We start from the raw sequence: 72089 nt of genomic DNA, 5'->3' as shown, positions 1-72089 counted from the left end.
ATTATTGATCTATGGGCCGCACCTGCTGTTTAGTCTTACACCCTTCTCGCGCTTCGTGTAACACGCGATTGCTTACATAGCTACGAATAATCTTCAATATATTATTCGGGATCTTGAATTTTACCTTTAAGGCTTGAATTACGTCGTCCCAACTTAAACTGTTGAAAGCATTTCTAATATCCAGTGTGGCTAGTAATACTAAGCGTTTGGAGTATCGATTACCTGACTGGGCATGCTCGCTATTACATCTTGGATGGCTCCTAAGGTAGATCTGCCACTTTTAAAACCATGCTGCCTGTCAGAGAGGCCGCCACTGTTCTCTACGCCTTCGCTAAGCTTATGCTTTATCAGTTTCTCAAAGAGTTTTCCTGCGCTATTCAGCATACATAACGGTCTACGGACGCTAATGTTGGGTTTCCCTTCCCCTTACTGATTAGTACTTGTCCTTTTTTCCATATTTCTGGAAAAATTCCTTCTTTTAGGCATGCGGAAGCATGCAGCAAAAGAGGGCGTTCGATTGCCAGTAGTTTCAATATTTCTGCAACTATGCCAACAGTTCATGGCGCTCTATTGCATTTCATTGCTTTTGCAGCATCCATAAGTGAATGGGACAGGTTCCGTTGCTTCATACTCGAGTTCTTCCCTCTCAGCATAGTGTGTTGGGAAGAGTGTGCCGACTATTTTGCTTACCACTTCGGTTTCCATACCAGCAGCAGGGGATTTGGCTCCTAGCTTTTTCATAACGATTTTGTAGCCCAACCCCCATGGGCCACAGATATGCTAGCAGTATTAACCTGTTACGTACCGCTTTAAAAGTTGTAGCTGGTACTCCGGACTTTAACGACTTCGAGAAGCTTAAATTTACACAGAAAAAACTTGTAGAATCAGAAGATAGACAAATAACCATTAACTCAAAAATGCAGGAACAAATTAATGAACTAACCAGCGTATTACATTTTTTAGTTAAAGACATGGACATAAAGCAAATTAACAAAGAAAAATTGTACGAAGCATTACTTTCAAGAAACCGAATAATTATTTTAGAACTAGAAGCACTAATGTTATCAGTCACACTTTCAAAAATTGGAATGGTTAATGCCGCCATATTAGACTCAAATGATTTAAAAAACATTACCAATGAACACTCTACAAATATCACCATTACTGACATAATGGAAGTGCTCAAATAAAAGTTTTACTAAATAATAATTTCTTACATTTTATCATAAAATATCCTAAGCTTAACATATATAGTACTGGATGGGCCATATAGCGTTTGCTTTTTGAACCACCTATTTTTTTGAGAATGGTAACACAAATGACATGTCAAATGTGTTCATAATTTACTTAAAGGGACGCTATACGCTTGAACAAAATTGGGAAATATTGAAAACCTATTTCCAAAGGTGTGGGTCCTCTTCTTCTTCCGCGGTCAACGAGTTTTTGTTTCCAAAAATTGAAGAGGATGAAATGGACGACATTTGGTTTCAACAGGACGGTGCAATTTATCGCACTGTCAAAGTTACACTCGAATTTTTGGCTACCGTGTTTGAAAACCGAATAATCAGCCGAAATTCCGATATCAATTGGCCGCCTCGGAGCTGTGATTTAAGCCCGTTAGACTATTTTTTGTGGGGAGCCGTTAAGGACAAATGCTATGCTAACCATCTAGAGACGATTGATGCTTTAAAACACGAAATCAAAGTTGCCATTCATGAAATTGGAGCCCAAACAATCGAAAATGTGCTTAAATATTGGGTTGATCGAATGGCCTACTGTAAAGCCAGTCGTGGCAGTCATTTGAACGATATTATTTTTCACTCATAAATGACAATGTTCAACCTTCAAAATAAAAAAAAGGTTGAAAAAATATGGATTAGTTTTTTTTTTATAGTCGATTCAAAAAGCAAATTTTAGAAGGCCCACGCTTTATGTAAACAAATAATGTTACACCCTGTTCAACACAAAGGCATTATAATTAACTTCGCTGAAGACAAGAAAATAGCGCATTGTGGTAATCAGGTATTGCCGATTGCAAACTGCAGTACTGCCCTTTCAACAACGTTCTGTAAAAAGCTGCCCTATACAACATGCGGACAACAACTACACTCAGGAGGCACTGCACAATGTTCAACTCGACCCAGCCATCTCAAGCCTTTAACGATCATCGATGACGGCGTCATTATTATTAATGATGGAACAGCTACGACCAACGAGCACGCGATTAACTGAACATTTCTCATTACTTTTGACGACGAGATAAAAGTACACGATAACTACAAAATAAGCGATACAGAAATCTCAAGAACTACGTGAGGAAATCTCCAGAACCAGCAGAATCTACACTCCTCAATATAACGGGCCACGAAGAGATACCAAGCTTACCGTATTTACAAAAGCTAAGTATGAAGAACTTACGGCATATCGCCCAAATAGAAGTGGGACTTGTAAGAAGACCAATAATTTCTGGAATGGCCGTAGTTATCTTTCTATTCCTCTGCCGATAATCGATGGTTTCAAGAAATCCGAGGACGTCTTCCATTTAAGTGAGGGAGGAGTTAGCACTAGTGACCAGCAAAGCAAAATGAATCATCCAGTGAGCGCATGATAAGATGCAAAACCAACAGTTTCCACAAAAATCGCGTAACGTCAGCAGAAACGTAAAATAACAGTTCCCACAGAAACCACATAGCGGCAGCGGAAACGTCGGTGCACAACAATGCCTCGCGACGAAATATGATTCCTTGCAGTAAAGTGCAAGACCGGCGTCTTTAAAGCTTAGGGCTAGCTTACGTATAAGAATGAATGTCATTTAGAAATTAGTTGAATTTTGGAAATAAACGCCGACGGTCGTCACCTCGCGAATTACAAAGTCTTCTCATTACGCGCAACACCGCGTGTCGTAATACTAATAACACAGTTTATCTAGGAACTCCTAATCCTGTGAAAAACACGTATAATTAGTTTGTACGAGTATATGTCTGAATCCACTCTCAAACATACCCAGTAAAACAGAATATAGATTTAATATAAAAAATATGACATAAAGTTGTATGCGAAAATCAGCAAGAATTACAAAGAGTAATAAATATAATTTAAAAATTTAATTTACTTTGAAAATGAAATTCGGAATAGATAAACGCAAAAACCATCATATAGGACGCGGACAATGGACTGACAGAAACAAAATGGAAACACTCAACAATGAACCACACTTAAACATGGAAGAAAATGAGTTTTATAAATACCTAGCTTTTAAACAAAATATAAAAATAGACCATACAACAATGTAATAAAAAAAGAATTAACCCTGCGTATCTAGCGCGTTTAAAAAATCTTGAAAAGCTACCTAAACTTGAGAAACCTTTTTAAAGCCACGAACACATACGCGATACCTTTGCTAACATATTCCTTTGGAATAATCAAGTGGAGTGATACAGATGTAAAAAACCTGAAGAAAGCAACAAGAACGAAACTAACAAATATAATAAATACCATCCGCATTCATGTAAGGAACGTATAACGATTCCCAGGAAAAATATAGGAAGGGGACTTCGTAATATCCATCATCTACAGAACAACCAAATAAATAACTTGAGAACAATCAAGGGACAGCTGTCCATAAAGCAATATTACTGGCAGACAAAGAACTAACGCCCTTAATCTCCACAACCAAAACCAACTCCTACAAAAACATACAATAGAAGAAATTCTAGCAACATGGAAATAAAAACAAATACACGGAAAACATCCACATATGAGGTGTGTTCAAAAAAATAAGGCGAATTTTCAAATTTCGCAGGCTAAGTACATTCGACTTTCGATTATTATTTTTTTTATGTTGGTATACTCGTCTCGAAGATATGTTCACGGTTTTAGCAATATAGCATGTTTAGTTTATTTCTGCGATGCATAAATAAGACAAGTGTTTTGGGTGTTCGGCGATTTTCTGCTATCGGCTCTTGGCTTTCCTAGACTCTTTCATTGGGACTCGTCATTGACATCTTCTCGACCTTATGTGAAAAGCTTGTACCACTTGTAAACATGTTTTTGACTCAGAGTACACTTACCGTATTCCACTGTCAACATTTGAAGTATTTTTGACCACTTAATTCCATTTTTTACACAAAATTTGATGCAACCTCTTTGATACATTTTTTTCGATAGCAGAAAATCGACGAACGCACAAAGCAATTGGCTTATTTATGCCTCTCACAATCAAACTAAACATGCCGTATTGCTAAAACCGTGAATAGTGAGACGAGTGTACCAACAGAAAAGATAATAATGGAAAGTCGAATTTACATAGCCCGCAAAAATGGAAAATTCGCTTTATTTTTTTAGCACACCTCGTATAGATAAGTAAAACACATGGCTCAGACAAGGAGACGTAATTTAGATCTTTTTCGGTTAAGATCTTAAAAAATATGTATAACTAACGCGAACATTCTCCAAAAGAGCACGGACACTATTGAGCAAATAGAAATGCTTTTTTTCCGTTATCGAAATGAAGTTTGCCTTTATTTTTTGAAATTGAAAAACAGAGGGAATTAATCTTAAAAAATACATTAAACTTATCAACTATCCACACCATAAATTGTCTATTAAGATTTCCATGGAATTTTGCGAAAGCATTGCAGTTAATGCTTCGGCAGCGAATGGTTGTCAACATACTTGTCAACGATATTCAACATAGTTTTCATAACCGCGCATGTAAACTAAATATTGGGAAACAAATATGAATATGAACTGAAATCATATGTGCCAAATTATACCAAGAATTTCCAACATATTTTGTGTTAACTCTTCCCCCTTCAAAAACGATTGTCCCCAATCTTTAGAAGTAGGCTAGGCCATCAATTTTTTGTGGATTTGGCTCATATTCGTCCTAGCAACCGAAGATTGTATGAATTTTATGTTAGGATCAATGGTATGGAAAATTACTTTTTCTTTATTTCTTGTACCTATAAAGCCTTATCAGGGTAAGACATATAGTTAAAAGGATGACTAATGCGTAAGTGGTATATTTAGTGATTGCAGAGTCTGACCCAAGTTCATGGATACGCTTAGTATTATTAATATGCAAGTGGATAATAGGTTTATGAATTCATCTTCAACCGGCGTTTGCTGAGTTGTGGGTGGTGAAGCTTCCAAAAGTAGAGCTTCCAAGTTTCTATAAAATTTGTCATTTATTTGCAATGTAACGTTGTGGAATTTGATTAAAAATGTTCCATTAAAGGTTTTGTTGTTCATTGTCAGGATGAAATCATTAAGGAGGATTAAACCTGGATAATATTGTCTATTTTAGGTATATGGTAACCGTAAGAAATTGGAAAAGATGAACTCATTCCGTTTAATAACGGTGGGATGCAAGTATCGTTGGATATGTTTACCAATTCGTAATTCTTACAAATTTTAAAATTTTTTGTTGTAGCACATTCATTTTTGATGCCAAATATTTTATTGTTTTTCATTAATATTTTAATTAGTTCGTGCCAACGGACCAAACCGTCAGCGTTTGAAGCATTATTGCATCGCATTCCTCGAATTCGCCCTGAATACCGCGAAGGAGGAAGCTGGCGCTTATTGCATGATAATGCACCATATCATCGATCCACTCTTGTGACTGTTTTTTTGACTAGAAATCGCATTTAATCCATCAATCATTTACCGGATTCGCCGGATATGGCTCGCTGAGACTTCTATCTACTCGGAAAATTATATTTGGCCATGAAAGGAAAATTTTTTGCGTCCAAGAGACTTGTACCGACAACCTGAAGGACTTTCCGGTCAATGACCTGAAACACCCTTCGGAAAAGCTTTAGATCGCGCAAAACAGTATATCGAAGCCAGAGGGGACTATCTTGAATAAATAAACTCGAAGTTATCAAAACACAGCGCCTGCCGTTTCTGTTTTAGCTCACTTTTTCTTTTTATCATAATGGACAAGAAAGAAAAAATCACACAACTAATCGATGTAAGTGTTCCTAATGGGTTGCACCACGCAAATACGCAGAAAAAATTTAAAACTACTTGGAGCTTACACAAGAAATTAAAAACATGTAGAAACAAAATGAAGTAAAAATATCACCAATCATAGTATTAACAACCGGAATATTCCACAACACTTTTAAGGGGGGCTCTATCAGTGGCTTCAAAAAAAGGTGTTTTACTCAATTTTTTTTCGATGCGAAAAAACGACACACAGGAATAATCTTTTGCATTTATTTGAAGGCATGATTGAAGAGTAATAAACAATTTTTTAACATAAATAAAAAAACAAAACGGCGGACATATGAGGGATCTCGCACAGCTTCTCGTTGCGTGCTAGTAAAACGCTTACACGCAGTCGTAGTTTTCACCTGAAACACAAAAGAAAAATATTGCCTTATTCAGAAGGCTTTCGCACATATAATGGACTACTCTTGTATAAAAATTAACACACAATTAATTATTGGAAAAAGTGATTTTTTTCGCTATTTTTTTCAAAAAGGGTGTTAAATAACATTAAAAATGAATTTTTTTTGTATTTTCTTAGTTATTTAGTTGCGCATTCTAATTATCTTTATATAGATTATCGGTTTGAAACGATAACTTTCGTCGGTTTTTTTAATCTTACACGCCATTTTCAAAAACATGGTTTTGAGAAAACGTGTTTCAAAGTTTTCAGAAGGTAGACAGTATACTCAGACGAGGGACGGTATACAGGCCTGTAACTCCGAAATCACTTTGAATTCCGCTATAAAATTTTGAGGGCATATTTTCCTATAATATATATATCGATTGCAGTAAAAAAAAAAACGATTTTTTGAAGCTGACTGATAAGAGGACCTCCTTAAACAACACCTAAAATCAATGAATATAGACGAAAAAACACATGACAAATACAAAAAACGGTCATACTAAAACGTGTAATACCTTTTTGAATCAGAACCATTAGTACATCATAACACAAAACAACAGAGAAATCTCCCTTGACATATCGGGGACACATGTTATCTTCGGTAGTTGAATACTACCGAGATGAAGAAACTCTATAATGATAATAATAATAATAATATCCATAAATTAAACAACTAAATCCTTGGAAGTGGGAAGTCGGATGTTGTAAATGAAAGGTGTTATTTTTGATATGAAACTTCACCAAACGTATTGATTAAGTGATATCCAAAGCATTTACAATGGTTGGTTTCATTAGAAGAAATTGCACTGATTTTAAAGACCCTGAAACTTTGAAATCCCTCTATGTTGCATTAGTATGTTCTTGCATTATGTAGTGTTCATTAATATGGAACCCATAATATGAGGTTCACTCGAGGAAAATCGAAAAGGTATACACAATTTTTACAAAGCGGGCTGGCAAGATTATTATACGGCTTATATCAGTTGTCGTAATTTACTTGATTTACAGTCATTAGAGGAATATGTATATTTCTCAATATTTTTGTCTATAATATCATTAATGGTATTACCGATCGCAAGTAGTTATTAAGCCAATTTCAGAGCCATACTTCACTATAGTCTAGGGATTAATTGTTTATTTAAAATTTCTAATAAAACGACTACATTTAGTATGCTTTTAATGAACCACTTTTACGGTCTGCGCGATTGTGCAACAATAATTACGACGTCATTAGTTTCAGTGAAAATATTGCAAAAGTTAAGCTTTATTCGTTCATATACTTACATATATACATATATAATTGGCGCTTAACCCCTTTTTGGGTGTTTGTAAAACTCCTTCTCCTACGTGTGGCATGCGTCTTAATGTTATTCCACAAATGAAGGTACCTATAGTTTAAAGCCGACTCCGATAATTTTTATTTTATTCATGATTTCGAAACAGCCATGTGCACAATATCCGATGAATTAAATTTCATTGACTTCTTCCCAGGTTCTATAAAACAAGTTCTGTACAAATAAACACTACATTTTGGTTTCTCACGACAAGCTGTGATAATAAATTTAAAAACAAATTCTGTAAACCGTGAAGTCCTTTAAATGTTGGTAATTTGGTTATCTGTGTATTTTTATATAATCAGCTGTTCACTGCTCTGGAATTTCAATTAATTGAACGCAAAAAAATGTTTAGTCCCAGATTAAAGAAAATTTGGAATGCAAATTTATTGAAGGTAAATGTGATCTACATTTTATTAGTTGCATATATGTATGTAACATCACGAGTTTGTCAGCGCAAACTCTAAAAAATTTTATTTGGGGCCGTCTGCGGCCCCGCGAAGTCCTTCCTAAGGGATATTAATACAACTCAACTAGTTATAGAATTACATGTATTACCATTTAATACCGCTTGTCAATTAAGAATGAATACAATGAAATTCTTATTTCTATTCCTTATCGTCTAAAAGGCTTATTTCTGAGCTGTATATTGCTGACATTGCGCTTCCCACGAATTGCATTTTGATTGTCTCATATTGCTGACGCTACGCTACATATGAATTGCATTTTAGTTACGCAAGCTCATTATTTGTCAAGTGCATTGCAGGTGAATTATCTGAACCTAATTATGCGCTTATTAGACGCCGTGTTAGCCACAAAAAGATTCCTTGTTCATTTTTTTTGTGTTTTGGGTCAGTTTTGCCTCTTAAGTAATCGTCCGTCTTTTACATATATATTCCTACGAATTTTGTTACTTTTAAACCCAATTAAATTTCAAACAATATTACATACATACTTTCGGTTCATTAGCTTACACGTTTAACCTACGACTGAATACCTTATGCGCATGCTCCTCTGCTTATATACATGTGTTTATTAATTATCGTAATTTCTAGATGGTATCTTCTGGCGAGCTCTGTGGTTTTAGCAGCTTATTAAACCCTAACTCTGCGATGTAGTCACCTGTCGTCTTCGTCTAACTTATCTAACCTACACCTAGAAAGCGTGATTTGTTGTGGTTGTTGGTGTTGTAGTAGTATCTTTGCCCTTTGTCAGTGTAGTGTAGTTACCGGTCGTCTTCGTCTAACTCATCTAACGATAGGTCCAGGGAACTAGCTTTTTCGACAAGTTGGGTCCAGAGGGTATTAGATGAGTGGGTTTGATGGGGCACGTGAAGAAGTGGTCAGTGTCGTTCGAGGTGCCTTCACATGTCGGACATATGTTTAGTACGTCGGGATCAATTCTAGATAAGTAGGAGTTTAACCTGTTACAGTATCCAGAACGTAGTTGTGCCAAGGTTACGCGGAACTCTCGGGGAAGTTGGAGCTCTTCGTCTGCGATGGGTGGTGGGTGGACTCCTACGACGGCATTCGGCGGTCGGGAGCTTAAGAAGGTGGTAAGGGTCTCCCGATGAATGTCGTTGGTTGTCTGTCTAAACACTGTCCGATCCAGTAGCTGTCGGTCTGTTTTGTCCGGGATCCGTCCGCGTAATTGAGGAAGTGCTGCCTGACATGCCTGGGCGGTGGCTCAGGCTCAAGCAGGTGTCTTCATGGGTGAAACCTGCGGTAGCACCCTAACAGGAACTGCTTGCTGAGCAGTTTGTCATGGCCCTTCACAGGTAGAATATTGGCCTCATCATGTAGGTGTTGCATTGGGTATATCATCCTGTTGGGGTCCTTATGGCAGTATTTTGGCAGGTCTGTAGCTTCGTCTACTGCGTATCACTGGTTCCAAGCGACCAGACAGGCGCAGCATAGTTTAGAACCGGCCGACCAATTGCCTTAAATGTCGATAGCAACATCTCTTTGTCTTTGCAGCAAGTGCATGTCCTGCAAGAATTGGATCGTCGTGATATTGTCTTAGAATATCATTTACAGCTTTAGTGGCTTTAATGTGGTTCACCTCGTTTAGTAGCGCTACTTTTAATTTATGTAATATTTCATTGCCCTTATTTTTAAAATCATTTACCGAGATAAATTCGAAAATTTTCTCGCTTGGTGCCACTTGCAAATTTTTAATTCCATGTAATATATGTCGGCCACTTTATCGAGCCTAGAAAAAAGTGTCTCTTAAGACATTTTTCCGTTAACAAACAAGTCATTAATTTGTATATATGCTTTTATAGATTTTTCCCGTTTGATGTAGCATCTCGTGGGAGTGATCTTTAATTTAAAAAATTTCCTGACGTCAGTGCTGTTTATGGGAACATATATCTTCTACTCAAATATGAACGAGACGGTATCAATAAAACGGTCCGCGGATGGCATATGGCAAAAATAAATTTTTTGTTTTTTGGTAGGACTGTTATAAGCTTACATGGCAAATTTCAGCGTGATATGTCACATAGTTTGTTTTCTGTGGTACTGTAAACAAGTCAAGCTCGAGTGTGTTCTTCGAATTTAACGATGGAAATTCAAAGAATTTGTTTGAAATTTTGTTATTCCAACAAAATTTCGGCTTCAGATGCCTTAAAAATGTTGCAGACAACCTATGGGGACTCTGCTCTATCGCGTGCACGTATTTTCCAGTGGTACAAATCGTTCAAAGAGGGCCGTACATCGGTTGAAAACTTGCCTCATGAACGTCGTCCAGCAACATCAGTAAACGACGAAAACATCGGAAAAGTAAAGGAAATAGTGCTTGAAAATCGCACAAATCGCAAAATCGGTTAACGCTGAATATTATTTAGACGTTTTAAAGCGTTTGCGCGAGAACATTCGTCTTAAAAGGAAGGAATTGTGGGACAACAAGTCATGGTTCTTGCATCACGATAATGCAACAGCTCATACATCACGTCTTGTTCGCGATTATTTGAACAAAAATAATGTCAATATCATTCCGCAAGCACCGTATTCGCCTGATATGGCTCCATGTGACTTTTTCCTGTTTCCCAAGCTCAAGTTGCCGCTCCGTGGAAAACATTATGAGACAATTGAAGTCATAAAAGAGAATTCGAAGAACACACTCGAGCTTGACTTGTTTACAGTAGCACAGAAAACAAACTATGTGACATATCACGCTGAAATTTGCCATGTAAGCTTATAACAGTCCTACCAAAAAACAAAAAATTTTGCCATATGTCATCCGCGGACCGTTTTATTGATACCGTCTCGTTCATATTTGAGTAGAAGCTATACTGAGTTTATCATTATTATGATTGTTATGCTGCTGTGTATTTGGACTAGCGTTTTTATTAGACATAGATCTTGTCACTATTTTATATATTTTGTTATTGTTCTCATTTATTTGTTTCAAATATGTTATTGTTATGCGCGACAAAGCGTCCCCAATGTGATTGTCTTTTCCTCTAAGATACTCACCTATAAAATCGTACTCTTCTAAGTCTAGTCTCATTCGTGTTAATTTAGAACTTGGATTTTTCATAGCAAATAGGTAAGACAGTGGTCTATGATCAGACCTTACGAGAAATTTTGGTCCGTAGATATAGGGTCTGAAATATGTTATTGCCCAATGTATGGCGGCTAACTCTTGTTCTATAGTTGATTTGTTGCTTTCTCCTTTTGTGAAACTTCTGGAGGCATATGCTATTGGTAAATGTTTTCCTTCATACTACTGAGTTAGTACTGCGCCGCAGGCGTTTTTGCTTGCGTCTGTTGTTAAGCAAAACGGTTTTTTAAAATCGGGATATTGCAATAGTGTAGGACTCATTAGTGCCTTTTTTAGATATTCAAATGCATCATTGAATTCTTTTGTCCATTCGAAGACAACTCCCTTTTTTTGACAATTTTGTCAAGTGTCTTGAATATTCTGCGAAGTTTTTAATGAAGCGTCGGTAGTAATTGCAAAATGCTACAAATCTTTTTGCACTATCTCCGTCTGTGGGTGTTGGATAATTTTTAATTACAGAGTACTTGTTATCGTCTGGAAGTATGCCCTTACTTGTACATTTATGCCCGAGGTAAGTTACTTCGTGCATAAAAAACGAACATTTTTCTGGGTGTAATTTTAGATTATGTTTTCGACATAAATTGAAAACGTCTTTTAAATTGGAAAGCATATGTTGTTCAAAGCAACCAAGGACTACTAAATCATCCATATATAAGAAGGCTTGCTCAGGTTTTAAATCGCTGAAAGCAATCGTAATCATTCATTGGAATGAATTAGGGGCTATTTTTAGACCATACGGTAATCTAGTGAATCTATATGAACCATTGTTGGTTGAAAAAGATGTTATATCCCTAGATTTTGTCTCAAGTTCTATTTGATGAAATCCGGTCATTAAGTCTAAACAGGAAAAGTATTTAGCTCTTTCGAGTTGATCCAAAATATCGCCCATTCTTGGTAATGGGAATTTATCTGCTATTAACTTTTTGTTTATTTGTCTATAGTCTAGTAATCGACTCCATCTCCACCTTTTTTCAACTGAATTTGGTAGTGACTTTTTTGGTACTAGTAGGATTGGACTATTGTACTCAGAAAATGATGTTTCAACTATTTTGCCTTCTATGAGTTTGTTCACATGTTTTTCGATCTCCTCCTTGAGTGTATGGGGTATACGGAAATTTTGTATGTATACCGGTTGTGTGTCTCTAACCGTTCATTTTTGTTTGTAAAAATTCTTAGTTGTAACTGGTTCGGTGTCTCACCCAAAAATGTCGCTGTATTCGGAGCAAAGTTTTGTTAACTGTTTTTCATGTGGTTTTGGAAATTTTTTTGTAAATTTTGTAAGAATTTCCTATTTTCTATGTCTATCATTTGTGCTATCAGTTATTATGTCGTAATCAGAGACATTTTCTGTAAGGATTTCGATCTGTTTTAAAGAGATTGTGTTGTGAGTGGTATTCATTATACAGATATAGGCATTGTTTTGTTTTTACCAGGGTATTTTTTATAAAGATACCCGGTTGTGGTTCTTGGTCTGGGACTAGTGTGTCTTCTAGAGAATATGGTAGATTAATTTTGCGTATTACTTCTGACCGTGGTGGAATGGTTATTTCATCGTTATAAGTTGTTGATATCGGTATTTCTATGTTATGTGACAAATTATACGTTCTTAATATTAGGATATCATGGTTTTGGTTATTTGAAAAGTAGTAAACTGATTTTTTGAAAAGTGGATTTATTATATTTTAATAAGGATATATCAGCTCCTGTGTCTACTAAAATTGTTATAACTGTATTTGAGTCTGATATTCTGAATTGTACGAAAATACTATAACTAAGGTTGAGTGAATATATCTTAGAGGAAATTTCTAGTTTTCCGGATTAATTTCTTCGGACTGGGTACATCTGACATTGTTTGTTAAGTTCCGGTTTTGATTTTGTCTATTTGGTCTAAAGCGACCTCTATTGCGATTTCCGTAGTTTTGGTTACTACTGCCAAAACTGTTTTTGCTGTAGTTGCCATTATATTTTGCTCTATTTCGATTATTTGAGAAATTGTTTCTTCTCTGAAATCTGGCGTTTCTTGTAAATCGATTGTTAGAATTATTACATGGTCTTTGGCCAAAATGTAATATTGTATTTTGTTGACCAATAGTTTCGGTACAACTTCCTATAAATTTACTTATTGCCTCATTCATGTTATTGAATTGACCTGCTTCCATAATCAATTTCACTTTTTCAAGGCTGCAATTTTTGGTCATTGCTTTTACGGCTATTTGAGTAGAATATCTGCTGGCTAATTCAGTAGATAATCCATCCGTAATATAAGCATTTTCTAACGATTTTGTAAGAGTCTCGATCTCGTTACAGTAAATGTTAGCTGGCTTACTGTTTTGCCTTATATTCATTATTTTGGCCGATAGTACTTCAACAGATTCACCGTTGACTGTCCTTTGAAGTGTGGCAATAACTGTTGCAATAGTGGTTTCCGCTGTAATAAGGTTTCTCGCGTTTCCTTTCAACTTTGTTTTAATAAGTGATATAGCTGTGGTTTCATGTTCACCATTTATTGTATCTAGAAGTGCTAGAGCATCTAGAAATGAACGTAAATTTTCTGGCTTACCGTCGAAATCAGTCACTAGCCTTGCGGCTGTGTTTAGAAATTCTACTATGTTTTGTGTCATTTCGACTTCTTGATCAGAATCTATGTCTGTATCGGAATCTGTTGTTTCTTCTGAAACTGCTTCTAATGTGGTCGTTAACAAAATTTCGTTGAAGTTAAGTGTTATTGGTTCACTTAGTGAATGAGATATATCTTGTTTATTGTTATACTTGGCTATTATTTTTACCAATAAGTCTCTTAATTGCCAAAATAAGTCACGTGTTTCTTTTTGATGTATATTAGTAAATTTGCTATAATTCTCTCGGATAATTTTTCTAACTGATTCTAATGTATTAACTAGATTTTCTAAATGTTTTCTAACTGTATCTGGCTTAATATATCTATTCCGACTTATGCATTTATATGCTTTTTTTAAAGTTGTCCCTCTCTAAATGTAATGTTTTTGTATAATTAACCATTTGTCCATCTGTTAAGTTTTTTTTTTCTAAAAAAATATTATATAATAGTTTTTAGACTTGTTTTAAGGGGTTTGCTATGCTATTACTGCACTTGTTGTGCATTCTATAAATTTTTATGCAAATGTTTGCACTCGCTAAAGCTACCATTATAATTAATAAAATTGTGATTATTTCTAAGTCCGGTGAAGTAACGTCTACCTTGTTAATAACGTTTGCTTTTGAGTCTACCGTCTTTACATCAAAAAATCCCATATTTGGATATGTCTTTAAAATTAGTATTGGAATGTCCAGAATACAAATATTTTGCTATAGTGTCAACTACTATTTAGAAATGTTTAGTCAATTTTTACCCGAATATGAATTATTATGGGGAGCCTTATATAATTATATAAACAATTTAATTAAAAATAATTTTTATTCATTATTTTATATTTAATTTATCTTAAAAACATTTTTGGTAATTTTTTTATGGAAAAAAAAATTTTGGATATATTTATTATTAGCTTTGCCAAATGTCGAAAGTTTTAATTTTATATAAAAAAAAAATATGTTTTTAATTGTTTCCATATTAATAGGAAAAAAAATTTTGTTGGAAAATTATTTTTGTCTCGAGCGGTTAACGCTTACAGACTCTAACTGCCTGCATTCAATCATGCACAGTGTTTTATTTAAAAGATATCCATTTACTTGATTTGTTTTCTCTGCTGGAGCAGGAATTCTAGTTGGGTTATGCGCTCCCATATTGCACTAGATTTCTCCCAGGATGGTGGTGGTTGCTGGTTTACCTCCCTGATGAGTAAGCTTATTTCCCTCTTTAGTCTGGTGGTGTAGCCTCCTCTTCTTTTTGGTTTGCTCACTTTGGGATGGAAACTTCTGTTGGTTTTTTGTTAAGGCCGTTCCGTCTTCTGTATTCCTCCAAGGAGATTGGTTGCGGCCCTTGAGCTGGGTTGTACATCAACTTTTCTTCTGCTTGTATTGGCTTAACCAGGTTCTTCCTTCATTAAGATATGGTCGAGCTTTAATACTTATTTTACTTATTTTTACATATTGTATAACACATGTTAACTTAACGTTTATATAACAAATTTTAGCAACAAAGAGATATGTAATTGGATTCCACTGAGAGTGCGGACAAACAATTTAGGCACATGCCAAAAAATGCTTGTGTCAGCTTGGGCAGCTCATGCACTGAACCTTTGAAATATGAAGCATGCATTAATTAAATTAAAAACAACTGAGTATACTACATTAGGCATGTTCAACTTATAATCATACTACAATAGGCCAACTGGAATATTTTGATGCGTTTGTTCCAATTTCGTTGACACTTTCCAACTAGCTTTCGCAAGTGCTCCTCCGGAGTGCGGTTGAATCCTTTGACCATTCCATCTAAAGTAGGTCATGACAACGAGCGAATACCTATGTGTTGCCAAAATCACTTGTGAGATAAGGGCCCGCAACATCTAACACTGCCACTCGCTCAAATGGTGAACCTGAGTTGTATTGCTGTAATCTCCCACAACTTCTCTTCTTTGGACCTTTCGTTGTCATATACCCCGCGCGATTTCAAATCCATTCGGCTACCGGGTATGTGCAGTTTACCCCGTAAAACCGATGCTTAATCTTCTCCAGCGTTTAAGTGATACCCAGATTGGCCCATTGTGGAGTTCTTTTAACGCAGATATAATTCTGGATTTAGGAACTATAATGAGATCACGGGAATAATTTCCATCTTGACTTTCTCATATGCGATACAGAACTCCATCAAGTATTTTAAGATTAGATCACTGTACGTAATACGCCATAGCCACAGGGCTTTCTTTCGCCATTCCAATTTTAGATGGTCTCTCGCCAGCACCTTTCGCTTCCATGATCTTTCCCAGGTCACCACTCTTTCCCTTCGTTACCATTCTTCATCGGGTTGCAACTGCATTAGTCTGATATCAACTGTCTCGCTAGTTTGAAACAATGCTTACACTCTATAGCACAAGGTCGCCGAGATAGTGCATCAGAATTTCCTCTTTCCGAAGCCCGATTTCTAAGTCGTACTTTTGCTGCCTTTCGATCCATGGAATCGATCACCGGACAAATGTTTATTGGAATATTTTACGCACTGAACCACAGCTAACAGTTCTCGTCTGGTGATGCAGTAATTCATTTCCGACTTTCCGAGGTCTGTGCTAGAATATGGGAACACTTTTTCTTGCTCATTGATGATCTGACACCACATTTATTTCACGCCCAAGTAACAACCATAAACGCTAAAAATGATGCTCAATCTATTGGAGCAACTATAATTGAAAACAAAGAAATTTCAGAGTTGAAAGATATGACGAAACAATTAATCTCACAAACGTCTGAAATGATAAGCATGATCACGTTACTTTTCGCTAAATTTAATGAACAAACAAGATAAATTAAGCATTGTCCTGTGGAACGCTAATGGTCTAAGCTAACATGCACTGGAACTAAAAACATTCCTAAAAAACAATAACATAGACTCAGCTCTAAAACACATTTCACAGTTAGAAATTATTTAAACTTTCCTAACTATACTATTCATCACACCAATCACCCTGATGACAAGGCACATGGTGGAACGACAGTAATTATAAACAAAGACATTAAATGTATTGATGTGAACCACTATAGACAGGACTACTTGCAAGCGACATCTATACAAATTAAGGAATTTAGTGGACATTTAACCGTTTCTGTCACTTTGACTTTCTTAAAACTCTTGAAGGCCATTTTATTGCAGGCGGAGAATAACAAACACGTAAGGAAAAAATCTATACGATGCAATAATAGAAAATAAAAGTAACTTTTTAAGCTCTGGAGAACCAACTTTGACCTCTTATCTGACCATTCTCCAATATTATTAAGCTATGAAACCAATCCTATCATAAGCTACAAGACACATTAGTTTTACAATAATTATACGAACTGGAACTATTTTCGTGAAATTATGGAGCCTTAACATTAAAGTCCCCCTAAAGAGCGAAAAAGAAATAGACTCCGCAATCGAATATTTCAATGACAGTATAGTGTATGCAACAAAAACTTCCACACTTATACCTGTAATCAAGATGAGTAACAACAAACACAAATTACCCCATAAAATCTTGGAAAAAATCAGAAAAAAACGAAAAGTAAGGCAACAATGGCAATCTTCACGTCCACCAGATATTAGAAAAAGAATAAATATAGCAACGAAAGAAATTAAAGATATTTTAAAAGTGGACAAAGACGAAAAATGTGAAAAATATATCGCATCACTGGGAGCTACTAGAGCTACAAACTATACATTATGGAAAACCTGCAAAAAAATCGACAACGCAGTTATGCACCAACCCCCTCTAAGGATAAAGACAAATTATTGGGCGAAAACACCAAACGAAAAAGCGACGACTTGCTAGCGTCTGTATCTACAACGGACTTTTCTCCCCCGACCGGATACGTTAGCATAGATGCTGTACAAAGAAGCTCTTTCAATTGCTGAAACGTTTCCTCCTGTTCTTTGTGCCACGCAAACGTGAAATGCACCTTAGTGAGATTGTGGAGACTCCGGGAAACTTTTGCGAAACCTGGAACAAAACGACGGCAATACGTGCACAGTCCTAGGAAACCTCGAACTTCGTGCACATTTCTTGATCGTGACCAATCTTTTACTGCTTTTATTTTGTCCCCGTCCGTCTTCATGCCCTCGGCTCTCACCTTATGTCCAAAAATCGGGACTTCAGTTTTAAACAGGGCGCTCTTACAATTTTTATCCATGAATATGATGTCATCCAGGTAGACCAAATACATTTTACAATGTAATCCTCTTATCACATGCGCTCAGAGGTTGCTGGTGCGTTACATAATCCGAACTGGATCACGGAAAACTGCCACAACCAATATGGTATGCTGATTCTTAGCTTCCACCCGCCAGTAACCACTTTTTAAATTAAATGTGGAGAACCATTTTGCGCCGGATAAAGTGCACAGAGGGTCATCTATTCGTGGTAGTGGGTAGCTGTCTTTTTTGTTTTCATTCAGCTTGCTATAATCCACATAAAATCGGGTGCTTCCATATTTCTTTTTAACCAACACAACCGGTGTGCTCCACGGGTTTATAGATGGCTCAATAAATCCACTTTGCTGCATTTCCTGGAGTATCTGATTTGCAAAATATACTAAAAAGAAACTGGGGAAAGAGTAGCTATATTTTCAGACAGTCAATCAGCTATTAAGGCCTTAGACTCCAATTCCATTTCATCCAAGTTAGTTTAACAGTGCAGAAAGGAACTAAAGCTGCTTGGTCATTGAGTTCCCGGATATAGGAATATAGAGGGTAATAAGATGGCAGATGAGCTGGCAAGAAAAGGTTCGGCACTAGACATAACAGAGGCGGTTGCAGTCGCTACGCCATTCTCTACAATAAAAACATCCATGGCCTCGCACTACTATGCTTTAGCCGAAAGAAGGTGGAAGCAAATAAGTACGTGTAGTACTACAAGAAAAACATGTCCGTCGTACAACATCCAGAGGACGAATTATCTGTTAGGAGGCTCTCGGCCAAACATTTCACGTATAACTGCAACCTTTACAGGTCACTGGAAAGTAGGGGAGACAGAATTAGCCTCCCTTTCAATCCCATCTGCAGAAGCTGTGAAGCGGAAGGGGTGAAAGAAAGTCCCTTCCACTGTTTATACGAATGTCCAGGTCTAGCTAGAGCAATCCCTTCTTACAGCAAGTTAATGAAATCTCAGACATAGAGATAAAAAGTTTGCTGTTATACCTAGATCTAACGAAATGGATCTGACTTTAAAAGCACAAAAAAAAAACAAAAAAAAGACATCATCACACGAGAACAGTGGAAGTAAAACGACGCTAGTCGCTAATTACGAATATTTCGGCAAGAATACTTAACCAGTACAGCAACAACAACAACATATAGCCTGTAGCCAAATCCTTTGATATCAGAGATTTTTCTTCTTGCTTCCTAGAAATCTTCCCTTTCCTGTTATGATACATCGGAGTTTACTATGGCTTCTACAGCCCGGTATTTCCCAATACCTGCTCCTTTAGCCAAAATAACTGGTGAAGTGAAATCGTTTTCCGTCTTCACTAGTGTCCTTCCCCCGAATATGTTCGTCGTCTCCTCAGCTGATTCTTTGACTGTCATATCGGTCGTCCCACAGCCTCCTTCCACATTAGCCCATATGAATGTTTCAGATTTTGGCGGAATTCGTTGACGGTGCCTTATTTATATATATATATATATATATATATATACATATATATAAGTTTCTTGTTCCTTTCCATGCGTCAAATGTGTTAAGCGTATTCCTGAAAGCTCTCATTTGTCTTCTGATAGCGATTCGTCAGTTCCATCACTTGATGCCTCTGGTCACTCCCGTAACGTTTCTCTATTGCTGTCAGCAGACTCTTGTAGCTACCCCGATCGGCTTCTGGAATTGCATACAGTAGTTCGGCGGCGGAACCCGTGAGCGAGACAGCCAAGGCAGCAACTTTGTCTGCAGTTCTCTATCGATTTTTTGTTGCTGTTGTTTCGAACTGGAGCTTAAATATCGGAAATTGTACAGTGCCGTCGAATGATGGTACTTTTACTTTCGCACCGCTGCACAGTGGCAGATTTGAAGAAAATAGCGGCATAAACTCAAAAAAAAAATTTTAGCATTGCTATTAAATTAATATTATTTTCACTAAATAAGTGTTTTATCTATTTGAAAATAAAAAAATTTTAATTATTCATGCAACCCCGGCCTTCTGGCAGCCTTCAAAAGCAGCTGTTTGTGGCACGTGGCTTTTGTGTTGATTTTGCTCAAAAGCTTGTTTAACTTTTAATGCTCCATAATTCGCTTAATAAAATAGCTAGAGGTATTGCTAAATATGGAAAACATAGTTCAAGGTATGTTGATCATTAGGTTAATGTCAAAGAATTTGTACTTGTGTGTTTTGTCTTTCGTTTCGTTTGTTATTGTTGGTATTGTTTGTAGAAGAAACCTAACCTCAACGTTCTGTGATTTGTGGACTAAATGTTACCTGCTTCTCGTTGCTACTTGCAAGTAAGAATGCAATTATTTTCCGTTAAATGTTCTTAAGATGACGCCAATAATTTCGCTTGCGCTTTTTTGCGCTTTTTTAAAATATTTGCTGATATTGCAGACAAGGTAGAGTTCAGTCACAAGGAGTTGCTTCAATTTTGGATTGATAATGGGCGCACAAGTAAAGCGCTTTCTGAGTGGGTGTTTGAAAAGATTAATGAAAATCTTAAGGCAGCTAATAAACTTGAAATAAACAAAAAAATTTCGAACTTTGTCGCTTATATATGCAAGTACATGCCAAAATGCCAAAGAAAAATAGAAAAATTCAAAGAGAAACACCAACAGTTCCTTGATTCAAAAATGACAATACATATTGAAAGAGCTGCTGTGAAAGAGTGTTCCGTTGGTCGTCCACGGCTGACTTACGATGAAGGCAGTAGTCGTTTAAAACGAAAGATAGCTTCAGATATCGCGACTAGTCAAGGGCACAATACAGCAATGCTTTTTCATGCAGCTACCATATGCGCCAAAAAATCAAAATGTAATGAATGTACTGACTGTATTGATTGTTCTTTAAAAGAAAATATTATCAATGTCAAGAGCAAAAGCGATTGCAATCAAAAACCAGTTCAGATGACTGCAGATGAAGCATTAGCATTTTTACTTGAAAATTCTTTCTCCAAAAAGCAGTATAACGCCATTCGAGCCATAAACCAGAAGCATGGTTGCGACATATTCCCATGCTACGACAACGTTTTTAAAGCTAAATCTGAATGTAGACCCGTCGGAATACAAGCAACAGAAACTTCAGCACAAGTCTCGTTACAAAATATGCTGAACCATACTGCAAAAAGAATAATTATTTTTCAAAAAGAAGTTTTTGCTCAATTTGAAAGCATAACCGATGTGAAGTTAATCGTCACCTATGGCTTTGATGGATCGACTGGACACAGTTTATACAAGCAACAATTTGAAGAAAAGGTGCAGGACACGCTTGACCAATCTCTATTTGTCACATCAATAATCCCTATAAAGTTATTAGATTCTTTGGGGAGAGTTCTATGGATGAATTCTAAAACTCAATCAGTGCGATTTTGTAGACCACTGAAAATCGAATTCATTAAGGAGAGCAAAGAACATATTTTAGCAGAAAACAATAGATTGAAGGACGAAATTGAAAACTTGAAACCGTACTTATTCAATAATTGGTCTGGGAGAACTGTCTCTGTTTCGTTTGATCTAAATATGACACTTATCGATGGAAAAGTTTTAAATGCTTTAACAGGAACGAACTCGACCCAATCATGTCCAATATGTGGTGCTACTCCTAAAACCATTTTGATGACCACGGATACAAATGCTGAAGTATTTAAGCCAAAGCCTTTTGCTCTGCAATATGGTGTAAGCCCATTACACGCATGGATAAGGTTTCTTGAATTTGCTCTGCATATTTCGTATCGGGTAGGAATAAATAAGTGGCAAATCAGAGATCCAAATAATAAGGCTTTTATGGCATCTCGAAAAAAAAATATTCAAGAAAAGCTATGGAAACAAATGGGACTACACGTAGATAGACCAAAACAAAACGGAAGCGGCAATACAATTGATGGGAATACTGCTAGAAGGGCTTTTTCAAATGTTCACTTATTCTCATCTATTTTGAACTTTGATGAGGATATTCTTGAATGCTTTGGGACACTTTTGATTGCAATCTCCTGTGAATATGAAATATGTCCACAAAAGTTCCAGAATTTCTGTACGAAAGCTTCAGACTTATACATGGCAAAATATCCTTGGTATCCAATGTCGCCGACGGTTCACAAAATATTGGTTCATGGATCCCAAATTATTGCTGCTTCTTCAGTTCCAGTTGGATGCTTAGGAGAAAATGCTTCGGAGAGCCGAAACAGGTTTTACAAACGGGATAGACTGTCGCATTCTCGAAAAAACAGTCGCATTAATAATTTAGTAGATGTGTTTCACCGAGCAATTGATTCATCAGATCCCCTACTTTCAAGTAAATATTTTTTGGATAAATACAACAACCACAATTATAAAAAATTGCCGTCAAAAGTACTCGAACTTCTCGCTAAACCCAATGTTTTTTGTTTTTTTTTTTTGTTTTTTTTTTTTATTGTTTTTTTATTTTTTTTTTTTTTATATTATTGCAACTAGTTCATAAATATTTACAAATGACTAACAAGCAACTTAATTATGATAACATTACACAATTTACACTCTACATGACATAAAGCATTTCTATGGAGGTATGAGATCGCTAGGTTTAGTGCGTCTGAGCCTTCGTATTAATCCGTTGGTTTCAATTAAATTAAGTGCTTCTTCATTGATGTGGTTTAATAGTCTTTCTTTGTGGGCAACTGCAATCTTTGCGATTTCAGTGTTAACGGAGTTTATTTTAAGGTCGCGCTCAATGTCGGAACTTCTACAGTACCATGGTGCTTTGACAATGCACCTAAGGACCTTATTTTGGAAGTGTTGGATTTCGTTTTTCGTACTTTGACTGGCGCACCCCCATAGCTGCGCACCATAACTCCATACTGGCCTTAGTATCTGCTTGTAAATTAACAGCTTGTTTTCTATCGTGAGAGCTGATCTGCTACCCATGAGCCATTGCATGTTTTTGAGTTTGATGTCCAATTCTTGCCTCTTTTTCTTGACATGCTCTTTCCATCGAAGTTTGCAGTCAAGTGTCATACCTAGTAGACCGGAGTGAAATACGTAAATTTTTTCAAATCATATCGTAATAGCAGGGAAAAGTTGCTACATATCAATACAAATTCAGGAAAAAAAAGAAATTTCAAATCGGTTAATATCTTCCGTTCGCGCATTGCATTTAAAATTTACAAATTTTATCCCAAATCTAGCTGATTTACGAAAACTTGTAGAAGTGGTAAATGATTAAAGATCGAGCTCCCTTTTTATACATAGCACTTTCAGCATTGAGTAGTAGATTTTTAATTTACTAATCTATCCATTTCTGTGGTTCTGAGCGATTAACTTTTACCAATTTTACACCAAATCTACTAAGGAAGCCTATGCCAAATGAGGCTTGCGTGAAAGCGGCTTACGGCTACTACAACACGTCTGTGCTTTAGATCGTCTTCCACTTGGTTACTTGTATTCCATCGTCTTTCTTTTCATTTTGCTTTTGATTCTGGCATACCGATAAACGAAGTGCACGGAAGAGCTAGTACTCTCTGGTCATTACCAGTTCTGCTTTCACTCTTGTCGAACAGCGCTGTTTGGTCAAAAAAAAATTCTATTCGATGTTCTTTTGAATTACATAGTTTACACAATTACTTAACATTAAATCTCTTGAAACATTTTATTCATGTCTCTTACTCGTAAGGACATACACTGCCCATTTTTTGGTGCACCTAAACCACTGCTGTCATCGGTCCTTCCCACTAATACCGACATTATACAATGTTGGCAAGAAGTGAGGTACAAAATGTCAGTAGAATCTTCTGCTGCCAGTTCCGGTCAGAAGTTAAGCTTCACAGTTGTAGCAGATACTGTAGCTCATCAGACTGAGTCCCTTTATTCCAAGGCTTCGATTCCAATAGTTTCCCACACAAGAGTTGTACAAAAGATTAAACATCTACATGATCGATACTACACTCTTCGTAAATCTTATTCAAGGGACAAAGACACACCAGAGAAACAAAAGAAGTACAATGATTTTATTGAACAATCTTCAAGTACATTATTTGACATTTCGTCCTGCAAGTGCGAGATGACACTCAATTGCTTTTGTCAAAGAAGCTTTGACAAGTGTATTTGTCCCAGGCCGGTAACTATCAACTGCACATGCCCTAAAGATAGAAAGATACCGCCATTAGAAATCAAATTTCTATATGCTCAAAGATATCTCGGACAAGGAAAGATTGGGACAGTAGATACCAAAGAAACTCAAAAGCTTATGTACATTAAAATTGCAGAGAAAAGCTCGTCACTTAAGTCAGACCTACTTACCTGGACCTTCTTGTAGTAGTATTGATTCTGAAACAGAGATAACTCCTGAAGTTGACAATGATAAGAATGATCCCGATTTTCAGACCCCACGCTCTATTTCCTCTCAGTCAGCAAGTTCAAAAAATGCACAGATGCGCTTATCACTTCCAGCAAGGGCCTTAACAAGTGATCGTTTTGGAGTATCTGATAGAGCAGCAGCAGCTATTGTGTCTAGTGCATTTAAAGACGTTGGTCTTATAACGGACAAAGATACTTCTTTTGTTGTTGATCGAAGCAAAATGAGAAGAGAAAAAGAAAAATGTAGACTAAAACTTATCGAAGCGGGGAATGCAATAGAGCAATTAAACGATCCGATGTGTGTGTATTTTGATGGCAGGATGGATGACACTTTAGTTTTAGTTGAAAAAGGAAACAAACGTTATCAATCTATAAAAAAAGAAGAGCACATTTCAGTAATAGCAGAACCAGGCTCAAAGTACCTTTGTCATTTAGTACCTACTTCAAAAAGTGGAAAGGACACAGCATACAGCATTGTAAATTATTTTGAAGAAAATGGTATAAATAAATCTAATGTTGTAGTGATTGGATGTGATGGTACGTCAACAAATACTGGGTGGAAGAATGGTGCAATAAAATTCATGGAAACGCGTTTAAAAAGACCAGTACAATGGGCTATCTGTCTCCTCCATTTTAATGAATTACCTATGAGGCATCTTCTGAAGATATCTTGCAATTAATTTCTGATAAAGAAAAACCTAAATTAACCATAGATTTAACAAATATTCCATGCCATACGCAAGCTGTGGAGAGTTGCGTAAAACTAGTAACTCAAGCGTCCTCAAAAGTGTATGGGAACGAGAGACGTGATGGGTTTATAAGAGCAGCACTCACTTCTCGCACAGTTATGCCTCAATTTGACACTAAAGCAGACTTGCCACTCCCGAATAAATAATTTTTCATCTTTGGTTGGTTGGTTGGGAAGGGAGTGGGTGGAACTCGTCGTACAGTAACCTTCACGCGGTGAGTTCTGAGTCGTCCAAAAAGGGCGGGCCAAGAGCTGTACAAAACTTCTTTAAGATAGTGTGGTCAGTGGGCGCGCTAAGAGGGGAATAATTTATTCTACTTATATACTCAAGAAGACTTATACAAAAATTAAAATAGAGAAACTAACCACCCGCAATTACGTAAATTTATACAAAAAATGACATTTTCCACTTCTTTTCAGGGGCTGTAGGGGCTTTGATAGAGCGGTAGACGTTTTTCTTTTCAAACTATACCTGATGTTGTAATAGTCTACAAAAAATGAACTTTATCTAACATCATTTCCACCTCTTACAATTTTTCGAATATTTGTTCAATTTATTATAAAATTTGTAAATTTTAAATGCAATGCGCGAACGGAAGATATTAACCGATTTGAAATTTCTTTTTTTTCCTGAATTTGTATTGATATGTAGCAACTTTTCCCTGCTATTACGATATGATTTGAAAAAATTTACGTATTTCACTCCGGTCTAATACCTAGGTATTTCGCATAGTTTGCGTATGGGACTTGTTGATCATCTATGTATAGTGGTATATGTTGTATTTTAGTGTTTGTGAAAACTAAGTGTACAGATTTTGTTTGGTTAAGTTTAATTTTCCATGTATTTGTCCAATGGCAGATCTTATTTAACGCGGTTTGTAATGTGGCTGTCGATTCGTTTTCAGTTTTACCAACTGCAATCAATGCGGTGTCATCTGCAAACGTTGCTGTGACGTAATTAGGATCAGACGGTAGGTCATGTGTAAAGATAAGGTACAGCAGAGGCCCAAGAACGCTGCCTTGAGGTACTCCTGCATTTATTTGTCGAAGACTTGAATAAGCATCATCTTGCTTGACTCGAAAATAGCGATCTGATAAGTACGACTCCAAGATTTCGTAGTATTGCTTAGGAAGTATTAATTTTAGTTTAAAAAGCAAACCTGTGTGACAAACTTTATCGAATGCCTTTGCCACATCGAGGAATACGCCAGAACATACTTTTTTATTTTCGAGTGCTTTTTCTATTTCGTGCGTGATCCTGTGTACCTGGTCGATTGTAGAATGTTTACTTCGAAAGCCAAACTGATGAGTTGGAATTATTTTTTTTCGTTCTATTATTTTATTGAGTCTTTTAATCAACAGCTTTTCAAACAGTTTTGAGATCACTGGTAGGAGTGATATAGGTCTATACGATGAGACTTCGTGTCCAGGTTTGCCTGGTTTTTGGAGCATAATAACCTCCGCAGTTTTCCAGAGAATAGGAACGTAATGAAACTTAAAAGATGCATTCATTATGCTAGTGAGAATTTGGATGCTTTTAGGGGGAAGCTGCTTGAGTATTTCTGCAGTGATTATATCGAAACTAGGGGATTTTTTATTTTTTAGCATTTTAATTTCTCTTTTTAGTTCGGCGCTCGTGACTCGTGGAATTTCTTCAAACTCTTGGAGTACGGATGTAGATAGGTTTTCGGATGTTGCCTCATGAGGTGTAAAAATATCAGCTAGATAATCCGCATATAGTTCTGCTTTCTGGGAATTGTTATTAGCCCATTTTCCTTCTTTTATCTTGAGTCGAGGACAGTGCATTTGTGGCCTTTTTAAGTACTTTGTGCATTTCCATAAAGAGTAATCCACACGACGATCGTTTGACAATGAATGCAAGTAACGAGAAAACCCATCGTTTTTAAACTTCTTTATTTTCCGACTGAGGTCTTTGGTCATTTTGTTTGTCCTAGTTTTGTGCTCGTGTTTGATGCCACTTACTGCGAAGTTTTCTCTTTAGTGAAATAAGATCTCTGATGTCCTTTGGGTATTGAGTAATGACTGCGGTTTTTTTAATAGTTGGAGTACTTTTCCATGCGGCAAGTTGCACGTTGGACGTAAAATTTTGAACTTCACTATCTAATTGTTCCTCATTAACTATTTGTGCTGCATTATTTTTGCAATTTTGTAGAATTTTCTTGAAGTAATGCCAATCTGTGTATCGGTTACTCAATTTGTCCATATGTCCTTTAAAAATGATATGCTCGCTGAGAGACAAAAATATTGGTGAGTGATCCGAGTTTAGATAATCACTATCTTCAATTTCTAGAAAGTTTCGAGATATTTTGTTAACTATGAAGAAATCGATTAGGTCAGGCATTTTTTTGGAATCAGTTGGCCAGTATGTTGGGTTTGCATGTTGTGACTGCATCACATCCAGCAAGTTGCATTGCCTTATGTAATTCTCTTCCTTTCGTTATAGTTAGTCTCGAACCCCAGTATACGTTTTTAGCGTTAAAGTCTCCACCCATGATGAATCTATTTTTATATCTTTTTAATAGTTTATAATATTGTTCACATTTGATCTGGTATCTTGGGGGACTGTATAGTGCGATAAGCGAAAGGGGGTTTTGATCTTCATTAATGGTTACTGCTGTAACTTGGAACTCATCATCAGAAACTTTTTCTTCTTCGAAGTGCTTGATGCAGCTTTTTATTATTATTGCACTACCACCTCGGGCACAATTGCTTGGATGAATCACATGATAGGTTTCATAGTTTTTAATTTTTATGTATGATTGCGTTGTGAAATGCGTTTCAGATATCATACAGACATCAACATTTTCCGAATTGAGTACAATCTCCAACTAATTTTTGTGCTTTAGTAGTCCATTCGAGTTCCATAAAAGTATTTTTAGGGTTTTAGACATGGTTAGATTCGGATAAGAATATCTCAAGCTTAGATAAGCGTGTTTCCAGTGCTTTATTCAAATCCATTTGCTCATTTAGTTTCTGTAGTATCTGTGCTAGTGCATCTCCAGAGCAAGCAGTATTAGTAGTGTTTTGTTTTAGAACATGCGCGTAAGTAAGTTGTTGTGGGGTTGGTTTTTTTAATGTATAATTGCAAGCCATTGATTTCTCAGAATTTTCTTCATTAATTTGGTTGGATTTCGTTGTATAGGGAGCTGAAAGTTCTTTTTTTTTTCCTGTCCAACTTTTTGACTGCGCATTTTTTGTAGTTCTTTTGGTACTACACACCCTCTATAACTGGCTGGATGGGCTTCTCCGCAGTTACAGCATTTCGGTTTTTCTTTTTCGGGTTTATTGCAGTCAATGCTTTTATGTTTTCCTGCACACTTAACACATCTTGGCTGTTTACCACAATAGTTTTGTGTATGACCGTAGGATTGACATAGTTTGCATTGTGGTATCAAATTTGATGATTTTACAGGTTCGATCGAGACAACTGAGTTTAAAATAGTTTTAATTTCGTATATCTTTTTTACATTTTCCATGGAGTCGAATGTTAACAGAAACATATCTAAAGGCTCCTTGGTTTTCCATTTTAGTTTATTGTGAGCGCTTAGTGCATTAAGACCTTGTTTTCTTAAATCTTCTATGATTGCTTTGGCTTCACAAGAATGGTGTAGTTTTTTAACTACGACTTTAATTGGCCGCGTTTGTTTGTTCTCAAAACTGTACCAGGAAATATTTTTAGTGGAAAAAGTTTTTGATAATTTTCTATAGTCTTCAATTGAAAAGGTGTTGACTTTATATACTCCATTATTCAAGAGTTTTATCGTAAAATTTTCTTTCGACTCAGTTTTTGTTAACGTATATAACTGTTGGTAATTACAATCTCCAGATACCATAATAGGTGGTGGGCGAGTGTTTCCTTTAGTTGGTTTAGACGGCAAGAGGTCTTCATCATTTGCTTTAGAAAGTTCCGGAGATGACTCTGCCTTTCTCTTCTTTGCTGGTCTCTTCTTCAAAATCCAGTCAGTTTCGCGAGAATGTTCTTCCTCATCAGTTGAGAAGTGTGCTATATCACTCGTTTGGAAATCCTTTGATTAGACGGATTTAAGTTTCGAATTTTCAGCTTTTAGCTCGATTATTTCTTTTGAAAGGTTTTTACACATTTCTTCCATTTTTTCTAATTTTTTGGTGAGTTCATTTATAGTGGCTCGATTTTGTGACGTATTTCCACCGCCTGGTGGAGGCGTTCTTTGTAAACTCATTTTTATCTAAATGGCAGCCCTATTACAATTGGCGTCGATAATGCAGTTTGATAATATTTACTGACTTGATAGCGCATAGATGGCGCACCACACCAGTAATTTATTTTGATTTACAAGATCAGCTGGTGGCCGCTCTCCTTGTTATGCCGAAAATGTTTCTGTTTGTTTGTTTGTTTTTGTATTTGTTTTGGTTTTTGTATTTTACCTATCTATTTGGTTCTTTGCTGATCACCGCTCCCAATATGATGTCCAGGACGATTCTCCAATCGCTAGCACCTAGTCACGGTAACTTTTGGTTTAATTTAACACTTTAATATTGTTTTAAATATTAATTTTATCTAGAGCACAAGTCAGGCACGTCCACTCTCAATGACTAACTGTTTTCTAAACCCAATGTGAAAACTGACGACGAAAATCTCGCCTTAGTAGATATCGAATATGAATCAGATTCAGATTCGGATTATAAACCCTTAGATGCATATTCATATGAGCTCGAAGCAGAAGAATATTAAATAAAAGCGATATTTTAAGTAAAAAATTAAATTTTTTTTATATGAGTTATATGGGCGGTATGAGTGGGCGTGGCCTGATACGTTTGAAACTTTTTCCAATTTTTCTATATAAAAATACAATCACGTGTACTAAATTTCAAGTCCTTACGGACAGTATTTTAATTTATGCCGCTATTTTCTTCAAATCTGCCACTGTGCGCTGGTTAACATATTCAAGTGAGTAAATTGCAGTTCACAACCTCAGTCTCAATCGTTTCCAGTTGCGATACTATATGAGTCTTCTCTGATAATAATTTGGATATTCGCGTACCTTGCATCTATCTTCAAAGACAACTCCGCTGACATTTGTGACACCTGTGCTAAGATCTGTGATATTTGGATTTCGTGTGCGATAGCAATTACGATAATGCAGCCGTAAATAACCTCCATGTCTGTACCTGGTGGAGCTCCTACAGGTTCTGCCTTCTCTGCCATTTTAGTTTTTGGTGGCTAGATTTAACAGTTTTTGCTTCGAACTTGAGCAGTTTTCGGCGGGCAGACTAAATCTTCTTCACTTAGTAGTTTTTCCTTCGGCTTTTTGCTTTGTTCTTATTCCTTTTAGAACAGTATTATCATTATTTTTACATATATTTTTTATGTTGTTGCCCATAATACTCCTATGGTTGATTGTTGTGATTTTATATCAGATTTAAAACTAGCTATTTTTTACTATGTCAATTCTTCTTCTTCTTAATTGGTGCGGCGATGTCAATATCATGAGCATACGCCAACAGCTGTACGCTCTTATAAAAAATTGTGCCTGATCGATTAAGTTCTGCGGCTCGCACGATCCTCTACAAATCAGGTTAAGGAGTCAGCGAGTCACCCTGGTATCAAACGGTTCGGAGAGGTTCTTTACAACTCTGATGGCGCTGCTGGTATTGAGCAACGTCATCTTGCGTAGCCATATTAGTTTAGCGGGGATACAAAATTAAGACATCATGGCATACAGGTATCTGTAAATTGTTTTCATCCTGTCGAATGCAGCCTTGAAGTCGACGAAATGATGTGTCGATTCCCGATGATGTGTCGATTCCCCTTTCATGGGTTGTTTTCAAGACTTGGCTTATTGTGAATATCTGGTCGATGGTGTACTTTCAAAGCTAAAGCCACACTGATCAGATCTAATCAGTTGGTTGATGGTGAACTTCAGCCTTGCACATAATACGCTCGCTAGAACCTTATAGGCGATACTAAAAATACTTCTTCTTCTTCTTAATTGGCGCGATAGCCGCTTACGCGATTTTGGCCGAGTTTAACAAAGCGCGTCAGTCGTTTCTTTCTCGAGCTAACCGGCGCCAATTGGACACACGAAGGGAAGCCAGAACTAACAGAGCGGTTGTTAAGGCCGATGATATTGACATACGCCAATAATTGTACGCTCTTATAAAATATTGAGCCTGAGCGACTCTTACGATGCTCTCCAACATCAGGTTAAAGAAGTCACACGACAGCGAGTGACCTTGTCTGAAACCTCGTTTGGAATCAAACGGCTCGGAGAAGTCCTTCCCAATTCTCCCGGCGCTGCTGGTGTTGAGTAACGTCATCTTGCATAGCCGTATTAGTTTTGTGGGGATACCAAATTTAGACATCGCGGCATACAAGTAACTCCTTTCCGTACTGTCGAATGCAGCTTTGAAATCGACGAAAAGATGGTGTGTGTCGATTCTCCTGTCATGGGTATTTTCCAAGATGCTTTCACACAATACGCTCGCTTGAACCTTATAGGCGATATTAAAAAGACTAATCCCGCGGTAATTGGCACAGGATCGCCCTTCTTCGGGTAGCGGAACGTCAAAACGGTCGTTGACGGTTGGGGTATCGGGATCTTCACATTCTCTGTGACATGCGCAGCTATCACTGTTTAATAGGTTCGGGAAGTATTCGCTCCATAATTTAAGATTGCTCTGGATGTCAGTTACCAGTTTGCCGTCTTTGTTCTTACAGGAACCAGGTCTTAAAACCTTCTGTGAGCCGCCGAACTTTCTGGTAGAATTTTAGGGCGTAGTTTCTGTTAGCCAGCATCTCAAGCTCCTCGCACTCACGTATTTCGGCCTCTCGTTTCTTCTTTCAGATAATATGTCTCTCTTCCTTTTTTAGCTCCCTGTACCCTGGCTCTATAGGCAGCATCCTTTCTTTCGGCGGCAGCATGACATTCCTCGTCGTACCAACTGTTTTTTCGGGCTCGCCGGAGACCGATTTCTTCTTCGGCGGCGGTACGTAGGGAACGAGAAATGTTACTTCATTGCTGGTGTATGCCGGTTTGTTGGGCAGTGCTCTCTGAGAGCAGGAGTGAGAGTCGAGTGGCGAATCTTCTGGCTGTCTGTTGTGATTGCAGCTTTTCGATGTCGAACATTCTTTGCGTAGGTAGATGTACGTTTTTTGCTGCACAGAGGCGTGTGCGCAGTTTGGCTGCAACAAGGTAATGATCCGAGTCGATGTTGGGTCCTCGGATCGTACGTACATTTAATTCACTAGAAGCGTGTCTTCCATCTATCACAACATGATCGATCTGGTTTTGCGTTTTTCGATCAGGGGACAGCCAGGTAGCTTGGTGGATCTTTTTATGCTGGAATCTGGTGCTGCAGACTACCATGTTTCGGGCCCCGGCGAAGTCAATCAGCCTGTGTCCGTTGCCGGATGTTTCGTTGTGCAGGCTGAATTTTTCGACTGTGGGACCAAAAATTCCCTCCTTGCCCACCCTGGCGTTGAAGTCGCCAAGCACGATTTTTATGTCGTGGCGGGGGCAGCGCTCATAGAAGGAATCTTTGGTTGCATCGTCCTTCTCTTCCGTCGGGCCGTGGACGCAAATTAGCGAGATGTTAAAAAATCGGGCTTTGATGCGGATTATTCCGAGACGCTCGTCCACTGGAGTGAACGACAGTACTAGGCGACGAAGTCTCTCCCCCACAACAAATCCGATACCGAATTTGCGCTCCTTTACATGGCAGCTGTAGTAGACGTCGCAAGGTCCTATTAAAAATACTAGTCCGGCGATAATTAGCACAGATTGCAGGATCAGATTTCTATGGATTGGGCAGAGCACACTTAAATTCCAATCGGTAGGCATCCTTTTCTCCAACCATATTTTGAATAGAAGCTTATGCATGCACCTTACCAGCTCCTCTCCGCCAAGTTTGAATAGGTCAGCCGGCAGGCCGTCGATGCCCGCGACTTTGTTGTTGCTTATCCACGTTATCGCTATTCTCATCTCGTCATGGTCGGGTACCGGAGTAAAAATTCCGTTGTCAACGATTGGGCTATCAGGATCTTCACATTATCTGTGACATGCGCAGCTCTCACTGTTTAACAATTTCGAAAAGTGTTCCCTCCATAATTTAAGTATGCTCTGCATGTCAGTCACCAGATCTCCGTCTCTGTTCGTAAAAGAAAACGCACCGGTCTTGAAATCTTCTGTAAGCCGCCGAACTATCTGGCAGAATTTTCGGGCGTTGTTGCTATTGGCCAGCGTCTCAAGCTCTTGGCACTCATTTGTTTTGGCCTCCCGTTTATTCATTCTGAAAATACGTGTTTCTTCCGTTCGGCAGCTAACCAGAGTATACTTGAGTAAAGCTGAAGCAAACTGTATGTATTCGGTACTGAGTAACGGGTGCGCTCTCTAGTACCGAGTAACGAAACATTACACACGAATATACTTCGTTACTCGCATTTTTTGTAGTATGAGTTCAGTTCACGTAGGTAATAAGTTTACACGTGTATAAAAACGTTTGCTGATGTACGTAAAAACATTCGTTACAAAGAGTGATACAAAATAAAATATTTGTCTGCGTTACAGATAACGCAGCGAACATGAAAGCTGCTATATGATTGACAAATTATGAGCATTTACCGTGTTTTGCTCATACTCTTTATTTAGTCGTGCGTGCAGGATTCCAGGAATGTGGACTCGGGGAGCTGATAAACAAAATTAAAGCTATTGTGGAACATTTGCACAAGAGTCCAATAGCTACCAAAGGACTAAACTCCATGGCAGAGCAACTGAGGCCTAATCAAGAGCCATTAAAGCTTAAAATGGACGTAGTGACCAGATGGAACAGTACCCTAGATATGATTGAGAGGATTTATTCACTCCAAGAAACTTTAAAAGCGTCTCTTGGAATCTTACACAATCCAGTAGAATATCCTTCAGAAGGCGAATGGCAGACACTACCAGAAATACAATAATAAAAATTCTGAAGTCATTCAAAGAACTCACTGAAGAAATGTCTTCAGAAGAAAAGGTGACTGTTTCAATGGTCCAGAATTTTGGTCAGTTTAACTACGAATATAATAAGAGATACAGGAAAGAAACTGGTAAATAAAATACTAACGGAATATAAAAGTATTTTTAAGAATTGTTACAGGCACCCTGTGTTATCTAAAGCAGCACTATTAGACCCGCGTAACGAACATATAAGGGTTTGCCTTTTTTCGTTACTTCTACACCTCTATACTTGAGCAAATCCCGAAAGTTTGAGCTGCTTGGACCATATGTAGAAAAGTCGTGCTGGCCACATCCAAGTGAATGACAATCAGTGACTTTCCCCACTCGCGTGGACTTCTACATATGAAGGTATCCCCCCTTCTTACAGAAATTAATATTCAATGAGAGTTACTGCAAAGGTTTGAAATATATTTTCGTTTGCAGTCAGAGTGGAATGCAGTTATTACAGCGATCATCATTTCCGATATCAAATTAAGATTTTGCAAAGACTTGCTGGAAAGTGCTGAATCATACACTATGGATGATGTCCGAGATAAAGTTAAAGAATATGGGTTGGAGTTTAAAAGGCAACCTGTAGGAGAAGAACGTAATTTGCAGTCTTTTATTAGTGCTAATACATAATTTCTCAAATTCGATGAGGGCTCCACAGGTATTCAATATACAGCCTTGCAAGGCGGAGCTATAGCAACCGAAGTAATTTTGTACTTGAATGAATTGCAGGTTTGTACCGCTTTCCTATTAAAAAAATGTTTCTAAAATACAATACACCTCTGCCTTCATATGCGCCAGTGGAAGGACTTTTTTTCCTTTGCCAGAATCGTCAATCGATCGACAAGGCAAAACCTCACTGACCGTAATTTTGAAAAGTTGGTATTCAAAGAAGCAAATTAAAATGAAATATTGTTCCCTATTGTTGTTGCGGTATAATTAAAAGTTTTTACTCAAAATTATGGTTTATTTTGAAAACATTTGCTTATACTGCTTCAGCTCGCATAGTTTTACTTCTATTCTTCAAGAAGCAGTGTTATGATATTGATAAATGTTAGTTATCACTAAAGATCAGACAGTGACATTACTAAATATAATATATAATCATGGCGCAATTTCTTTTTACGTAGAATATCTCTTGCCAACAAGTGCTACTTTGGACTAAGCAGGCGCATATGGCGCAGAAGCTTGGATGATGTCAACATCCGATGAAGCGACGCTTGGAGTGTTCGAGAGAAAGATTCTGCGGAAGATTTTTGGACCTTTGCACTTTGGCAACGGCGAATATCGCAGGCGATGGAACGATGAGCTGTATGAGCTTCATGACGACATTGCGAAGCGAATAAAGATCGGGGTCATGTCGTCCGAATGGATACAAAGGCTCCGGCTCTGAAAGTACTTGATACGGCTCCAGTTGGTGGTAGCAGAGGAAGAGAAAGGCCTCTCCTGCGTTGGAAATATCATTTGGAGAAGGACTTGGCTTCACTTGGTGTGTCCAACTGGCGCCGGTAGACATGAGAAAGAAACGACTAGGCACTTTGTTAAACTCGGCCAAAATCGCGTAAGCGGTTATAGCGCCAATTAAGAAGAAGATAATTTCTTTTTACTACTACTTAAGGTTTAGTGATAATGCAATGTTGTTTTAAGTATCACTAAGTATTAAGTGATAATGGAATTTGTATTTTAACAACCACTGGAAAAGTAGTGACATTCCCATGGCAGTCAGATCTACGTTACCGGAACGACTCGGGGTTTTCCCGGCCAAGGGCTGCCGCCCCAGTAAACTGGCCCTGTCTAGTGAACAGTCTATTACCCCTCGCAGCAATCTTAATCCAAATACTTATCCTCTGGACTGGTATCAAATTCATCCCTGGGTCAGGGTATTCTATTGCTGTGTATGACACGAGCGGCTCCACCCGAACTCCACCTCGGTTAGATTCAACAAGTGCAACGGGTGGAGCCACCTTAAGACCTGTTCAGACCTGAAGTCTCATAGGGAGGGGTCCACACGATATGTGGCTACGTGTTGCTGCAGAGCTCTGCACACGCAACCGCCCCCTGCGGTGCGGCCGCCCACCACCATCAGGCCGCAGCAACAACAGCGAAATCCACAGCAGGCCCACCGTAGGCAACCACACGCATCCCTCATACCACGTGTTACCACAGCCTTACCTACCAGCTTTAAGCTTCTACAATACAACTGCAACGGACTCACGAGTAAGGTCGACCATATAATTGACTTTATGAACCGACGCAGTATCCCAATAGCTGCGGTCCAGAAACCTAGCTGCTAGGTCCTCCCTGATCACCAGGCATGGCTATAACGTGCACAGACGTGTTCACGAGCGAGACAGTGGTGGTGGCCTAGCGTTCATAGTCCACCATACAGTACAGTATCGTCTCATTGACGAAGGTATCGACCGCAGGAACAGCACCTTAGAATGTCAAGGTATAGCTGTCCGGTCAGACGATGCCGAGCTCAAAATATATAATATTTACATACCCCCTGCCACCTGCTGCCAGGATATCAGCCTGATATAGGTGCGCTCATCAGGGGTGAAAACAAATTGGTAGTAGGTAACTTTAATGCCCATCACGATCTTTGGCATTCGAGTCTGCCAAACGATCGTAGGGAACAACTACTGGCGGAGCAGATAAAAGGTTCGACATTCGGCACTGTGAACGACGACGCCCTCACCAGGGTAGTAGGCAATTGGAGCAGCTTGCCTGATATAACAATAGCTAGCGCGACCTATGCTATCGCTTGCATCAGACCACTTGGCCATTATCGTTGTGATTGAGATGCCTGCCGACTTCGTTTCCGCGAATCACCGATCCTATATTAACTTTAACAAAGCTAATTGGGCCAGCTTCGCGGAATTCACCGAAGACACCTTTGCCGCTCTTCCCAACCCCGCTGATGTGCGCGCAGGCGAACGCGCATTCCGCAAGGTGCTCACAGCTGCTGCGGCTCGCTTCATCCTCGCTGAAAGGCTCAAGGACATCCGTCCCAATTTCCCAGCTGAATCAGCCAGTTTAGCAAACGAGAGTGACCACCTACGCCAGGTCGATGCCGGGGATCTCCGCATAAGGGATCTTAATTTGAAGATCCGGCAACTGGTACACCAACATAAGCGGACCAAATGGGTTGTGCACCAGAAGACCTGCAATTTCACCGCTGGTGTGAGTAAGCTCTGGTCCACCGTAAGGTCCCTGTCGAATCCACAACGACCAGGTGCCAATCACCTTCAACGGTTTTACTTCGTCGGACCCGAAGAGATGCGCGAGCTATTTTAGCCGACTTTTTACACTGCATCCTCTAGCCGCCGGAACCAAGCGTCGTGCCACCAGACGGCTGCAGAAACTGACGAACGACAGTGCGCCACTTACTTTCTTCAGCGACGAGGTTCAGGGGGCCATCAATAAAGCAAAATCATCAAAAGCCATTGGCCCTGATGGACTGAACACGCTGATGTTAAAGCACCTGGGACCATTGGGAGTGAGATTTCTCACAAGGGTATTCAATCTGTCCTTCATCCCCGACAAGTGGAAATCAGGGAGAGTGGTCCCACTATTGAAACCTGGGAAAGCTGCCAACTAAGGGGAATCTTATCGTCCGATAACTCTCTTTTCCCCAGTAGTGAACACACTTGAAGCCCTCCTATTCCCCCTCTTTAAGAAACATCTGGCTCCAGGCCCACATCAGCATGGTTTCCGACGAATGCATAGCACCACCACCGCACTCACTGTCATAAACGCCCATATAAAACGCGGCCTTAATCGAAGCCCCCCCTGCGAGAGGACTATCCTAGCAGCTTTGAACTTGAAGAAGGCTTTCGACACAGTCAGTCATTTTACGCTACTAGATGACATTTATCTGTCGACACTCCCGCCAGGGCTGAAGAGGTGGTCCACCAACTATCTGAGCGGTCGTCACTAGTCAGTGATTTTTCGTGAACATAAATCTAAACAGGGAAAGATTCAGATGTTCCGCAGGGTGGTGTCCTTTCACCCTTGCTGGTCAACTTCTACATCTCGAAACTCCCCCAGCCACTAGAGGGAGTCTCCCTGGTCACATACGTTGACGACTGCACGATAATGGCGTCGAGCAATGACATCGATGGCCTGTGCTCCAAAGTGAACCACTACCTCACCAACCTTTCTCGCTTTTTCACTGCGTGGAATTTTCAATTTTCCCCACTAAGTCCACGGCGGCCCTCTTCATCACCTGAACAAAGGAGGTCAAACTGCCCCTCAAGATAAAAGTCGATGACACACCGATTCCGACGGTAAACAATCCCAAAATTTTGGGTGTAACCTTCGACAGTTTGCATTCCTTCTCTGCGCACACAACTGCAATTGTCACTAAAGTCCAAAATCGCAACAAGGTCCTTAAATCGCTTGCCGGCAGTACTTGGGGCAAGGACAAAGAATTGTTCCTATCGACTTTTAAGGCAATTGGCCGGCCGGTTGTAAGCTGTGCTGCGCCTGTCTTTTCGCCTGGAACCAGTGACACGCAGTGGACGAAGCTACAGACATGCCAAAACACTGCCATTCGGACAGCGACGGGCTGCCTCCTGATGTCCCCAATACAACACCTTCACCACGAGGAAAATATGCTACCTGTTAAGGAGCATAACAAACTGATCATCAATCAGTTCCTGTTAGGGTGCTACCGTAGGTTTCACCCTTACAAACACCTGCTTGAGCCAGAGCCGCCTCCCAGGCACGTCAGGAGACACCTACTACACTACGACGACGAGATCCAGGACAAAACAAATAGACACCTACTGGACCAGACAGTGTTTAGACAGACATTAAACGACATTCACCGGGAGACTGTTACCACCTTCATAAACTCCCGTCCAGTGAATGCCGTAATCGGAGTCCAACCACCACCCATTGCAAATGAAGAGCTCCAGCTTCCCCGTGAGACCCGCGTAACACTGTCACAATTACGTTTTGGATATTGTAGCAGGTTAAGCTCTTACTTATCCAGAATTGACCCTAACATACCAAAAATATGTCCGGCATGTGAAGGCACCCCGCACAACAGTAACCACCTTTTCACATGCCCTTTAAAACCTACTCATCTAACACCCCTCTCCCTCTGGACTCAACCTGTCGAAACAGCATGTTTCCTGGGCCTACCTTTAGATGAGCCAGACGAAGATGACCGGTGATATACTCTACACCGACGGGGCTTGTATTACTGCTACAACAATAACAACAAGTAGTGGTTGTAAAACGCTTATTGCATTTATTTTGTAGTGGATTACGCCAAACCCTGGAAATTATATTCTTAAGTTCGAATCGTACATAAAATTAAATCATTGTTCCTTCTGGCAATATGTTGTATCCAGAGAATCATGCTAAAGCATTACTTCTGTTGTCTACTACAATGAAACTCAAGCATATTCTTCTCTAGATGCCACTAATCTGTTTCCAGACTTATTCCGCTAAAATTTTTAAGTAGACTCTAATCTGATTGTCACTTGAACATGATTTCCGCAGTTAATTTCGGTTCGTTAACTCTAAAGCTTTCTGATGTTGAAGATGGTATTCGGCAACTCAAGGCATCAACAAAACCTGATGTAGACGGGATATCTTTCTATCTTTTTAAAAACTGCTCTGCAATCATCTATCAAATTTTATTTACAAGTATGTTTAATGAATTATTTGAACGCGGGGAGATCATAAATGCCTGAAAAGTAACAACTATTAATGCAGCTAAATTCAAATTCAACTATAAATACAGTGAATTATTTAAATTGATTATGAAGGATGAAATTTATTTTGCCGATAATCGTTTAATCCCTGTAGACCAACATGGTTTCATGAAAGGTAGATCAACTGTTACAAATCTTGCAGTTTTTTCTGAATATTGCACATCAGCTTTTCAAAATAATGTGTAAGTCGACACTGTGTACACTGCTTTTCAAAAGCATTTGATAAGGCTAATCATATGGTTTTTAACCTTCAGTTGGGCATCCGAGTCTTGCCATTTTTCGTAATAGGAATATGTTATGTTCCCGTCGAAAGTTGGAAAAGTCTGGTAAGACCCCTGTGCCCAACGGAAAGTTAATTTCCAAATTGAGGGCTGTAGGATTGCTTTCGACTTTTTCAAAATGGATTAAATCCTATATTTCCTCTCGGAAATGTGTTGCTAATCTTGATGGGGCGTTGTCTATTTATTTTATTGCGTCCTCTGGTGTACTCCAAGGAAATATATCATACTTGGTATCCTACTTTTTATAATTTTTGCCAATGATATTTCCACTTGTTTTAATTAAGCAAATTTAGTTTTATGTGCTGATGAATTACAGACATGCTCGGTGAATGCAAATATTTACGTCTCTTATTCTACATCTTGATCTCTTATACCTGCGTCCTACTACACTGATGGTTCCATATTATACAATCCAAGTGAAACTATGTAATATATCTTGGTGTGGTATTTGACTCTAAATTATCTTTTCAAAGACATTTATCACACCATTGCAAACCCAAATTCCGTACTTGCTTTTATTTGGCATTTTAGCTCGGACTTTGTTGATCCCGTTGAAGCTGTTATACCGGGCGATTTTTTAAGAGCTATAGGAAAATTTTTCAAAAAAAACACACGTAAAATTCAGAAAAAGAAAGATCGTTGGCTACGATCAAATCAAGCGGAGCGAAAGCTTCCAAGAAGGCAGCACCCCTGGCGTTCGTTCTCCTACTACCCCATTCTATTGCCCATAAAATAAAGTCGAAGGCTATGATGACCGGGTGATAGCCACTCGTAGTCTTTACAGTATGGTCAAGGGACTTTTTATACTCTTGGATTGTCCAGCGAGGTGAGCTTACCAGCTGCAAATATGGCAACTCTTAATGAGGGCCTCAACGAAGTCCTTTCCCCGCATCTACTGGATCCGCTTTCTGAAACGGATGGGTACCAAATGTCCATATTGCTGTTTTTTGGGTCATGTCTGCCGCTCCTTCATGTCTAACACACCTGGACACCTGCTACTACCCTTTATAGTCGGATAACCCTTCCCTCGCCCGCTGAAATAGAAGGCATTTTGGCGCATTGGTACAATCCTTTGCCACATGTCCTTCAGTTCCGCATTTCCCGCACAGTTTGGACCTATCGCAATCTGTAAAGCTTTTCGCTATTTGGCCAAAATCTAGACAACAGAAACATCATGTAGGTTGTATTACCTTCCGCAGACGGCAAACCACCCAGCCAACTTTCAGTTTTCTTTTAGAAAGGAGAAAATTTGCGGCGCTTACCAGAAGACTTAATGCCGCCATTTGTGTGTTTCTGTGCGCCTTACGCAAGCTTTTCACTGCCGCTACGCTAATTTTTTTTATATTAAATTGGTATACTATAGCTTGTACTACATCTTCCCTTGTAGATATTTCATCGAGATCCTTGCACTCTTTTGTTAATTCATACGTCAGGACTCTGACTTCAGCTTTATTGCCCAGAACTTTTTCTACCAAACCCTGGTATTGCGCGTTGTCGCCCTCGCCCGTCATTTTTAGTTGGAATAACATTTTCCCTTTTTGGGTTTTCGTAATCTTTGTAACCACATCGCCGAGCTGCGAAAAGCTTGGTTCCGATTTGATTGGACGCAAAATATCTGCATAAGACCCCTGGCCTTTGTTTGCGATAATGAAAGCATCTGGTCTGGCCCTAATTCGCTACTATTCACCCCCTTGACGCACTATCTCCGATAAGGCAACGCTTCTGTTTTCTTCCGCTGCCGATGATTGCGCAGGTGTTGTGTGACGCTTAGCTCGGCGTACTTCCAGCCACCCTTCATTATCGTTGGGCATCGATTTATTTGGCTGCCTGTCATTGGTTGCTTGTTTGCCTTCGCTTGCTAAGGGAAATGCTACTCCAACGCTTTCCTCTTGGTTGCGGGGAAATTTCAGTCGTGGAATTCCCGCTATATTGAGCCCTTGATCTCTTCTCATTGGCTTTAGTGTTTTCAATCAATGGCGTTTGAGTGCATTTTTCGACACTTGATTTGGCTTCGCTATTTGTTGCTGATTTCTTCCTTTCCTCCTTTACCTTTTTTTGCGGTGCAGAGATTGGTGAGACAACACCTCTCATCTGTTGATTTACGTCTCTCTGCAGCAATCTATGAGTCCAACATGCTTAGAGCGTCATGCTGAAAACAGTGAACGACGTAAACACAGTCCCCTGCCAGCTGTTACGATCAAACTAATGAGAACCCCATGTAAATGAAAAATTCCTTCCTTCCGTACCGTAGATATTTGATTTATTTATTTCACGATATTTGAAAAATCCCGTAAAACCCTGTCAGCTGAGTGCTCTCTCACCACACAGTGTTGCCAAGCAGTACATTTCGAAATAATTTACAAAATAAACTTAGAAAAATTATAATTTTTAATAAAATAACTTTAAAACACTGTTGAATAATATAATATTAATTATAGATAAATGAACTATTTTCATTTGTTAGTTTTTGGCTATGGTTCATTAAACAATGAAAAATTGTAACTGATAACGCGGATGTGTGAAAAAGTGGGTAAGCAAAAATATCAATGGCAACATTGTGTAGATACAACCAAACACATACACACACAAACCGATGTATTGTGTAAATATGTAATTAAAAGAACGCAGTTGTTCTCACGGGCGGCCGCCGTAGCCGAATTTTTCCTAATAACGGTCGCCCCTCGGCAGGCAATGGCAAACCTCCGAGTGTATTTCTGCCATGAAAAAGCTCCTCTTAAAAATATCTGCCGTTCGGAGTCGGCTTGAAACTGTAGGTCCCTCCATTTGTGGAACAACATCAAAACGCACACCACAAATAGGAGCGGGAGCTCGGCCAAACACCCAAAAAGGGTGTACGCGCCAATTATATATAATATATATATAGTTGTTCTCACGGGATGAGTTTTTCTGCTCGTTAGGTGCTGCGGTAAGGGACTGCGTACGTCGTTCACTGTTTTCAGCACCACCGTTAGCAGGAGAGACGAAGTAGGGAGAATGAGTGACACACTCATCGCTTCTCTTTGTTCAACAGAGGAATTGCTAGACATCGGCTTTTCATTTCCTGCTGGATGGTTCAAGCATTCGCGCACTCGTATCAGAGAATGTTCATATATAGGGTAGTCTCAATGACAGGAACGTATGGAATTTCGAGGGGTACTGGTCTCGCGAAGACTAATCCCCACAGACATATTTTTCACCAAAAATTAACAGTAAAGGGCTGAATTATGTAAATTTAGCAGCAGCCGATAAGAATTTGTTGGTGATTAGAAGCAAATAATGTTAGGTAACTTTTTAATATGACTATGTATTTGAATTTTTTCCAAATCATCCAAAATTATTTAGATATGTTATGTCTGTCTGTCTGGTGTTTGTAAAACTTTGCTGAATTCCCTCCAACTGAATAAAAATCCCCTATAGAAAACACTTCATTATCAGGCACACAGGAAGGTGGCATATGCAAATTTAAATTTATACACTAGCGGACCCTCACCCACTTCGCTGGGTGAAAGAAAAATATAAATGAAAAGTGTTCTTTGTTTTTTTCTTGTTTCATCATTTAATTCATGCTCGGTCATTATTTTGTGACTTATTCTAATAACAATGTTTTATTCATTTTAGTGACTTACTCTAATGATTGTAAACTAACAACTTATTCTAAAGCCTTCTGATACACAAAACTTTTGGTTTTATTTTCATGCGGTGTATAAATATAAAGTTACGATGGTTTCCATACTCGAGAACATCCTACATACAGTTGCCCATGTCCAAAGCATGGATAAGTTAGGTCAATTCCTCATAATTGAAGTGTTTGACCTTGAGACTTATTGATTGTAATAGCAAAAGCAAGGCGAATGGGAAATTGAAGTCGCTTAAAATCAAGAGGCAAATCTGTTGAAATCATTGGAATGCGCGGAATCTTCACTTTTAAATTTGCCTTTCAAAATTTTTGCTTCAATTACATTGTTCATTGTCCGTTTCACTGCTAATCTTGTCCCATTGCATAGTTTCGGCTGCTTGAGGTGGCAAGCCAGGCAAATTAAGTTAATTTAAAAATTCAATCGGATAATTCACTACATCGTCAGGATTAGTGATTGAATCAATTGATTTATAGGTGACAACTTCACCTGGAATTTGAGTCAAAATACTGACATCGACATTTTTGGCAGCTAATATAGCTCTCTCGCTTAGCCAATCTTGATTTCGATAGTTTTGTGCAATATTTGGGAATACATTTTGCACTAATTGTACTCTTGATTCTGTTACGGTACAAAAATTAGTTGGAAGTGTGGTCATGCCTGTATTCTTATCAATTGGCTTTCGTCCATTTCCAATTTGCAACAAATGTTCGGAAAATTCAGCAGCTGTTGGATTATTCTGTAACTGCACACGAACATTAGTAGTTAATGTGAGTTTTTGAACATATCTCCACAGATTAGAAGATTTAAGGCACGCTCTCAATTCATCAGATGCTGTTGATTTGGGAATAACAGGCAAAGTTTGTCGAAAATCACCGGCCAATAGAATTAGTGCACCACCAAATATGTTTCTGTTATTTCGAAAATCTTTCAGTGTTCTATTTAAGGCTTCCAGTGATTTTTTATGAGCCATCGTACATTCATTCCATTCAATAATTTTACATGTTTGTAAAACCTTTCCCATTCCAGAATTTCTAGAAATGTTGCAAGTTGGTTCTTCATTTACTTGCATATTTAATGGTAACTTTAATGCAGAATGTGCAGTGCGACCGCCGTCCAATAAAGTTGCCGCTATTCCAGATGATGCCAAAGCTAATGCAATATTATTCTGTGATCGAATGGTGGCCAAAATTAACGACAACAAAGACGTTTTTCCAGTCCCACCTGGTGCATCTAAGAAGAATATTCCTCCTCTTTCATTTGCAACATTGTCTATAATTGTGTCATATGCCTGCCTTTGTTCTGTGTTTAATTTTGGTAGGTTTGTTGTTACAAATGTGTTCAGATAATTTCGATCATATTCTTTTTCACGTGTTAATTCTGCATTGTATGCATCATGCATCGGACGATTTGGTGCGATCATACCTAACTCACTCAGAGTTTTATTTGCAATCATCAGGCAAAAGTCTTCGATTTTAATTAATGCCTCATTATATAATTCATCTGTATAATTCAAATTTGGATTTGCAGTAATGCGACGCACTATTCTTTTGGGTTTGCTGGGAAACATGTAGCAATAATGATGGCAAATAGTGTTCTTATTTGGTGTGGAGAACTTGTTGCACATGCATCCATAAGAGTTGCATCCCACTGATTATCATTTTCAAGCAAATTCAATTCTTTGCATGCTTGATGATAAGTACAACAAAGATGACCATTAACTCGCTTCAAACTTTCGAATGATCTTGGGCCGGGAATATCAACTAAGAGTAAACGTAAATAGAAACATTCCACTTTACTTGGATGCACCGTGTAAAGTCGTACGATTGCATCACCCAAATGAACACCTGGATATCCATCTACAGGTATTCCTCGTTGCCTTCGTACCCAGGACCTTGATGATGCATTCCAAGTATAATATTTAGGAACATTTGAATAAAGCAATGTTGTTGCAAATGAATCTGTTTCACATAAGTTGAAAAATGCAGTTAGTGTTGTTGCTGGTGGTCGTTCGGCCATTTGTTGAGCAGTATTTTCAGTGAAATAAACACTTTGTTCATTTTCTAAATGGACTGACAAATGAATAACAGCTGGATGGCGATCATGAATCCAAACTGCTTCGTTGCTACTAATGTATCTTCCCATTTGGTAATTAGTAATTTCATCATTTCGATTTACAACTCCAAATACTGCCATGTCACTTCCTTTATTGATATATTTGCATATGTATTTGATGGACTTTACGGAGTTACAATATTCCACATTTATATGTGCGTTGTATGTTTTCGATAATAATTTGGAATACGGAACTATCCAACGGTTATCGATCTCCACATCCTGATTATTTATTTTCACAGTGACTCTTTTTCCATTATCTTCTGGTGATCTTCTACGGTAGAATGGATATACATCATTTCCAGTCATTGTTTCAGCAATTAATTGCCTTAGGTAGTTTTTTGAACATTTACCATCAACCATACATGGAGAATTTTGATTTAACGTACCACACGGTCCATGAATCATGTTTTTGGTTAAAGTAGTATGTAATTCTGGATCTTCATTTATATCTGGAATTTCAGCACATATAATATGATCAATTTTATTTGTGGTTAGTTTTTGTTTTAACCAAATCAAAATATGCGCATGAGGCAAGCCTCTTTTTTGCCATTCCACAGAATACATGAAACATTGTACATCTGCGTAAACTTTATGTTTTACAATGAAATCCATTAGAGACTGTAGCTTTCGTCTAAACACTCTTGCAGTAATGTCATGCCTTTCAGTAGCTGATTGCCCAGTATATAAATGATTCTCAATATCATCCCATTTCGGATTGCATGTGAAAGTTATGAATAAGTCGGGTCGACCGTAATTTCTGACATAACACATTGCATCTTGGGCGTATTCATGCATATGCCTTGGACTGCCTGTATACGATGAAGGTAATATTACCATTTGACCAAGGTTATTAACGTTGGTATCGTTGTTAATTGCATCTCGTAAATGTATGTATTCGTCACAGCGTAATTTTCTTTGGTTGAATCTAATGTAATTCAATCGTTCTGTTCTATTTTCGCATACATGTCAACAATATACTGATGAAATAATTTACGACATTTTAAAATGTGATTCTCTTGATTTTCTCTTATCATGATTCTGTATGCATAATAATTCATTGCGCTTACAGTTTTATTTGTTTCTTGAGTATTTGCTGGATTTATTTGTTTTATATCAATCGAATAACCATCTTCACCACGACAGAACATAAGAGGATATTGTAATGTAATAATCATATTTTCGATGCGTTTCATTAACACGTTGCAGTGTATCATTTCTTTTTTGCAAAACAATATCTCTTGGTTGAAATTCATCTCCAGATATAACGATGTTCGCCGGCAGGCGTTTTATTTGCATCAATTTTAATTTTATGATTATCAGATGACAATCTTTCGATTGTTGTTTTAAAACTTTGCACCAAAACATTGTGTGTGTGTAATAAATCTTGTAACTCTCTCAAAATGACTCTGTTCATATTTCTGGAAAATGCACACCGTGCTTCAAGTTAATCATCGTTGTCATTAATGAAATAAATTTGCAAAAATTTTGACTCTTGATCGGGTAGTGGTAGTAATGAACCTATTAAGTGATATGCTTGCCCCTGAATCTGAAAAAAGCCATAATTTGTGTCCATAAAATCTAATGATTCATTAGATGTGTCAGCGAATGTTGTTGAACGTTAAAGTTTATGTATTACCTTGAACGTTGGCATGAAGTTATCGGTTATAATTTTTCCAGCACCAAAAGATGTCATTTGAAAAATGAATTATGTGTAGAAATTTTTTCAAGAAAATGTTTGGAATCGGGTGATGTTCCCGATAATAATGTAGCTAATGGTTCGGGCGGATATTTTATGTCTGGTAAACGAACTTTTCCTGCAGCGCAACACATGCCTGGTGTTTCAGTTTTGAATTTCAATGCTTGACAAAATCCGCAAATTTTATCTATACCTCCAATGACAACGTATTTGTGAGGTGAATGATCAATTTGTGGATTATATTGAAGTGCTGCACCATTCAAATTTACAGAATTGATATTTATTGGCCGATTTTGAGAACGTGACCTAGTACGATCTATTTGTTGACTTTATCTATCAGCATGATTTTCCTCACTTTCATTTTGTCTGTGATTTTGCACATTTCCATTGTGACGTGTATTACGCCCGATGTTAGCATGTCTTCTACCTCTTGGCATTTCTTTTACCGAATCAAAGTGGTCTTCTTTATGTCACTCTGAGCTCTTGATTGCTACTTTTCTTGTTTTTAAACTGGAATTCAAATTAACATACTGTTAGCGCCATCTTTTAAAAATATAATTGAACTGTGAGCACGCGTTGAAATGAAAATTACACAGAACAGAAATGGGAAATGATCAGAAAAAATAATATATATTTTTGAAATTTTTCTTGAAAATATCTACGGAAAGTGTGAAAACAATCTCTTTTCTTAAATATCTTAAGTAAAAACTTCTAAAATATTAATTATTTTTGCCGATTTCTGTTGTGTGTATTTTTCACACCATTTATTCACTGTTTCACTTGTTATCAATCATTTGCGAAATTAATATATATTTTGTAAATTTTTCGTGAAAATATCGTTGGAAAATGTGAAAACAATCTCTTCTCTTAAATATTTCTTACGCACTTTTTTTAACTCTTTGGTTGATGCCTGGAAACTGCTTCACTTGAATACTTTACCAAATAAAACACTTTCTTGTTAACACTTACCTTCACTATGCACTATTACTGATAACCTTTGGTAATGTTCTAAGAAAACGGCCTTGCTTAAGTACTTTTTTAGCGACGACCTGTTCAGGTTCGTTGAGCTAACGGTTTCGCTTCGGTTATCCCGAAGTGTGGGTGTAAAAAAGAAGTATTTAAGCAAAATGTTAAGTTAGTCACAGCAGCATTATGTTACATGATTCAATTATAGAAGGTTAGGTAAGTAAACAGCTTTCTCGCTCCCTCTTGACATATCGGCTCCCTTATTTGAAAACGTGTTGCTTCTTTACAAAAAAAAGTACCTATTTCACAAAAAAATGTTTGAATTGTAGTAAAAACTAAACTTTTGGTGCAAATTATTTGGTCGGCAACACCGTTTCCACTTTGCCGCTTTGTTTTGTTATTATTCGTTGAAAATCTTGTATCTGTTTGTAAACATTCAAGTAAGTATAATAATAAAAGCTAATTATTTTGTAAATTAATGTCGTTTTTCACTATTTAGGTCGATTATGTCTTACATATGGTGATAGTCGATTGTTTGGAGTCGGCTTTCTGCTGCAGAAAACCACCGGTTTGTGAATTTTCATACATGTAAGTCCAGATCAGACAGTTGTAAAAATTCTTATTAAACTTTTTCAGTCATAGGTTTTTATAGCAGCGTTTTTGCAAATATAACAGAGACCACCTTACATACAATACATAAACTACAGTAAGTAAGTTCTTTTAGAATATTTGCTAATAAATAAAAAGTTTTTATTTGTAGGACTTCACAGACGAGCAATTTCTGCGGAAGGTGTGTGTTGAAGAGCTAGGCGGCACAACTATTGTGGTTTTTAGAAACGAAAGCACGTATGCGCGTATTTCTACCATTGTCTCATGTGGTGCTACGAACAATTTCATAGGAGACATGGAGCGTGTTGTGTATGATGGTGCAAATACCTGTTTAACATGTGACGGTTATTATGTGCCTAGTACTGCTACCTCTGAAATGAATTTGACTTCCGAACTGGCTGTCCACGTCGATACCTTACCCCGTCTAGAACAATATGCTGTACGTAGATATATGCGCAACACCTACACGAGCAAGTCCTCGCGCTTTAAGTCTACAATTACAGATAAGTTGTAATGATATATTTGTGAGTTATTTTTAAGTTTTTGGTTTACAGGTTTTTGATTTCTGCCTGAAGTAAGTGCAGCGTTCCAACACCTATACGAGCAAGTGCACCCACATTCCTCATATTTCCACTCTGATTCATTACTGAGACACGTGGTATTGATATACGTAAATTTAAAAACCATCACAATTACTAAAAGTGGATTATATTACCAATATCTTAAATTTTTCGATGTATTAGTTTTAGTTTATATTAATACATTTTCCTGTTAATATTAGGGACGCAAAGTATATTAAGGTAGACAAATTTTAAACTATAAACTAGTAAATTTGTAATTTTTATTGCAAACTATTTTAACTCTTCTAATTTCAATTTTTTTCTTATATTTAGAAATGATCGACTGAACTTCTGCTTTCGCAATGTCTTTACGGTAACATACTACATATATCTACAAGTATTGTTATGTACGAAATAAGAAAAAAAAAATTAAACTTTCTGTTTCATCTCATTCCTGTCGATTAAGTAAAGCGTTTTTCAATAGGTGCGCTTCAACTTTTTTCTGATAGGGAGGGCGAACGACGCAATATTTCTTATTTTTCGCTGGTCATTTGTAAACTTCATTAGTATGTATACATTAAATGTATATGTTCAAACTCGATAATAAAAAAAAAATTAGTTAAAAAAGTCAAACTGTTTGTGTTTTATTCAAAAAAAAAGTTGAAGCGCTCTTACTGAAAAACGCTTTATATTTTTACCTTTGGTGTATTAAAAGACTTGTACTATTGTAGTAAATTAAACATATGAAATCCCTTTATTTTGACTATTTTTTGTTCTCTTCCACAAAATATACTCAAATCTATTGCAATATTATATATATATATATATATATATATATATATAATTGGCGCGTACACGAGCTCTTCCTCCTATTTGTGGTGTGCGTCTTGATGTTATTCCACAAATGGAGGGACCTACAGTTTCAAGCCGACTCCGAACGGCAGAAAAAAAACACATACTATACATAAGTAACATCACATAGTTCTGCGTGCTCTTATGTTAGATAAACATCGAAAATATTCTAAATAAATATTACATTTGTTTAAAGAAAAAACTATAATTTTTCTGTCGTTTTGTTTTAATGTAGATTAAATAACCAATATACTTGTTTTTCTCTTAGTACAGGACTAATTAGTTACTTTACGTACTTTTCTACTACCTTTAGGCAAGAAGGGGAAAACATTTTTCCCTTTTTCCCATCCTTCGTAAATGCAGCCCTAAAATAAGGGAGTGTCAAAGCGCCCTTGTCACTACTTACCTAACCTTCTATAATTGAATCATGATTATGTTACGATTAATTATTGCAGGCGGTCAGCTACAGCTGTGCCTGCTAATTTGTATGTTTCTATTCTATGCGAATGCAGGTGTGCAGCCACTGCTGTATGAATATATGTATGTTTGCATTCCATTGAAATGTATGTAATGGAATGAAAATTTAGGCATAAATACTGCTGCGTTAACTTGTACATATGTGAGTAAAATGTACGCTCCATGCAACCGTTTACAATAACAACCACACGCGTAAAAAGAACGCTGCCTCGTGTATACTGTGTGTTGACGAAGAAGTAAAGGAGATTTTAACCAAACATAGTTACAATGTGTCTCTTCAATGTGGCAAAGTTTGGTTAAAATCGGTTGAGCCATTCTCCGTAAAGTTCATCACAACGCGAAAAACGGCTGAATTTTTATATACATATGTATATAGATATGCGCATATATGTATGATGTGTGTATGTACATATCTGCACTCGCTACAGCAAAATATATTACGGTAAAATTTCTCAAGAAATCCAGCGCGCATCCATAGGCACAGCATTGTATGTACAGTAACCTTGAAATGTTTAGAGGCACCTTCAAATGCTCTGATTTCAGAGTAAGTTTCTAAATTTGCAGATATATGTATGCATATGTTTTGTGCACTTTTTATCAATTGAAGAACTACATATGTACGTAAAGTAATATACTAATTAACTATATACCTACTATCAGAGAACATAAAATAATTGCTTCGAAATTTACTTCTAGTATTGAAATGTCCGACACAGAATTTTTTTTCTTTTATATAATATGTATTTCGTTGAATTACTATTGCCAAAACTTAATTCTGCAAAAGATGGTTATCAACCGAATACTAGAAATTTAAGTAAACACTTTGTGTTAAAAACCACATTATTAAAATCGGTCCAATATATTTTGAGCCAAAGCCTTAAAATTATTCCCCGTATAAGCAATTGTTTAGTATAGGTATACTTAATATATGTAGATAATGTAGCGTGCGTTCCATACCTTTGTTATGTGGTTCTATATGCAAAATACAACTACTTTTATCCGATTTGTTTACAAATATCAAAATAAGTAGCGCCGAAATAATGAAAGATAATAAACCAGCAATTATGAAGAGCCATTTTTCCACTTTACTGCGTGATCGCCAATTTATGGTAGCCTGCAGCAAAAACAAAGAACACATTGTCAGTAAGAAATTAAGGCCAATATGTCTGTAAACACATAAAATAATATACATAAATAATTTTATTGTGTGATAGGCTTGCGGACACAAGGGGAGAGATGGCGAAGGAATCCATTTGTGTTATAGCTGAGAGAGTGGCTTGCAACGTTCAGGTGTTAAATTTACCTTCTGGCCTTAACAGTGTACTTAATTTAAAAATTCTGCAAAAAATTTTCATAATCCCAACATTACAAAAAAATTAGTTAAATTTATCGAAGTAAAGCTTAATAAGTTTATTGTTCTTAACAACATTAATTTCGACCGCTAACAAATTTTGAAATTGTATTATTTTGCAATATTTTTTTGCTTTTGTTTTTGGATTTCTCTTGATTTATTTATAATTATTAAAAAAGGAAGTCAAATATTTATAAAAATGATTCATGTATGGTATACTAGTTTCATAATGGGCTAAAAAGTAAAAACTAATTTTTGCTAGACCTTCAGAATTAGTACTTATAAGTTTCGATTTTAAAATATCAGCATATATATGGAAGGATAATCTTACCGATTCGAATCGTTAATAAATTTAATACAAAACAATTTTAAATATCTATAACGAATTATATATGTATATATGTATATAATTGGCGTTTACACCCTTTTTGGTTGTTTGGCCGATCTCCTCCTCCTATTTGTGGCCTGCGTCTTGATGTTGTTCCACAAATGGAGGGACCTACAGTTTGTCACAAAATGATACACTTTATTTTGACGAACGGTGTCAGGATATCTTTTTATTTAAATCTCTTAAATGAATATAATAAGCAAATAAAAATATTTCTATAAAGTCCGTTTATGATTCTAACACGTCTACTCGGCGGGAACGTTGCGTACGAAGTGGCAGGTACTCGATAAGCGGTGCTGTAGTATGCTTACGCAGAATCATCTGTTACTATGGCCTTGCCACAGGAGCAAAATCATGTGACACTATGGCGTTGCCACAGTAGTAAAATCATGTGACAGCTCGGCCTCTCCTGATGATGACATCGCCCCGATGTCAGCAGCTTCGCTGTCTTCTTCGTCGGATGGATCATCGTCGATAGACGGCGCAAGTTCAGGTGGCATAGAACACCACGGTTTCATCTTATCTGCTGAATAGATTGATGCAAATTTTTGTCGACTGTTTTGCATGCCGTCGATATCGGTAAATAGATAGCGATCTTTTCCAAGTACTTTAGCCACCACAGATGAACCGCGGTACTTTGGTTCTAATTTACGCGATTCGCCTGTTGCGGGTGGTTCATTGTGAATTATAACATGCTCTTTATAACCAGTGGGCGTTTTATGCTTTTTATCAAAACGATCTTTCCACAGGTTACGGTGTTCTTGAATCGAAGACCATGCGATGTCACGTTTTTCTTGTATAGTTGGTTGTTCACCCTCGTCGTTAACAATTGCAGCCATTAATTGATTTCGTATTATATCGTTTAATTTAAAATCGAATATAAGTTCATTCGGTGTATACCCAGTTGTAGAATTCGTTTGGGAATTTACTGACCATTGCAACTGACGCAAATGGTCATCCCATTCTTTCGGATTTGAAGACGTAGTACGGAGATATGTTAGAATTAGCTGGTTTGCACGTTCCACTTGTCCATTAGCGCGTGGAGTTCGGACAGCAGTTTTAATATGTACCAAATTATTCTCAGTGCAATAGTTTACGAACTGTTTTGAAGTAAATGCTGAACCACGGTCGGTGACTATGCGAGCAGATAACCCAAAATAGCTAGATACCTCGTTTAATGCTTGTATAACCGGTAAAGTTTTAGTACTACGTATCGGTTTCACCACTAAATATTTTGTAAACGCGTCACTAATCGCAAGAATATGTGTATTACCTCGTTTACTTTTAACAAATGGCCCTAAATGGTCAAGATGTAGAAGTCGAAATGGAATTGGCTCCATGGGTTCGGTGTATAACACACCTTCTGGTTTTCCACCTTTCGATTTGGAGTAGCAGCATTCTACACAAGATGCCACGTAATCTTTTACATACTTTCTAATTCTTGGAAACCAAAAATGTTGAAGAATTCGTTTTATGGTTTTCTCGATACCAAAATGACCAAAATCATCGTGACAATAGCGAGCTACCCGCCATCGTACTGCCTTAGGCACGACAAACAATAAATTGCCATTTATGCGCCTATATAGGCGATTTCGCTGAAGACAGTAATCTTTTCGAATCTGTTTTGATTGCGGTGATTCGTTGTCGCCTTTCAATACTGCTATTGTATCGCGTATGGATTGGTCTTTCAATTGCATTGTCAATAACCAATCATCATCAGCATAGTCAACACGAAGAATTTTGTCCGGCGGTGCAGGGGCACGACTCATTGCGTCGACGTGAGCCATTTTAGTCCCAGATCGATGAATTATTTCAGCGTCGTATTCCATTAGACGGACTAACCACCTCGAGATACGTGGTATTGGTGGGGTTTTAGCTTTCAGAGATGAAATCGCAGAACAATCAGTGAAAATTTTAAACGATTTGCCTAATAAGTATATGCGAAACCGCTGCAATGCTTCCACAACTGCCAATACTTCGAGTTCATAGCTATGATTACTCGATTCTGCAGGTGTACAGTGACGACTAAAATACATAACTGCTTGCCACTTGTCACATTCACATTTTGCTTGTAACAAGACTGCTGCGATACCTACACTGCTTGCATCAGTGTGTACTTGATGTTGAGCATTAAAATCGTATAAAACTAGCACTGATGAGTTACAGAGTCTATCAATTAAAGTGGCAAATGCTTTCTGTTGACACTCGCCCCATTCAAACTGTTCTTTACACACTTTCGTTGTTAATTTCGTTAACGGTCGTGCAATTAATGAATAATTTTCCACGAATTTCCTAAAAAATCCGGTTAACCCGAGAAATCTCCTTACTTCAGTCTGTGTTATGGGTATCCTAAAGTGCTTTATCGCTTGAACTTTTCTTTCACCCGGTTTTATACCGTCACGTGATATTTTATGTCCAAGAAAGTCAATCTCATCTTTCAAAAATTCGCATTTATCTAATCGTAAAGTTAGACCGTTTTCTTTAACAACACACAAAAAATTGTCAAGTTTCCGTATACCCTCTTTTACCGATTTACTGGGAATAATTACATCATCCAGATACGCAATAATGTTTTTCGATTCACATGATTTAACAAGTTTGTTCATAGTTTCTTGAAACACGGCAGGGGCATTCACAAACCCAAACGGCATACGATTGTATTCGTAATGACCTTCGGTGGTCACAAACGCGGTGTATCTCTTCGAACACTCACTCACTTCAATTTGGTGATAACCCATTTTAAAATCCAACGTGGTAAAGAAGTTATTACCCGACAACTGAGCAAAGAGCTCATCGATAATCGGCATCGGGTACGGCTGTTTTACAGTAATCTTATTCAATTGACGATAATCAACACACATTCGGAAGCTGTTATCCTTTTTCTTAACAAGCACGATTGGAGACGCGTACGGAGAACTCGACGCTCGGATTATTTCGCATTTCAATAAATCTTCGATAATGTTCTTTATAACCGACCGGCGCGCGAACGGAAGTCTATAGGGTTTCACATTAACAGGGGTATCTGACGATAACACTATATTCATTTTTACTATACTTGTTTTACCTACTGTACCCATTTCATTTGTAAAACACTGTTTATATTTTTGCAACATCTTGCTCAAGTCACCAAATTCACCATCTTCAAGTTTCAATATTTCGTTATTCGGTTTTTCAATAACCCACATTTGATTTCCTTTGAACACAAAATGTTTATCGTTACCATATATTACGTTAATACCAAGTAGCACCGGATAATCAATCATATTATCGTCTACCACTAACATTTCTGTATTACACATATTACCGTCTATATTCAACGCAACATTAAGTTTCGAAGTACACTCGTATGACGCTCCTCCGAAACCCTTCAATGTTATACAACAGTTTTCCAATTGTCCAATTTTACACGCCAAAGATTTTCTAATCAACGTACGACAACTACCCGTATCCACGAACGCATTAGTTTTTAAACCATTTATTTCGATTTCTTTAATGGTAAAATCATTCTCAACTTTGTGGACCGAATTGCAATTTGTCTTTGCTACCGTCGTTTTGCAATTATTCGTGGAATGACCCACCTTTAAACACTTTGTGCATCGTTCACGTTTTTGCGGCTCAGAACAATTTCGCGAAAAGTGTCCGGGATTATTATAATTATAACAAATAGTTTTTTTCGTTTGACTATCTTTCTTTGCACTGGACTGAGTTGGCTCTTCAACGCGCTTTACCCAATTTGACGTTTTCACCGTATTATATTTGCAATAATTAATTATCGCCCGTAAAAGTTCATTACACGTACTGTAATTATTAACCGAAATACTTCTCTTTAGATCAACGTCATTCATTCCGTTTACAATGTATTTTATTATAGATGCATCGTCAGTATTACCGCGTCGACCCGTCGCTAAAACTCTATAGTAAAAAGATTCGGCACATTTTTGCTACGCCTTCAAGTTTTGTTTGCACTGCATACAACAATATTTTATCGTTCCAATTATACACATTTCGTAGTTGTTCAACACGTTTCACAAATTTTTCAGAGCTAAATTCTTTTTACTCGGATCGTACGTAGGCAAAATTGCAATAATATCGCGAACGTCACCAAAAAATACTGATTTATTAGTATTCATTTCATTGTTTACATTTCTACACACTTCATGTGGCAACATTCGTTCTTGTAATGTTGGCATTACATTATTTCGTATTTCATTGCTTCTTACATTCGTTTGTTGTATTGGATATTGGATCGGTGTTTGATTTTTCCAACGAAAATGTTGACCGCTGCCGTTTAAAATTTCGTTTCTACCGATTACGTTAGGCATTTCGACATGTTGTTGCCTGTTCGTGCTGTAGCTATACCGAAGCTCGTTTTGTACTACGTCGTTTCGTTTTTGATCCGCCATGACTGTACTATCAGCAGAGAACGTCGGCTGCGACATTATCGTTTGCGCACCCCAATGAACGTGCCTGCTGTCTGCGCTAGCAGGTAAATTTTGAATCGGTGGTTGGCTTTGAACACAAGACATAGCGTTATTTGTGTATGTATGTGCCACGGTTGGTACACTACTGTACTGTACTGTACTTACATTAGCTCGACCATTGGCGTCGGCTGATGACACATATACCTTCGGCTGCCCGTGAACGTTGGGCAAAGTAACTGGGTAGATCGGCGCTGCGTCACCATAATATGTCGGCTGCGAGATGCCATCGTTGGCTCCCCAATTACCTCCATATGCATCCGTTTGCAAAGGTGCCGTGAACGTTGCACCATTTGCCGTTGTGGTCACACGACTAAAGTATTTTAAGTCTTTGGACTTAAATTGAAACACTAAATTTAATTTTTATTTTCTAATGTATTTTAAATTCTTGAAACACTAAATTTAATTTTTATTTTTCACGGTTTTATTCTTTAAACAAATTCAACCTTCTTGGTTGCTGTGAATCTACAGACTAACTTTTTACAATTTCCTTAATTCTAATGACACCTGTTTTGCGCTTACTTTATGCAGTACCTTATGCTTATTGAGAGCATAACTGCATTGAGCGAAAAACGTGTCGGTGTAATATTGCATGCTAAGCAAATATTTTGGTGGGAACCTTTATTTGTGAAATCTTAGTATCTTGGCATTTAAATAGTTTGGTGTATGATTCCAATTTCATTAAATGCCAGACAATACTGTCACAACTCAAAAAAGAGAAATAAATAGATAGGGTGGTGGAGTGATGGTACGTAACTCACGCGTATATGAAGGTGAAGGCACCGTCACTGTAACCGGAGACGAGCTACTCAGTGGCCTTTCTTCATCACGCGTATGTTCAAAGGAATTTCCTACTTCCTTACTTTCATTGAATAGCGCACTATGATATGTAGCACTCGCAAAGCGTTCTTCATTAAAATGTTCACATAGTTTTTCCACAAGTTGCGCTTTATTACCGGCAGCGGATAACCCTAATTCACGCAATTTCTGCCGCAATTGCTGAATCTCGGCATATCGTATGCATTAACAAACAAAAATCTGTATTTTATTTTTTCGCGTAGGGCGCAAGTAAATTCCACTTCTGAAAATTGTCACAATTTTAAACACTTTATTCTCACGAACGGTGTCAGGATATCTTTTTATTAGTTTAATTCACAGAATTCAAGTGGTTTTCTATTAACATTTAGTACAGTTCTCTTAAATATAATAAGCAAGTAAAAATATTTCTATAAAGTCCGTTTATGATTCTAACACGTCTACTCGGCGGGAACGTTGCGTACGAAGTGGCAGGTACTCGATAAGCGGTGCTGTAGTATGCTTACGCAGAATCATCTGTTACTATGGCCTTGCCACAGGAGCAAAATCATGTGACACTATGGCGTTGCCACAGTAGTAAAATCATGTGACAAGTTTTAAGCCGACTCCGAACGGCAGTTATTTTTTATGAACAGCTTTTTCATGGCAGAAATACACTCGTATGTTTGCCATTGACTGCCGAGGGCCTCCCGGTATTAGAAAAGGCTTTTTCTTCATTTTGGTCTTTCACCGAATTCCGAATGATAGTCATACACCAACTCATTCGGCTACGCCGGTCGCCAACGAATTCGGTAGTTTATTATAGCAATTTATTAGTACAGGATGGACCATATAGCGTTTGCTTTTTGAACCACCTATATTTTTGAGAATGGTAACACAAATGACATGTCAAATGTGTTCATAATTTACTTAAAGGTTTGACATTTACGAAATGGGACGCTATACGCTTGAACAAAATTGGGAAATATTGAAAACCTATTTCCAAAGTGGTGAGTCTTCTTTTTCTTTTCTGATTTTCACATGGGTGGCTACGTCAATAAGCAAAATTGTCGGATTTGGGGCTCAGAAAATCCACACGTTACTGTAGAGAAGCAAATGCATCCACAACGAGTCACTGTTTGGTGCGGTTTTTGGTCTGGCGGCATCATCGGGCCATTTTTTTCGAAAATGAGCGAGGAGCCTAGGTTACAGTAAATGGCGAGCGTTACCGTGACACGCTCAAGTAGTTGTTTCCAAAAATTGAAGAAGATGACATGGACGAGATTTGGTTTCAACAGGACGGTGCAATTTGTCGCACTGCCAACGTTACACTCGAACTTTTGGCTACCGTGTTTGAAAACCGAATAATCAGCCGAAATTCCGATATCAATTGGCCGCCTCGGAGCTGTGATTTAAGCCCGTTGGACTATTTTTTGTGGGGAGCCGTTAAGGACAAATGCTATGCGAACCATCTAGAGACGATTGATGCTTTAAAACACGAAATCGAAGTTGCCATTCATGAAATTGGAGCCCAAACAATCGAAAATGTGCTTAAATATTGGGTTGATCGAATGGCCTACTGTAAAGCCAGTCGTTGCAGTCATTTGAACGGTATCATTTTTCACTCATAAATGACAATGTTCGATCTTCAAAATAAAAAAAAAGGTTGAAAAAATATTATATATTGGGCCATCCGAATTTGTAAAATTTTGTACATCATACTAAATAGTTGTTACCTTTGGTTCTCGTTATTTGGTAGGGACCCAAAAATTATGGTTTCAACTTAAGGCCACTGCCAAATTGTGTATGCTTTATTGCTACCAAATCACCGATTTGGTATTGATGCGCTGGTTTACGTCTGAGATTATAGATGTTTTTGTTTTCTTGCTGAAATTTGTAATTTCGACAGTTTACGTTGTTCAGAACGCTCGCTATTAAATGTTGTTGTGATTTCCTGATGGATGAGATATTGTATTTGGTGATTACATTTAATTCGCATCTTTGCACCAAACAAGAATTCAAAAAGTTGTAGTGTTTATAATCTTCGAAAACGTTGAATTTATTGTTTGCTGTAACCTGTCCACGTATTTTCTGTTTAATGTATAGAGAAGTCTCAATGACGGGAACGCGTGGAATTTTGAGCGGTACTCGTTTTGCGCACGTGGCTCACCACAGACATATTGTTCACCAAAAGTTAACAGAAATATACTCAACTGGTGAAATTAAACAGCAGTTCAACAAAATTCGTTTGTAAGTAGGAAGAAAGAATGTTAACACTGTAGACTAAGCTACATGCACTTTATCCTAAAAAACAGTTCAAAAGAGACTTATAAAGACCTGTTTTCTTTGCCGGTATCCATTTCATTTCGTTTTTATTTTGATGTTTCTCCTTACATTCGTGATAATAATTATTGATAACTCAGAAAACACAGGGTTGTATGTCGAAAAGTATCGTTATTATCTAGGATTATTTTATAATCTCAGATTTTGGAAGAGAAATTTTATATGGGAAATCGCGTTTTTTAATTACGGATTTTGAGTTAAACGCGAAAAAGAAGATCATCTACTTATATGTGAACGTATTATTAGAAAGAGCAAATCAGCCAAAAATATATACATACTATACATATATTAGGACATCTTCTGTAAAACTTTGTTGAATTTGAATTCCCTTCAACCAAATCAAACCCTTCATAGAGAATTGATTCATTACCAGGCACACAGGAAGAAGGCATATGGAAATTCAATTCAAATATGTGAATTTACATATATTCTATATATGTACTTATGCGGCTGCGTGCACTTGCCACAGCAAAAATATTACCGTTCGCTAAAAATTCTCAAGAAATCCAGCGCACATTTATAGGCACAGCTCACTAACACTTCAATATTAAATATTTGGCACTTTCGGCTTCGTCCGAAGGCTGAATGTATGTGTGTGAGTACAGTAACCTCCAAATAAGCCGCAATCTTATTTCAGAGTAAGTCTCTAACTTTTCAGATATATACATATGTTTTTGTTCACTTTTTATCAATTGGAGAACTACATACGTAAAGTAGCATACTAATTAACTATTTACCTACTATTAGCGAACAAAAATAATTGTTTCGAAGTTGTCTCCTAGTCTTGAAATGTACGGGACAGAACTTTTTTATAATATCCTTCTTGTTGTGCTCTGCATTTTATGTACACTCATGAGCGCACTTGACGAGCAGCAGCTGCGGTCGACGAGCATTTAGAAGACATATTTACATATATAAGTTATATGTTGTTCACTTTCCCTCTGGAGCAGTGATGATGCCTTGGTCCAGCGGCGGGTGTTGCTGACACGTCTCAGCTACTTCTTGATTCTAATTAGCTTTAGGACGTTAGGTTGGGAGACTTGACTTCGTCCCCTTTGTTGGACTATTGGCCTTGTGGCTCAACAGTGTAAATCAATACATCAAATATTAACGGCGGCGTGCCGGAGTAAAGTCAATCGTTCTTTATTAAACAATTGTCTGGACAAAACTGATTATAAGAATGGAATGAATAATAGACTAAAGCTAAGTACATAAATGGAAATATGAATCTAAACCTAAATACATAATAAGTACATAAAGATCATGCCATGGGCTTGTGGTCTGTAAAACCGACTCAGCATATTTCCGATCAGAATTCCAACGCTTGCGACACAACAGAAACGGCTGGCCGTTGCTCCGACTCACATTATTTTGTTTATGTTGCATATGTGGTCGGGTTCAGCGACATTGTTTGCGCGCGGGTTGCTCGGTGAATTCATTGCGAGGGACGTTCGATGATTTGGCTGTTAACTTATATATGGGTGCAAACATTAATACCGAGCCGCGACCATTCGACATGACACAAATTCACGATTTACCAAATATTCGCAAATATTTCTGTAAGAAATATTCCAGTGTTGACTATTTTGATTTGATTTCTTCAATCTTAGATATAAATTTTTGTCATCATTCAGAAAAATTGGCATATGGGTGGCTATGAATGAAAGTTTTTTGCTCCTAGAAATATGAGCTCGAACTTATCAAAGAATTTTTTTTGTTGTGCTGTACAACAACAAAAGAGAATTGTTTGAGCATACATACGTTAGGCCGGAATTCGATCATTCGGGTATTTACTCCCTAATTATTGCATGTAGATATGATAAGGCGATGTGACGTTTCCACGGCACTCGGTTCTACGTAACCGAAACGGCCCGGATTTATATCCGGCCAAGGATTGCCACTACAGCAGCATTCCCCGTATGTAAGTATGGGGAATGTTTATGCTGTTACAACAACATAAGGCGATGCGTCGTGAGGGTCATGGTTGCTGCGGTGCATATGTATGTACGTGTAACATCATAAGAATTCAAGATGGAATTGAACTTATGTACAAATATGAGTAGCTTAATATATATATTTATATATGTGTATTATACATATGTATATCAATATACCAAAACAAACGCTCTATTAATTCTTGTCTAAAATTAGTTCCAACACAAGAAATTATAAACAATTTTCATCAAATTTGTATAAAGTTCTAAATTTACAGAACGCACGCACCAAAATGTGAGGTCGTTTTATAATGTATTTGGTTTAAACTCTTGTTTTAAAATTAAAGCAAGGAACATTAAACTCACTTTGATTTCGAATGTTGGTGCTTATAATTCAAATAAGTAAAGGGTGAATTTTTAAGAGCTATAAAATTCAGAAAAATGCATGAAATTTGTATTTAAATCGGTAGTACCGTATAATTTAATGTTTGAAGATTATTTCATGCAAATGTTGACCGCGACTGCGCTTCAATTGGTCCACCCGCTTAGTCCAATTTTGGCATACTCTTTCCAATGTTTCGGCCGGTATCTCACATATATGTAAATGTTTTAATGTTGTCTTCCAATGCGTTAATTGAAGCAGGCTTGTCTGAATAGACATGAGCTTTAACATGGCCCCACGAAAAATAATCTAAAAGCGTTATATCGCACGATCTGGGTGGCCAATTGACAGGTACTGAACGTGAAATAAAATGTTCACCGAACTCGCCTCTCAACAAGTCCATTGTTACACGTGCTGTGTGGCATGTGGCACCGTCTTGCTGAAACCACATGTCTTGCTGAAATCACGTGTCTTGCAAGTTAAGCTCTTGCATTTTGGGGAAAAAAAAGTTGGATGTAATTTCACGGTAGCGCTCACCATTCACAGTTACGTTACGATTCGCAGCATCTTTGAAGAAGTACGGTCCAATGATACCTCATGCCCATAAAACAACACAAAACTGTGACCCTTTCTGGATACATTGGTATTTCTTGCAATTCTTCTGGCTGATCTTCACTCCAAAGTCGACAATTCTGCTTATTTATGTACCTATTGATCCAAAAAGGAGCTTCGTCGCTGAACACAATTTTTCGATAAAAAAGTGGATCTTCGGCCAACTTTCCAAGAGCCCATTCACCAAAAATTCTGCGTTGCGGTAGGTCGTTCGGCTTAACGTATGGATTCCCAGTTTGGTGGAAGGGCTATAATTGCACAAATGCAAAGGACTGCATGCATTGACATCACCGGATAATGGAAAACTTGCCCCAGTGCTGCCCTGAATGTCCTTTTGCACATACTTCCCATCGACTTTTACGTTATTTCCATCGCAGCTCTGGAGGCAATCTCTCAAGGGTCATGGTAGCATTTTCGGGGAGTTAACACCGTATTTCTCCGAACTTTGAACACATCTCTCTATCCGCAAACTATAGTTTAAGGGTCGTGCTAGGGAAATCTTTCCAAATATGTAGATTTGGATAGTGGGGAAAATCTGAACCGAAGGTTGCACCTCTGTCTTCATTGACGGTTCCAACATGGAATTAGGAGTCGTAGCAGGGGTCTTCTCTAAATCAGCCAATTTATCTATCTCCTTTAAACTGTCGAATACTGCTAGTGTTTTTGAGGCGGAAGTCTTTGCGATCCTGCAAGCATGCAAAATGCTTAGGGAACGCGGGAGCGTGGGTGATATTAACATTTTCTCTTATAGTCCAGCCGCGATTAAGGCTCTGACCACGCCATGGTGCCGAACGAAATTAGTAAGCTCCTGTAAGGAGGAGATCAAATCTCTTGGGTGTGCAGGTAACATTTCTCTGATCTGAGTTCCAGGACATAGGAACATAGAGGGATATGATATTGCTGATGAGCCTGCCAGGAAGGGGCCTAAATTGGCCTCAGAGACCTCCTATCCGGTCATCGGCATCCCCTTGACAGTTGTTAAAGGGGAGCTGTACAAATTATTTCTCAGGAAAGCGCAGAAATGATGGATCTCCATTTCTTCATGTGCTATTTCGAAAACCCTTTGGCCCTAATACGATATACGAAGGACTCAGAAAGTCCTTTGGACTCCTGGCCATTCAAGTTCCAAACTCGTAGGTGTGTTTACCGGTCCATGGACGGTCGGCACACACGTGGAAAAGCTAGGGTTACAATTTACCCCCATTGCAGAAGCTGTGGGTACCTTTCAGAGAAGGAGGCTGTAGAGCACTTTCTCTGTAAATGTCCGGGTTTGGCAGCGAGACGACTAAGGTCACTGGGCGCTCCTTTCTTCGCCAGCTTGGGCATTGCGCCAACCTAAATCCAATCAATCTCCTGCATTCTTCTTCTAAATACGTGATTTTGGCCGAGTTTAACAAAGCGCGCCAGTCGTTTCTTTCTCGTGCTAACCGGCGCTAATTGGACACACCAAGGGAAGCCAAGTCCTTCTCCACCTGATCTTTCCAACGCAGAGGAGACCTTCCTTCTTCTCTGCTACTACCAGCTGGTACCGCATCGAATACTTTCAAAGCCTGAGCGTTTGTATCCATTCGGACGACATGACCCAGCCAACGTAGCCACTGGATCTTTATTCGCTGCGCTATGTCGATAATCGCCGTTTCCAACGTGCTAAGGTCCAAAAATCTTATGCAGAATCTTTCTCTCAAACACTCCAAGCGTCGTTTCATCGGATGTTGTCATCGCCCACGCTTCTACGCCATACGTTAGGACGGGCATGATGATAGTCTTGTAGAGTGTTAGTTTTGTTCGTCGAGAGGGGACTTTACTACTCAGTTGCCTACTTAGTCCAAAGTAGCACTTGTTGGCAAGAGAGATTCTACGTTGGATTTCAAGGCTGACATTGTTATTGGTGTTAATGCTGGTTCCTAAGTATACGAAGTCCCTTACAACCTCGAAATCATAACTGTCAACAGTGACGTGGGTGCCGATACGCAAGTGCGCCTACTGTTTGTTTGACGAGAGGAGGTACTTCGTTCTGTCCTCGTTCAGCACCAGACCCACTCGCTTTGCCTCTTTATCCAGTTTGGCGAAGGCAGAGCTAACAGCACGGTTGTTACGGCCGATGATGTCGATATCATCGGGATACGCCAACAGTTGTACGCTCTTTTAAAAAATTGTGCCCGAGCGATTAAGTTCTACGGCTCGTACGATCCTCTCCAACATCAGGTTAAAGAAGTCACACGACAGCGATTCACCTTGTCTGAAACTTCGTTTGGTATCAAACGGCTCGGAGAGGTCCTTCCCAATTCTGACGGCGCTGCTGGTGTTGAGCAACATCATCTTGCATAGCCGTATTAGTTTTACGGGGATATCGAATTCACACATCGCGGCATATAGGTAAATCCTTTTTGTACTGTCGAATGCAACTTTGAAATTGACGAAAAGATGGTGGGTGTCGATTCTCCTTTCATGGGTCTTTTCCAAGATTTGGCATGTTGTGAATATTTGGTCGATGGTAGACTTTCCAGGTCTAAAGCCACACTGATAAAGTCCAATCAGTTCGTTGACGGTGGGCTTCAGGCTTTCACACAATACGCTCGCTAGAACCTTATACGCGATACTTAGAAGACTAATCCCGCGGTAATTGGCACAGATTGCAGGATCGCCCTTCTTATGAACTGGGCAGAGCACACTTAAATTCCAATCGGCAGGCATACCTTAATCCGACCATATATTGCATAGAAGCTGCTGCATGCACCTTAACAGCTCCTCGCCGTAATGTTTGAATAGCTCAGCCGGCAGTCCGTCGGCGCCCGCGGCTTCGTTGTTCCTTAGACGCGTTATCGCTATTCTCACCTCGTGCAGCTATCACTGCTTTACAGGTTCGAGAAGTGCTCCCTCCATAATTTAAGAATGCTCTGGATGTCAGTCACCAGATCGCCGTTTTTGTTTTTACAGGAAAACGCCCCGGTCTTAAAACCTTCCATAAAAGCCATAAATAAACTGAAAAACTGCTTAAAGGAGCAGGTGGAATTATACCAGCCAAATTATGAGAAAGCTTTTGAACTCATTACAGACGCTTTCAATATAGTCATTGGAGTTGTATTGAGTCAAAATAAAAATCCAATTTATTTTTCATCACGCACACTCAGTACCACAGAACAAAATTATAGTACCAACGAGAAAGAGTTACTCGCTTGTATATGGTCGCTACAAAAATTACGAAATTACATATACGGCATAGGCGACTTAACATTTTTTACCGACCACCAATCGCGTACTTACGCCATATCGGATAAGAATCCGAATCATAAACTTGAGAGATGGAAAAATTTTATCGAAGATTATGGAGCAAAAGTCATGTATAAACCAGGCGCACAGAATGTTGTAGCCAACGCCTTGTCATGACAAATAATTCACACATTTTCTATAGGTACAGTACACTCATCTGATAGTTCATACAACGACATAATCCACGCAGTACGCCAACCACTAAATGCTTACGGTATCCAAATTGAATTGATACCAAACACACAAAAGAATGAGACAAGTTCGCGTATTATATTTCGAAGTAAAATACGTCACACAATAACCTTTACTGACGAAAATTATCTGATATCCGAATTAAAAAGGTTTTTGCAGCCGCACAAAATCGCAGCAATACACACAACAGCTGACGATTTATTTATATACGGACAAATTATAAAAAACACGTTCACAGATATAAAATTCGAATATACACCACATAAACTCTAAGACATAACACAACCAGATAGACAGTTAGAATTAGTTAAACAAACACACGAGCGAGCACGCAGGGGATACAAAAATAATGTAAAAGAACTACTAGAACAATACTATTGACCGAACATAAAACAACAATGTAAGGCATACAACAAAAAGTGCAGAGCTTGTCTTTACGGCAAATACGAACGGAATCCCACAAGAGAACCATTAAAAGAATCAGACGTACCAACACAACCAAAATACATAACTATCAGACAATAAGACTCAAAAACAGAAATGGACAAAAGAATAGAAGAAATTCTTATCAAGAATTTTCTGAACTGTAACCGACTCATGACAGATAACAAAAGTTGTCTGAATAAACCAATGTTAAAACAAATGTGTATAAAATACAATATCAATAAAATACAGACACCAATATATAGATCAAAGGCAAGCGGTTAGGTAGAACGAACGCACAATTCCATATCAGAATTGGCAAGAATATTAAAAATAAAGAATATAACATTAGCAACCGAAGAGCTATTTGTAGCTATAAAGGAATTGAACAACACAACCCATACCGTCACAAAAAAAACCAAGGATATACATTTTAACCTAATAACATACAACAAGGAAGACACAGTAAAAACATTGAAAGACGTATCGGAGAAAACATTACAACGTCTAAACCAGGGAACTAAACACCGAACTTTTAAACAAGGACACCAGATATTGGTGTTAAGGACTAACATCAGAAGTAAAAGCGACAGTCGTTACAAAAACTACGTAGTGCAGGAAGATCGCGAGGACACGATTTTGACTAAGGAGGGAAAAGTTATTCACAAAGACAACGTAAAAAATTACACAGTTACATTAGACGACAATGAATTACCTGATATTACTAGTCATAATCGCAATTCAAGCAGAAGGAGACACCAAAATAACAACCAACAACCATAACTAACAGGAAATATATTCTAACTAGAACCGACGATGCATATTTATTTGACGAATTAATATTATTATTCTACTTAACTAATTGGCAAAAAATTACCACATCATACGAACAAATATTTAATATGAACTAAAAATCCTATCACTGTTATTTACAAATATCCTATCATAAATAATCATTGTAAACTATTTAAATTCACACCAGTTAGAACTAAGCAAATAAAAAAAGGAAATTTCCCTTTGCAACAATGTTTACACTAGAGTGAATAACTGTAAAAAATATTTAGGCAAGAACATTAATACGGTATAAATCGGGACGATTTAATTTAAGGAATGATTTCATTCACAAGTAATAAATAAAAATAGTTAAGTAAACTCTAAGTATAAACATGCAGGGCTGAACAAATCCAAACATATGTACTTTAGGAAAAACAAAAGATTAACATATGTATTTTAAGAATAACAAAAGATAAACATGATTTTCCTAAACAGCAAAATAAGAAACTAATATACTAGTCGTGTACCTAAAACAGTAGGATGAGGTATAAGTATAAATACGACTGTCAAATATGTTGACTGTCAGTCCAGTATTAACATTTTTTGAAATTTGAAAAGGTCGAGCCAAGGAGCACCAGGAGATTTGGTGGCTCCTAAATACTCAGGCTAAAAAGCCCATTGTATGTAAAGCTCTGGATAGAAGGTAGATAGTCAAGGAGGGAAGGAGAAAAGTATGAGAGAAAGAGATAGGAAAGAATAGAGATAGACGTAGGTAGTCCTGTGAGAACTTTCCAGATTCTTTGGGAAATCTGTAAATATCCTCCAGTTTCAGAGAACGAATATTACTCATTCCCAAGACATCGGAAGCCATTACTCGTAGCTGTGCTCTAGCAAAGGCAGGACACTCACAGAGAAAGTGCTCAGTGCTATCCGCCCCCTCCAAGCACGACAGGCACATTGGGTCCTCTATGATTCCAATAGTGGTCATATGCTGACCCCATGGGTTGTGCCCTGTAATGATACCGACCATCAACCCAACGTCTTTCCTTCCAAGTTTTAGTAGAAAGTTTGATAGTTTTCTGTTCGGACTTGTCACAAAACCCTTTACAGTTCTGCAGCGTTCTGGAACTAACCATCGCTCTTTATGTAGATTGCCTACATAATCGCTGATCCAATTCATGATTCCTGTGGAACTTATTCCAATTATTGGCTCTGGCCCTTATGGGAGAACCGCTGATCCACGGTTGGCCAATTCATCGGCGATTTCGTTTCCTTGAACACCGGAGTGCCCTAGAACCCATATAAGTACAAGCCTGTTTTGTCTTGCAACAGAATTAAGATTCTACTTACATTCCTCAACAATCTTTGAGGTTTGCTTCGCGTTCTCCAGGGCCTTCGGTGCCGCCTGACTTTCGCTGAAAACTCCAATCTGTTTCCCGCTCCATCTCCTCTGGATTATCCATTCGCCTACTTTCAGGATGGCAAAAACTTCCGTTTGGAAAATAGTTGCCATTTCCCCCATAACATCGGTCAAAGTTTGTGACCGATTTGGCAGCAAGTCCAACCTGACGAAGCAAGAGGAGGAACAGTTGGCTTGGGCCAGAGCGGAGATCAAAAATGGCCGGGCCTTCTACGCAACAAAGCCAATGTTCGCGGCTTCCAATCCGAAATATGCGAACAAAATCGAAGAAGAGCTAGCCATCAAGGGGCAGCGTTCTGCGGATAGTGAGGCCTCAGGGCCATCAAAAAAGCAGAAGCACAGGCACGAGACGGCTAAACCGAAAAACAATGACGAAAGACCTACGACGTCGAAAGCAGCGGCAGCGGCCAGTGAAATTGCCAAGAGACACCTCATAGTGGCACTCACTGACCGTAGCGACCAGCTGGGGCGAATGTCGCAGGAACGGTGGAAGGTAGTGGAGATGAAGCTACTGGAAACCTTGTTTACAAAAATGGACGCAGAGCCGGACGCACCCATGCCAGCATTCGACGGAGCAGGGTGATTCAGCGGCGTCAAAATCATAAAATGCAAGGATGACCCCACGCTCACATGGCTAAAGGAAGCGGTAAAAGCGCTTCACGGCCTGTGGGAGGGGGCATCACTGGAAATTGTTGATCGCAGCTGCATTCCCTCAATACCGAAGGCAAAGGTTTTCATTCCGCGAGTGGTAAAACCGGAATATGCGCTGCGACTACTACAACGACAAAACACGGACGTGCCGACAGACGATTGGAAAGTGTTGAGTGTGGCAAAACCAGCAACTGCTGATGGTGGCCAGGGCTACATCATCCAAATCAACAAGCCGGCAGAGGACCTGCTTTACGCGCGATTCGGGAGGATGGCTTGGGGAGTTGGTAGCGTGCACCTTCGCCTCAAAAAGCGCAAGCCGACAGATGACAACCACAACACGCTCGCTGCGGGGGAGGTGGAAAAGGATCTCGGTATAGAAGAGATCCTGGAAGCCTCCCTCAATATACAGGAAGTGGAGAAGGGTGACTTGGAGGTAGTATCCAACCCCGAGAAGGTACTGAGGCCAGATGCTGAAAGTCCTTCAGATAAACCTCCACAAAAGTAAGAACGCCTCAGCCGAGCTCCTGCTCAACATAGAGCGAGTCGGCTACGATGTGGCTCTAGTCCAGGAACCATGGATAGCATCGGGCAACATAGTCTCCGGTCTAAAGTCAAACAACTACAACACATACATCCCGATTGTAAAAAATAAGGTAAGAACAGTGATATTGGTCAAAAAAAGTATATGTTCTTATATTGATAACAATCTCTCTTCAGACGATCTGACAGTGGTGGCGCTGGAGGGCTGCAAGGATGAGACGCTACTCTTTGGGTCCTGCTATATGCCACATGATGGAGAAGCACCACAGACGGAACTTCGGAAGCTGGTAGAAACAGCTGCCAGAAAGAAGCACGCTCTGGTGGTAGGAACGGACGCAAACGCACATCACACGGTCTGGGGAAGTGCAGATATAAACGACCGAGGTGAGTCACTATTTACCTATATTCTTCAAAGTAGCCTAGAAATAGCTAATAGAGGTGAAGAACCAACATATGTGGGACCAACCTCGAAGAATGTACTCGATTTAACACTCTACACAAGCAGGCATGTTATGGTTCAGGAATGGGAAGTGTTGAGTACGCCCTCATTCTCTGATCACAGATACATAAGCTTTCAGGTCATATTCCGCTCAAAAAACAAACTTACATCCTTTAGAAATCCTAAGAATACGAACTGGGACTTGTATAGGGATATACTATCAAAAACACCAATGATACCCCGGAAATACAAGTCACACGTCGCACTTGAGAAAGGGGTTGAATTGTTTGCAACTACTCTCGTCAAAGCCTTTAAAAGATCCTGCCCCCCAACACGTAATAAACGCAAGGTGAAGCCTCCCTGGTGGAACAGGGAATTAGGAGCACAAAGGCGTAGAGTACATGAATTCTATAGGTTAGCCAAAGTGGCTGACAATGAGTTCTGTTGGAAGGAGTATAAGGATCTACTAAAAGTATACAAGAAAGAGATACGTAAAGCCAAGAGAGAATCTTGGAAAGACTTCTGTAGCAGCATGGAAGACACTAACGATGTGGCTAGACTCAGGAAACTGCTATCTAAGAATCCGTCGATGCCAAGAACAATACGAAAAATTAACGGGGAGTGGGCTGACAGCTGTGAGGACTCTCTAGAAGACCTAGTCAGTACACACTTTCCAGGGTGTGCGGACATTACAGATCTCGAACCTAGAGGAGATATTGTGCACGAAATCCCGACGAACGTAATTACAACCAACAAAATAGAATGGGCTATACAAAGTTTCGACCCATATAAATCGCCAGGACTGGATGGAATCTTCCCAGCCATGCTCCAAAAGGTAAGCCACCTTGTGGTACCATGGTTAAGAACGATATTCAGGGGATGCCTGAGGTTCAGCTACGTTCCTGTATCGTGGAGAGAAGCGAGGGTTGTGTTTATTCCAAAAGCGGGAAAAAGCAACCCTCTATACTCAAAAGAATACAGGCCCATTAGTTTGACTTCATTTCTCCTGAAAAC

The 72089-nt window shown here is 38.4% G+C and overlaps 2 long non-coding RNA genes across 3 annotated transcripts; both read left to right on the top strand.

Moving 5' to 3' along the window:
- The first annotated feature begins 20135 nt into the window (after positions 1 to 20135).
- LOC129249769 (uncharacterized) lies at positions 20136 to 20526 on the top strand. The gene is made up of 3 exons (XR_008582713.1): positions 20136 to 20239; positions 20328 to 20396; positions 20497 to 20526. It is a non-coding gene; the product is annotated as an uncharacterized LOC129249769 (long non-coding RNA).
- A 28414-nt stretch (positions 20527 to 48940) lies between these two features.
- On the top strand, positions 48941 to 50109 carry LOC129249979 (uncharacterized). 2 transcript variants are annotated; one of them, XR_008582774.1, is made up of 4 exons: positions 48941 to 49025; positions 49085 to 49173; positions 49228 to 49291; positions 49346 to 50109. It is a non-coding gene; the product is annotated as an uncharacterized LOC129249979 (long non-coding RNA). The 2 variants fall into 2 exon arrangements; XR_008582773.1 differs by having other exon boundaries at positions 49333 to 50109.
- Positions 50110 to 72089: the final 21980 nt, after the last annotated feature.

The sequence above is a fragment of the Anastrepha obliqua genome, chromosome 6 (assembly GCF_027943255.1).
Source record: "Anastrepha obliqua isolate idAnaObli1 chromosome 6, idAnaObli1_1.0, whole genome shotgun sequence".
Classification (NCBI taxonomy): domain Eukaryota; kingdom Metazoa; phylum Arthropoda; class Insecta; order Diptera; family Tephritidae; genus Anastrepha; species Anastrepha obliqua.
This window is presented reverse-complemented; position numbering and strand designations above follow the sequence as displayed.